At 51.9% G+C, this 71,218-nt stretch overlaps 3 long non-coding RNA genes across 3 annotated transcripts; 1 reads left to right on the forward strand and 2 right to left on the reverse strand.

The window, feature by feature from the left end:
• Positions 1 to 4,255: 4,255 nt before the first annotated feature.
• On the reverse strand, positions 4,256 to 25,898 carry LOC123330244. Its single transcript, XR_006545993.1, has 3 exons — positions 24,795 to 25,898; positions 22,312 to 22,462; positions 4,256 to 8,554 (listed from the first exon to the last, which is right to left on the reverse strand). It is a non-coding gene; the product is annotated as an uncharacterized LOC123330244 (long non-coding RNA).
• An 8,787-nt stretch (positions 25,899 to 34,685) lies between these two features.
• Positions 34,686 to 36,977, reverse strand: LOC123330245. The gene is made up of 3 exons (XR_006545994.1): positions 36,343 to 36,977; positions 35,249 to 35,370; positions 34,686 to 35,106 (listed from the first exon to the last, which is right to left on the reverse strand). It is a non-coding gene; the product is annotated as an uncharacterized LOC123330245 (long non-coding RNA).
• A 10,705-nt stretch (positions 36,978 to 47,682) lies between these two features.
• Positions 47,683 to 50,700, forward strand: LOC123330344. The gene is made up of 3 exons (XR_006546199.2): positions 47,683 to 48,132; positions 48,341 to 48,550; positions 48,694 to 50,700. It is a non-coding gene; the product is annotated as an uncharacterized LOC123330344 (long non-coding RNA).
• The last annotated feature ends 20,518 nt before the right edge of the window (positions 50,701 to 71,218 follow it).

A 71,218-nucleotide genomic window follows, 5' to 3' on the forward strand; every position in this document is an offset into this window, starting at 1 on the left:
TTGGGCTCAGCAGGACACAGGGCTGGGGCGAGTGTGGGGCTAAGCAAACCCCTTCCCCGGGGACCAAAGCCTGCTGCGGCTGCCGGGCACTCTCCGAGCTTCACCCGCATGACCTTGTCCAGCCTGGACTGTGTGCAGTCTCTGAGACGTGCTGGCGGGCTGCAGCCTGGGCACCTGTCCGATGCCAGGCTGGAAGGACGGCTACCCTGTTTGCGCTCACAGCAACCCCCGTGGCTAAGCAAGATGTGTGTCTTGTCCCCTTTTTCAAGACAGAGAAAACAGTCTCCGAGAGGCCAGAGTCGCTTCTTGAGTGTGTGTCAATCAGCAGAACAAGCACCCTCAGGCTTTAGGAACTCAGCCCGACACAGGATCCTCTCTCATCAGGTCCAGCCCAGGATGTGGGATGGGCGATCCGCTCCCCGTGGTCACTCCAGAACTCAAGGCCCATTTTCCTAGGGTTGTGGAGTCTCCCACTAGATCCCAGTGTCCAGTCAGTGGCCAGGGGATGGTAGAAGATGATGGAAGTTTAGGGGCCAGGCTGGCCATGGCAACAGGGAGCTCCTTACTGTATCCATCGGCTGGAAGCCAGTCTCGGGGTCCCACCTGACTGCTGGGGTGGGGGATGCAGTGCGCTGTGTGGCAGGAGGCAGGAGTGACATCACAGACTCCATGGGGCATTTCCGGTGGGCACCACGTGGAGGGCAGAGTGGAAACACATGGCTGGGGAAGGGGCCCTCAAGGTACGAGATAGGGGGTGAGGGGCAGGGACCGACGTGCGGCCCTCCTGAGCCCTGGCTTTGGAAGCTGTTGGGGGGAGACAGGACAGCAGACTAATTGACTCGGGTGAGGCCGCTCGGCAGGTGGCCTGCAGCCGCGCTCTCCCGACCCCGCAGCTGTCTCCATGCTATCAGCGGTGGCGGCTGTGGAGCCCCATCCCCAGCAAGGACGGTGCTCTGCCACTGCCTGGTCTTCTCGCAGATGCTTTGAGACACAGGTCCACGGGCCTCTGGGTCCGCGGTCTGCAGAGCCAGCCGCTCACCTGCGCTGGGCAAGTTCAGCCCGGCCTTTCTCCAAGGCACCCGAGAGCCACCCCAGGCAAGTCACCACAGGGCCGGCTGCAAGTCAGGCCGCCTTACAAATTACCCCGTGAAATCTAAAAGCCTCAGCAATCCCCGGGATTACTAGGAGCCCGGGCAAGGCCTTGTTAGGACGGGCCTCCGGGAGAGCATGGAAGGTATTTACATTTGTTGAAGGGCTCATTTCGGTGAAGGATGACAGGGCCTCGGCCCCGGAGAATCATGTGTGCATGAGTTTTTTTTTTTTTTTTTTTCTTTTTTTTGCAGCAAACACTCGAACTCTCCAGAGGTCAGATGCAGTGCAGAGCAGAACCCCGCTGAGCTTCAGAAAGGGTCTCATTGTGGGTGGGGTCTCATTGTGGGCGGAGTCTCATTGTGGGCGGGGTCTCGTTGTGGGCAGGGTCTCGTTGTGGGCAGGGTCTCGTTGTGGGCTAACCCGGTGCCTGGTGCCAACCTGCATCTGGATTTTGGTGCCTTCCAATTCTGTCTTCTGTAAGCTTGGCAAAGGAGACACCAGGGATCTTTCCATGGGTTCCAACTGGATTCGGAAGGTGCCTCTCCTGATATCCACGCCAGGCACCTTCCATTCCCTGCTCTGAAGATCTTCCTGGCGTCGGGGGCTTGGGAATGCCATAGGATTTGCCCAGAGCCTATCCCTGCATGACTGAGAGAGAGAGTTCTTGCAACCTGGATGAATCATTAGCCAATGAGCAGCAGAAGCCAGTGGATAAATGTCCTTTCTTTCTCCTCCTTGAATAAGCTGTCCTGAGCAGCAACTGTTTATATGGACTTTAGGAAGATGACCCCATAAAACCGAGCAATGGCTGGCTCTTAATACCAGGTGCTGGTCAGTTCAGACTGGACCTTCCTATTGGTTCTCCTTGCCCTCGCTTCCGCTTCCTGGGGTTGCACCTCCTAAGAAGGCAGGAGCCTGTGAGCCTTGCCTGGGGCTTTGGTTTCTGGGGAACATGCACTCACGCACATACTCGCACACATATTGACACAGTGATTATCTTGAGACTTCCCCAATCCTGGTAAATCAAGGGGTCTTTCCTTCCACAAAAGGATCAAGATGGCTCTCATTGATCTTGTAGACTATGGTTTCTATGACAGAGATGGATGAACTGTCCTGGAAACCGTTCCCCTTCACTCCAGGGCACACAGACACCCACATCTCTGGCCTCCCGTGCAGCTAGGGGTGATGGAGTGTGAAGATATTGGTGTTGACTGCTCCGCGGTGGATCCATAAGACATGAATCTGCAACCTTCCCCATTCTTCTTCATCTACCTGCTGAGTGGAGAGGCCTCCAAGGACCAGGAGGAGGCAGACACGGAAGACAGGAAGGAGCAGCGCTTCCACGAGAGATGCCCAGCTGTGGAAGTCAAGTTGGCGCTGGGCTGCTGTGTGAACAAGATATAAACCTCCGTACATGAACCTCTCAAACACAGGGGCCGTGTACTGTGGCAGGAAGACCATCCTCATGACTCTGACCTGCAGACTGCATGGAGTACATATCTATGCACCATCCCACTGAAGCTTCACAGAGGAAGCACAATTCATATTAAAACTGGACTGCTGTGGAAATCGAGGCATAGGAGTTGGCAGCATTCAGACGTTCACACAGTGAGCAAATAGGGGGGAGGCGCTCTGGAACTTCAGTGCTAAAAAGAACTCTTGCCACATGAAGCATGCCCTCCTCCACTTGACAGATGAAGAGACTGAAGTTCAGAGAGGGCCAGTGACCAGCTTGAGGTGTCACTCAGTTCCCTGGAGTGCTGACGGTGAGTCCTCTGGCCTCCGGATCTCCTGTGCCCTTTCTAAGGCACTGGGGATAGACACATGTCTTCATAGCCCTTGGCTGTCTCTTCTGGGGTGGGAGTGTGGGGGGAAGCAAATGGTCCTTTTCATGAAGGCAATGACCAAAGAGGTGAATCAGGCACATCCAATGAGGCGGTGCTGAGGCTAATGGACATAGGGCAGAGAAGGGGTGATGTTGTGGCAAAGGGCAGAGACAGAGAGTTGGAACCGGTTCCTCTGCTAACTAGCTGTGTGATGCGGGACAAGTGAGTGAGCCTCTCTGTGCCTCAGGTCCTCATTTATAAGAAGGCTGGTCATGGAGCCCACTCAGCGCAGCTGTCCCAGAGGTTCTAACAAAGTTGTCAGATGAGCCACTGCTTGTCGCCAGTGCACGGTAAACCCTCAAATGTTAACTATTATTGTTGTTGGAATTCTCTGTTTGGCCAGTTGCAAGACTATCACAATTTACTAACTCACTCTGTCCCTGCCCAGGGCCTTTTTATTTGTCCCTCCAAAGTTCTTAACACACTTTCCAGGTTCAAAAACCCACACACTGACTTCTCTCTCCTCTCATTAAACTAAGCTTTCGGAAAAGATCAAATATTAGTTGATCATGTAAATTGCTGAGCTGCCCTGCCCTGCCCAGGGAGCCTGCACCTGAGTTTTCACTGCAGATGAGGTGGTACACCCCCTGGGATGGGGATTGGTCTGGGCTGGCAGGCAGAGGCAGGGGGCGGGAGCCCCTCCTGGAGTGCCAGGTGGACATCCCCGCCCTGCTCCCTGCCTGGATGCCCTGGACCGTGTACTCCATCAGGCACTTGGGGCTGCACCACCTGACGGCAGGGATGCCCTCAGCCTTCTCTCCAAGCCAGATGGAAAGCTCATAACGTGCACCTGAGCTTGGCTCTGCAGTTTTTCTGTTTTGCTCATTTCCCACAAGGTCCTCAGGAGGATGGCATCCTGGTGGGCTGATTCCTGGAAAGTGTGGGGAAAGAGCCATTATCTTTGGGGCAACCAGAGAAACTTTTCCAGAGAAGGATGTGGAATGTTGGCAGAGGTTGGGGAGGAGGGTGCAAAACAGTCCACCCAAAAGTGATGGAACATGATCTGAGGAGACCTGGGCTTGCCCTGCCATCTCCCTGGCAACCATCACCCACCCATGCTCCACTATTCATCCATCAGTCATCCAATCTTCATTCCATCCATCCCTCCATCCACCCATCAGCCATCCATCCTTCCTTCCATCCACCCACCCAGCCCGGCCATCTATCAGTCATCCATCCATCCTTCCTTCCTTCCTTCCATCCATCCGTTAGGTATCCATCTTTCCTTCTATCCATCCACCCAGCCCAGCCATCTGTCAGCCATCCGTCCATCCATCCTTCCATCCATCCATTAGGTATCCATCCCTCCTTCCATCCATCCACCCAGCCCAGCCATCCGTTGACCACACAGCTGTTGAAGCATTAGCTATGGGCCAGCACTGTGCCAGGCACTGGGAACTTGACACAGATGCTTCCCTCATGCCCTCGGCTCACTGTCCAGTGGGGCACCCACAAAGGTAAGGATTCAGCTGGGCTCCCCTCAAAGCACACCCTGAGGCAGGGAATGAAAACAGTGCATTTGGAAGATGGCCCTGGGGAAACCACCACAGGAGAGGGGAGAAATGAGTTGGGGAACAGAAGGTACTGCAGAAGCTCCACCTGGAGCCCCACACCACTGGAAACCTCTGGAAGGAAGGCTCGAAGAGCATGCCTCGGGGAGTCATCCCAGCTAAGAGACCGCAGAGCTGGGGCCACGACCCACACTGGTCGATGGCTGCTCCTGGGGCACTGACTCCACTGAGCCACCCACGGGGTTGGGGAGGGGCAGCACCCATCTCTCTACATCCACGCAGACATAAAACTATTCCAGAAAGATGAGCAGAGCCCACAGCCAAGTGGGGCTGTGCATGGGCTCGGCACACACAGATCCACAGCCACCCCAGAGGGAGGCAAACAGCAGCAACAAGACACGGGCAAAGTCCAAAATAAAATGCCGTCTCAGGAGTTATCAGGAGACTCCTTTGCGAGAAAGTGCAGAACTTTCGTGGGGAAACTGAAAACCTTACTAAGATGCGAAGGCAGGCCTGAACGTATGAGGAGAGAATGGGGGTCACAGAACGTGTGTAGCGGCACCCCCTCCAAGGATGCCTACACCCCCAAAGTTGGATGGCAAGTTCTGTACCATCATGAGAAGAACTTGACAAGTGTGTTTTCTAAACTTCACACAGAAGAAACTTCCACAAACGGATAAGACAATTTTGCAAAAGCGCCAAATGTGGTCTTTAGCTTAATGTGTTTCTTTATGCCCTCATCCTGGTGCCGGCACACTTCGCATGTCTGTCTTTCTTTACGCTTTTACGCAAATATCATTTAAATCTTAATAGTTTAAAAGCCCCATGATAATTCATCTGGTGGCTTTAACTTAATTTCCCTAACCACCCCCCTCCCGTTGACATTTCAAATTTCAGCTTTTTATTTTCTTAAAAAATGCCATGGGCGAAATTTCATTTTTTTTCAATTGTGGTAAGAACATGTGAGATCAACTCTCTTGCCAAACCTGTAAGTGCGCAGCACACTGTTGTTCACTGTGGGCACCGTGTTAGACTGTGCCCCTAGATTGTGGCTGCCTTGGATCAATGAAACTTTACCCCTGCGGGGTGACTGCCCCTCCCCCAAGCCCCGGCGACCGCCATTCTGTGCTCTGTTTCGTTGAGTCTTACTTTTTTAGCTTCCACGTATAAGTGAGATCACGCAGTATTTGTTTGTGCCTGGCTTATTTCACATAACGTAACATCCTCTAGGTCCATCTGTGTTTCACAGATGGCAGACTTTCCCTCTTCTTGAAGGATGAATAATATTCCATTCTACATCTACCGTGTTATCTTTATCCATTCATCCATCAACAGACTCTTAGATTGTGTATCTTGGCCACCATGAATATACTGCAATGAGCAGAGGACTGCAGCTGTTTCTTAGATAACCTAATTTTCATTCCTTAGGATAAATATCCAGAAATGGAATTCTGGATCATATAGTAGTTCTATTTCTAATTTTCTGAGGAACCTCCTCTACTATCGTCCATAATGGCGGTAACAGAATACAAGAGTGTCCTTTTCCATACATCCTCACCAACACTTGTTTTCTTTCACTGTAGCTTTGTAATATATTTTGAGATCAGGAAGTGTAATGCCTTCAGATTTTACTTCTGTTCAAGATTGCTTTGACTGTTCAGAGTCTTCTGTGGTTTTGTAAGAATTTTAGAATTGCTTTTTCTACTTATATGAAAAAGGTCTTTAGAATTATGAAAGGGATGGCGTTGAATCTGTAGATCACTTTGGGTAGTATGGACATGTTAACAATATTAATTCTTCCAATGAGATGTCTTCCCACTAATTTATGCTTTCTTTAATTTCTTTCATTACTGTTTTATAGTTTTCAGTGTACAAGTCTTTTACTTCATCAGTTAAGCTTATTCCTAAGTATTTTATTCTATTTTGATTCTGTTGTGAGTGAGGTTGTATTCTTAATTTTCTTTTTAGATAGTCCATCGTTAGGGTAGAGAAATGCAACAGATTTTATATGTGGATTTTGTGTCTCATAACTGCCCTGAATTTTTTTATTAGTTATGTGTGTGTGTGTGTGAAATGTTTAGAGTTTTCTACATACAAGATCATGTCACCTGCAAATAGATAATTTTACTTCTTTCTTTCCTATTTGGACACCTTTTATATCTTTTTCTTGCCTAATTGCCGTAGTAAGGGCTTCCAGTAGTCTACTGAACAGAAATGGCTAGAGTGGGCATCCTTGTCTTTTTCTGATCTTACAGGAAATGCTTTCAGTTTTTCACCATTGAGAATGATGTTAATTGTGGGCTGTTCACACATGGCATTTCTTATACTGAGGTACACTCCTGAAGAAGAGAAAACACTTCCAAACTATCACACACCACACTCGATAGATACAAAGGAGTTGTCTGGCAAACCTCAACACTCTTTCATGATAAAAGTTTCTACAAGCCAGATACAGAAGGGAAAAATTTCTAGGTATCAGAAATCCTCTGAGTAATGGCTTCGTTTTTATTTCATGGGTGCTGCAAGTTTCAGTATCGTTCTATTTTCCTCTAACTTTGAGAGGTCAGGAACAGGGGATGAGAGAACTCAGAGCCAAACCTGTGGCCAGTGCCAGGCATCACGTTGGACATTTCTTACAGCAATTTCACTGCAAGTACCTTCTACATCCCTGCCCGTATCTATCCAGGTTAAATACTGTTAATCAACTATTCTAACTCCAAACACTGCCGAATCCAGACATGTTCCCCAGATGAGAAGCTCTGGAGATGCTCGTGGAGCTGGGCTTTGTGGAGCCTGGGGAGCGCTAGAAATTGGGGGTGACAGCCAGGACTAGCTGTGCCTTCTGATGATGCCCTCTTATCACTGGAAGGCCTCCTCGGCCTGGTAGCACAGGCTGCTGATGGATGGTCATTGGCCCTGCAGATGGGTTTGGTAGACGAGCCGTCTAGACATGCCTACATGGAGGCCCCTAGGGACTGGCAGTCTGGCCAGGCACAATGGACGGAGCAGAGCTGCTTCCCCGGAGCAGCCCGACTCTTCCGGAAGGATGGCCGTGTCCCCGGCGCTCCCCGAGTCAAGCCACTGTGGACGTCATGGGTGGCTCGCCCGCGTACGACTTTCCTTCCTCTGTGGAGACCTCCCAGGGCCACTTTTGTTCAAACCCAGTGTCAGGATTTCGCAGCCACTGCCAAGGGCTGCAGCCATCAGTCAGAGGCCTAAGTCCTTGAGCTGACACCATCTGAGGCCTGGTGACCCCACATTCCATCTCCCAGCCTGGGGAAAATCCGGTCATGGGGCATGATGCAGCCTCAGCAATGAGAAGGCTAAGCTTAGGAAACCTGAGGCTCAGCTAAGCTGAAGACACCAGAAATCACTGAGTCCCCACAGCAAACCCCTCGTTTGCCTTGAAAACTGCTGACTGCCACTTAGGCAACGTGCTGCCTCTCAGAAAGAGTCTTTCCGCCTGGGCAGAGGCTCCCTAGAATACAGAGACACATTTTTTTTTTTCCAAGTGGCAAGAACACACCCCCTGGGCCGAGTCTGTTCTGGAAATATTCACGTTAAGGCAGAAACAAGCCCAGAGCAGCAGCTTAGCTCAGCAGAGCCCTGGGAGCAGCTGGAGTCAGGGCTTCAAAAGAGATTCCCTTCTAGCCCACCCCCCTCGGCTGGGTTGAAAAGTCAGCCCTGAGATCTTTTAATGACAAATGCCTCCCGAGTCAATGCACCATGGAATTTAAGGTTAAAAGCATAATTAATTAATTAAAAAATAAACAAGTCACTTTTCACTCAACGCGTGCGTCCTGAGTGCCCACCTTGTGGCCGGGGAGGGTTCAGGGTTGGTGGGGGGGGGCACAGGGAAGGCAGTGGGGACCCTGACCTGGAGGAGAGGGTAACCGGGGTGGGGGGGTCACGAGATGTGTGAGCAAAGGAACGGGTGGTGTGGGGGCTGGTGATGGCATCAGAGCAGCAGCCCAAGGGGCAGGAGTGCAGGGGCCCTGCGAGGACGAGGGTGTCCGGTGGTTGGTGTCCAGGGCGAGGGTGCTGGCCTCCGAGGCGGGGAAGAGGCTGGGGAGAAAGAGAGGTACGGGTAGGTCAGGTGGGAATTTGTGTGCGGTGGCAGGGCACACACATGCACACTCAACACACAACCACACTCGCACGCACACAACATCTCACCCTCACAGCCCTTTTGGGGAGCATATTTGCAGTTCCAATCCTTCCTTCTGTTGAAAGATTTGAGCCGCAAACCCAGCTCGGCACCTCCCTGCCTGGAAACCCGCACGAAGCAGGTGTGTCCCTGGCCTGGGCTCCTGTCCCCACGCCCCCATGCGTGCTGGAACTGCAGCAGCGAGGGGCTGGCAGGCTGGGGAGGTCGGGGCCGAGCTGTGCAGTCAGCGCCCGCTCTCTGACAACACCAGGGACACCAGTCTCCCGGAGACGAGTAGCCTGGACGCCCAGCATCTGGCCAGGTACCACCCAGGAGACTCAGCGTACAGCAGAAGCCAGAGGCTGGTGATGCAGCCTGGGGACCTGGGATTTTGGGGGAGGCTGGGCAGGGAGAGGAGAGCTAGGGTGGGGCCGGGCACCCATGAGTGCAGGGCTTCACCAGGACTCACCCGGCCCGGAGTCTGCAAAATGAAAAAATATGAAAGGTTCTCCTTGGGCAACACGTATGGAACATTCCGCACCGGGCCTGGCAACAGACACGTGCTTTCATCGGAGCTGCCTCCCGGGGCCGGGGCAGGGGGCAGGCCCCACGGCTGGTGCGGGGCCTCCCTCTCTAGCAGATAGAAGGGGTGCCAGCCGTCCAGGCAGAATCCTGAATGGCTTATCTCTGGGCCCTGACGGGAAAGGGAGGTGTTTACAAGGGTGCAGGCCGGCCGCTGGCCGCGGGCCAGCTCACATCCTCTGCAGAAGGTAAGGTTTTTTTCAGACTTCCATGTTCTGTTGAGCTGAAGAAAAGCATTTCTTGCACAGAAAAATAAATAAATAAATACCGGGAAAGAGAATGCGTTTAGCCCTCAGGTTGGTGTGGCTTAAATGAGGGGATATGGACGTGCGGACACCATGAATTCCCCGAGCTCCTCACTGAAGCCAAAAAAAGAGAAAGAAATACACATTTTCCTGCACAGACACAAGTCCTGATTGCAGATTTTCAGAACTTTTACATATTTTAAAATCATTGCAGCCTCAGATAGCACTCCTGCTCAGAGCTACCAATGTCTGGCCTGGCCACATCCCCAACAGTCTTACTGGCCTTATGGGAAATTATTTTAAAAGAGAGATTAAGAACTAGAGAAAATAGTCATGTAGTAAAAATCTCACTTCTAGAAATTTATCCCAAGGAAATAAGTAATATGAGAAAAGAAAAAAAATGTTGCATGTAAATGTTCGTGACAATAGCTTTAGAATAGAGAAGAGAGGATCTGAAGAAATCCACCGGCAGAGGTGTTACATCATCGACGTGATGAGATGTGACCTGGCCAGAAGGTAAAAGAAGAAAGTAATGCTTGCAGTCCATGGGGTTGCAAGACTTGGACACGACTGAGCGATTGACACACACACACACACACAACACAGAAGATAAAAGGAGGCAATGTTTAAAATTTTAATAAGGGAAAAAAGCGTGTGTGTTCATTACAATATGCTGAGTCCCTACGGAGAATGTAAGGCAATGAAAGTTAAGAGGCTGGCTTTTCAAGGTGGCGAGGTTGAGTTCATTACCATTTCTGAGCTAAGGGGGCGACTAATACAGTTTAAGAGTCTTTATGTGGCTTTAAGATACCGAATGATGTAAATAAAACCACTGCTGTCAAATGCATAGATGGGTGGGGGCATTTGGGTGGGTGGGCCGCCGGCCCCCAGGGATCCCACATGCTTGCTGAACCCCACTGACTGGCAGGCATCCACTGGCTGTTCTTCCTAATCATCTGGCAGCAGGAGCACCCATGCAATTATGCAGCGCCACTGTGTGCAGCTCAGTAGCTAAGATCGTGGCTCCAGGGCTGGGGGCCTGAGCGCAAGCCCAGCTCAGCCCCCGAGGAAGTGCATGCTTGCGGCGGAGTCACCATTGTTGCCAGCCTTCTACCTCCTTATCCTTAAAGCTCTCCTTGCATGACAGCTGATTCCATGACCCAAATGTGTATTACACGTGTCTTGATACCTTCCGATAAAACTCAAATATCATATCAACGCTCAACCTTAACACTTCTGAAAAAAAAATTTAAGTAAGAAAAGAATCCTTCCATTTTGGATGGTAGGCACCCAGTCACCTGGAGGCAGGGGGTTGGCTTTTGTGACCTCCAGGTCTCCTAACAGGATACAATCCTACAGTCCTAGCTCTTGGCCCCCTGGGTGCCCTGCACTGAGGGAGACAGTCTAGAACTCAAGCTGGCTTCTCTTTTGTCATCAACATGAGCCCTCTTCAGCATCCATTCAATTCTGTGTCCCACTTGAATGCAAAAGCATATGCCTCCCGCTGGCTTTTAACAGCTCACACACATTGTTCCCGCCCAGGCCTCCATCCTCTGAAATCTCACGTTGGGTGCCCATAAAAACGCATAGGCACTAACCTTCCTGTTTTCCCAGGCACGGGCTCTCTCAGGAAATGCATCACCAGGGGGGGTTTCACTCAGGTTCCCAGGCCTATGATGGCCACTCAGTCGCTTCTGAGTTTGCAGCCCAGGCTCCCTACACACAGGAGGATGGACCTGGAGCAGCAGGGCCACCCAGGGACGCACCTGAGGGCAATGGCAGCTGATCATCCCACCGGCGCTCATTGAGTCCTGCCTTCAGGGAAATTCCACTTTGGTGGGAGAATATTCCAGCTGGGTAGTACTGTGTAACAAACCAGACCCAAACTGAATTTTGGCTGAAAACAACAACCGTTTTATTATCTCCTGTATTCCTTTGCTAGTGCTATTGGAACAAATGACCGCACACACCAGGTGGCTCAGAAAAGAGAGGGGTATGGTCTCACGTTCTGGAGGCCAGAAGTCTGAGGTCAGGGTGTCCCGGGGCTGGTTGGTCCTGAGGGTTCTGGGAAACAATCCCTTTTGGTGGCTGCCGGCCACTTTGGCGGCCTTTGGCTTGCAGAAGCATCACCTGGATCTCTGCCTTCATCTTCACCTGGTATTTCCCCGTGTCTCTATGTCCAGTTTTTCTTTTCTTCCAGGAACACCAGTCGTGTTGGATTCGATCCCTCCCTAATGACCTCACTGTAGCTTGATAGTGTCTGTGAATGCCCTATCGCTGAATAAGGTCACTTTCTGAGGTCCTGGGGGGTTAGGACCCCAACATGTCTTTCTCCAGAGGACACAGTTCAAACCATGAGTGTCCCCAGGGACTGTGTGGTCAGGGTCTCAGGCGGAAGGTGGTGCTGCAAACAGATGGTGGGGGTCGTCTCTTCGTAAGGCCTCAAGTCCTCTCGTGTGGTCTCCCTGAGGTGGAGTTTGGGGTCCCTTGTTGCGTGGCTGCCAAAAACTTCAAGAGCAGCAGGGGTAGGGGCCTCGCCTGTATGATCTCTGCATCCTCCAGTGGGCGAGACGACGGTCACACCTGCTGAGTCGAGGGGTGGGCAGTCGATCCCCCTGTGACGGGCAGCACGTCACGGTCACGTGTGGGATGGGGGCACAGCGTCCATGGAGGAGGCCGCAGGGCACAGGGCAGAACAGGAAGCAGACACATGGCTGGTGCTGATGTCTAGAAGGCTAGAAAGCGGGCACCTGGGCCCTGGGAGGAGCCGCGAAGGCTCACGGAGGAGCAGAGGCTGCGACCTGACGGGGTGAGCAGCCGTAAGCGTGACAAGGGGCGGGGTGCAGGCAGGCGCAGCGGAGGGTCTGTCTGTGCCCCTGGCCGGCAGGCGGGAGAAAGTGTGCAAGGTTCTGTGGGAAGCTGGGGGTCCACAGGCCAAGAGTGCTCTGCCAGCCCTTGAACAACATCACAAGCTCCCCCTGTATGCAGACCTCAAACACGGGCAGTAGATTCCATCTGATATTTAATCCAGACTAACAAGTGACCGTCCTGCCACACTTGGGGCCCCCGCTCTGGTTCTGCTGCAGCCACTATCTTAAACTGTATTTGTCTCCACCAGAGATCAGCAAGCTTTCTCTGTAAAGGACCAGACAGTAACGTTTTTGCCCAGGTGGGAGCACGGTCAATATCACGACTGCTTAGCTCTGACATTTAGCCCCAGAGGAGCCACAGACAATGGGCCAGCAAGTGAGCACGGCTGTGTTCCCGTAAAACTCCACTTACAAAGGCAGGTGCTGGGTCATTGTCTGCTGACCCCTGACCTAGATGGAGGCCCAGCTTCCCCCACGTACTCTGTAGCCCTGGACAAGTCGTTTAACCTCTCTGAAGCTGTTTCCTCTTGCACAAAATACACACTGTCTCTGTCCCAACGACTCCACTCTGCCCTAGTCGAGTCCAAAGGATCCTCTTTTCCACGCAGGATGGGAGAAGAAACGAGACAAGCCTGTGAGAGTGCACGGGAGGGCAGGCAGCACCAGGGTTAGAGATTCCAGCATTGCCATAGCAACCTGTGCACGGCCCAGCTGCCCTGAGCCTCGGGCTCCTCACATGTAAAACAGGAAAAATGTGGGCACACGGCAGTGTTACAGCGAGGACGAGTGAGGCTCCGGGGCCGTGCACTGTGGGTCAGAGGGGACCTCTGGTTTGGAATCGGAACTCTCACAGGAGGATTGGGGCAGCCACCCTGCTTGGGGGAGGGCCCGGGAGTCTCGGTTGGAGGCCCTGGGCAGCCCTCCGGGCAGATCAGAAAGCCTTTGAGGGGCCAGCCCTCATGTATCTTAGTCCCGCAAGTCTAAGCTGCGTAACAATCACATTTTAGCATTTTAGAAATCAGAAGACCTCTTTGGATCAACACCTGTGTGTAATGCAATGCCTTCCCGCCCTCCTCTGCATTAAAGGTGGCTACTAAGCCGTGTGCGTCTCAGGGTCAGCGGGGTTTGGGGAAGGAGGAGTGAACACAGAGCGATAGCTCCCAAACCTTCACAGGACGTCACTGTGGAGGCAGCCTCGAGCATCACCCACAGGCTGAGGACAGGACCCCTCCCCAGAGGCCCTGCAGTCGGGAGCAGGGATGTGCATGGCCACCCGCCCTGAGGTGCCTTCACCCCAGACCCCCACTTCCTCAGTGGGGCGGGTGCGTCCTTGCTCCCGGCACAAGGACGTGCCCCTCCCAGCTCGAGGAAAGCACGGTGCCAGCCCCCGCGTGGAGAATGTGACATTCCTTTAAACGGAGCCTGTTGTTTTACAGCCCGGCTTTGGAAGACTTCAAAAACATAAAGGCTCTAAAATCAAAGGCTTCCTGTTATAAATTCATTTCTACACCTCAGGTACTTGGTGGGTGCGGGGGAGGGAAAAAAACTAAGGTTCAGTGAAAAGTGGTTGAAAATGCTCTAAAAATACTCTGCTTGTGGGAGGAGGAGGGCTGGCTGGCCTCAGAGAAAGGGAGGCAGGCCAGGAGGGGGTGACTTGGGTCTGCCTAGGGATTTTGAAGGTAGTTCACACTTTCGGATAGTAATGTTTTTGTTATTCTGAAACCTCCAGTGCCTTAAAAACGTTGAGATGTGTTGAGAACTAAGTACCTGAAGAGGAGTTTAGAATGCAGACAGGATCTTCAAAATCAAGACCTATCACCTTAAAGATGGGAAAACCATCTTGATGGGTGCCCATACTGAGTTGTGGGCACCAGCTGGTTAAAGACTAAACAAGGCAAGCCCGAGATTCTCCCCACAGGTCCCAGAAAGTAAAGTCAGGCTCATGGGCACCACAGGACAGCCCTCTCCTGCCCTTAAAAAGATATCCTGATAAATTGTACCAATGTTTTTTCACTTCAGTCTCCCAAGACAATAGAAATAAAAAACAAAAATAAACAAATGGGACCAATCAAACTTACATGCTTTTGCACAGTAGGTTCAGTTTAGTCCAGTTGCTCAGACATGTCCAACTCTTTGCAAACCCATGGACTGCAGCACGCTAGACTTCCCTGTCCATTACCAACTCCCAAAGCTTGCTTAAACTCATGTCCATCAAGTCAGCGATGCCATCCAACCATCTCATCCTCTGTCATCCCCTTCTCCTCCCACCTTCAATCTTTCCCAGCATCATGGTCTTTTCCAGTGAGTCAGTTCTCCGCATCAGGTGAGCAAAGTATTGGAGTTTCAGCTTCAGCATCAGTTCTTCCAATGAATATTCAGGACTGATTTCCTTTAGGATTGACTGGTTGGATCTCCTTGCAGTCCAAGGGACTCTCAAGAGTCTTCTCCAACACCACAGTTCAAAAGCATCAATTCTTTGGCACTCAGCTTTCTTTATAATCCAAGTCTCACATCCACACATGACTACTGGAAAAACCATAACTTTGACTAGGCAGATCTTTGTTGGCAAAGTAATGTCTCTACTTTTTAGTATGCTGTCTATGTTGGTCATAGCTTTTCTTCCAAGGAGAAAGCAACTTTTAATTTCATGGCTGCAGTCACCATCTGCAGTGATTTTGGAGCCCCCAAAAATAAAGTCTCTCACTGTTTCCATTGTTTCCCCATCTATTTGCCATGAAGTGATTGGAATGGATGCCATAATCTTAGTTTTCTGAATGTTGAATTTTAAGCCAGCTTTTTCACTCTCCTCTTTCACACAGCAAAGGAAACCATTAAAAAAGCAAAGAAGACAACCCACAGAATGGGAGAAAATATTTGGAAATGATGCAACCAAGGGCTTAATCTCCAAAATAGACAAACAGCTCATACAACTCAACAACAAAAAATGATGCAATCAAAAAATGGGCAGAAGACCTAAATAGACATTTCTCCAAAGAAGACATACAGGTGGCCAATAGGCACATGAAAAGATGCTCAACGTGGCTAATTATTAGAGAAATGCAAATCAAAACTACAGTGAGGTACCACCTCCCACCAGTCAGAATGGCCATGATTAAAAAGTCTACAAATAACAAACGCGGGAAAGGGTGTGGAGAAAAGGGAGTCCTCCAACATTGTTGATGGGAATGTAAGTTGGTGCAGTCACTATGGAGGACAGTATGGAGGTTCCTTTAAAAACTAAAAATTCAACTACTCTATGATTAGGCAATCCCATTCCTGGGCCTATATCCAGACAAAGCTATAATTCAAAAAGATACTTGCACCCTTATGTTCACTGAAGCACTGTTTACAGCAGCCAAGACTTAGAAGCAACCTAAATGTCCATCAACAGATGAATGGGTAAAGAAAATGTGGTATATATATACAATGGAATATTACTCAGCCATAAGAAAGAACAGAATAATGCCATTTGCAGCAACATGGATACAACCAGAGATTATCACGTGAAGTGAAGTAAGTCAGAAAGAGAAAGACAAACAACACATAATATCACTTATATGTGGAATCTAAAATGTGGCACAGATGAACCTATCCACAGAACAGGAACAGACTCACAGCCATAGAGAGCAGACCTGTGGTTGCCAAGGGGGTGGGAAAGAGGAAGAAGACAGACTGGGAGTTTGAGATTAACAGATGCAAACTATTACATACATAGGGTGGCTAGACAACAAGGTCCTACTGTTTAGCACAGGGAACTATATCCAATCTGCTGGGATAAACCATGATGGAAAAGAATTTTTAAAAAAGAAGGCATGCGTGTGTATAACTGAGTCACTTTGCCATACAACAGAAATTAACACAGCATTGTAAAGCAACTATACTTCAATTTGAAAACCACTGTCCTGACTACAGAGGCAATGTGTGTATACTTGAGAAAGTTCCTGAGAGTCCAAAAAAGGAAACCTGAAATAGCCTGAATCTACACACAGCCCGCTTGGGGCTGGACTCGGCTCGCCTTCTTGGGCCTGGGCTGATGGAGATGAGGATATGGAACCGCACTGGGAGGTTGCAGAAGGCGCTATGGATGCCCCGCCCATTCCATCTGCTCCCTACCCAGCACCCTTCTCCTGCCTTGAAGCCTAGAGGGAGGCAGCTGGGAGGGAGCTGGTCTTTCCCACCTGGAAAGCAGAGACAGGCTCAGAGGCAGGACTTGGGGGCAAGGGATGAGCTGGATGCCGACACTATGTCCCAGAGGGCTTCTGAGAAGGGGGGCAATGCCCCCGGGGTGGGTTTCTAAAAGGTCCCTGAGTGGTGGGATTGAGGCCAGATTGTCTCCTGGGCCTCGGTGAGGCCGCCCCCGGCCCCGGGGCATCCCCTCTCATCTCGTCTCTGGTCAGCGCCTCCAAGTCCCAGCTCCAGTGAGGCTCTGGGGGGAACCCCTCAACCTGAGCACCCTCTCCATGGGGGCACCAGTCCCCCTGCAGCGCGACTGCCCACCCCTCCCCACTTGGCCAACACGTGCTGCAGGTGCCCAGACTTTACTTCCAGCCACCCTGGTAAGCATGCATCAGGGTTTGAATCTGCCCTCCCAGTCCCAGGAAGTGGTCCAGCTTGGACGATGACACAGACATGAAGGAAACCTCAGGTGATGCTCCTGGTCCCAGACCATTGTGCTCAGTCTTTCGAGATTATTCTCTGAGGACTGTGGCTTGAGAGGAGGATATACAATGGCATGGAATGTCATATCAATGACAAATGGAATGTACCTACCAGGGTGCAAACCCATTCCCCTGACGCCCAAATCCAGATTAAATCTGAACATTTCCAGAGGGCCAGGTGTCTGGCATCAGGAAATCAAAACACCTGTTTGCTAAGCAGAGTTTTTCAGCTGTCACCTTTACTGAGGGTGAGCAAAGAGATCAAACCAGTCAATTCTAAAGGAAATCAAACCTGAATATTCATTGGAAGGACTGATGCTGAAGCCCCAGTACTTTGGCCACTTGATGCAAAAATTCGACTCATTGAAAAAGACCCTGATGCTGGGAAAGACTGAGGGCAAGAGGAGGGGACGACAGAGGTTAAAAGAGTTGGATGGCATCATCGGCTCAATGGACATGGTCTTGAGCAAACACTGGGAGACAGTGAAGGACAGAGGAGCCTGGCGTGCTGTAGTCCATGGGGTCACAAAGAGTCAGACAGGACTGAGTGACGAGACAACAACCCTCACTGGCAAAGGGTCCCTGAGGGGGCGTCAGTCTTGCTTGGCGGTGGGACAACCATTAATCCAGAAAACATGAGGCCTGAGGACCAAGAACCTCCACAGTTGCCCCAAACCACCTTCCGTAGCTTTTAGGGGTTTTGAATGATTAGGGTATTAAACCAACTGTGTGACATATGATCAAAGTAAGCAGCGCACACGCAGAGCCCGTGCACGGCCAGACGCGCCGGCAGCACATACATTTGGTTTCAGAATACAGTTGGAGCTGCAGCAAGTACGTGGAATTTTGGAATGATTTGCGTTACAGTTCCCTTAAGTAACATTATCTTGTTAAAGACATTAACCTCGGGCCTTTGCTGTTATATATTTGCTTTTATTGTCTTCATCCTGGGACCAACCTGCAGGAGACACTCGTCAGCACGGGAGGGGTCAAGGGTCGTGAAAACATTGATTTTCAAGGTGGCTGAACAGCCATCTGGGGAACACTTGCCAATTATGGGAAGCAGACATGGCTTTTCAGGACCTCCTTTCTAATTGGGGAAAAATTTATGAAATCTCAAGCATTAATAACCATTTCCTAGTTTCACCCGACGTGAGACAGCCTAGCAGAAACACCGCCTCAGATACAGCTTCTCTTGGTTGGGCTGGGGGGCAGCTCTGCAGCTGGCAGGCTCTCCCAGCAGAGCTGAGACTGCCCTGCAATGCACGTCTGGGGGGCTGACCCTGTGGCCCCTCTCCCAGCCTGCCTCCCTGCCCCCACCCTTGGCTCCCCAGACATAGACTGTGTGTGGCCCCCACTGCCACAATCATTGGAAGATGAATTGCCATTTTCTTACATGGGTTTTTCTGGGGGGTAGTCTCCCTAGAAAGGCTTCTTTGGTGGCTCAGTCAGTAAAGAATCTGCTGGCAATGCAGGAGACCTGCTTTCGATCCCTGGGTTGGGAAGATCCCCTGGAGTACGAAATGGCTATCCACTCCAGTATTCTTGCCTGGAGAACCCCACAGAAGAGGAACCTGGCGGTGTGCAGTCCATGGGGTCTCAAAGAGTCGGACACGACTGAGCGATTTACACTTTCACTCCCCAGAAAGAATGTGGGTTTCAGCTGACCCTGTTTAGAACTCTCAGACCCTCTATTTTCTCATCTGTAAAATGGGGGCTCAGTGAGATTGTTGAAAGATTTAAAAAAATTGAATGATGAAAAGCCATCACTGAGCTTATTAACCTCACCTGCAGCCGATATTTCAGCTGTTGCAATGGCAGGGGTAGAGCAGGGGAGTCTCTAGTTTGGGGTCATATTCATTCACTTCTCGATTTCAGGTCAAAGTTAGCACAGGTCCCATTTACGGGCGTCTGTGGTCTGTGCACCAGGCCCCGGAGGTCAACCATCTGTGGTCTTCACAGCCCTGCAACCCAGGAGCTGCGCTGCCCCAAGGGAAGCCAAGAAGTAAGACCCTCGTCAGGAGCCCTAGGGGCTGGCCCGACACAGACTGGATCTCAGCCCAGGTCTGTCCCAGCCTGGAACCTGTCTTTGCCCTGCACCAGCCTGTCTTCCTCTTGCTTATCCCAGGGAACTGCGGGCCCTTTGGAAAGCCATTTGCTTTGGCATCCAAGTTGGCAGGAAGCCTCTGGGGTTCACGTGTGAAAAGCCCATGGAGGCGTGGCTGGTTGTGAACTCCGGGAACCTGCAGCGCTCCCGGGTCATGGCCAACCAGTGGGGACTTCTACTCAACCCCCTTCACCTGCCCTGCGCTAAGTGGGGACAGTTCCTGAGTTCATGCCCAGTCATTTCAGCCCTGCTCCTGGAGTCTTCTCTCAAACCTGAACACAGGTTTTGTGGTGCTCTGGGGCACTCCCAGCAGTACAGGTAAACTCTCTCCTTCCCTTAAAAAGACTAGCCTCATGCAGGAGTGGTGCTCTAGTCACTCAGTCGAGTCCGACTCTTTGTGACCCCACGGACTCTAACCCTCCAGGCTCCTCTGTCCATGGGATTCTCCAGGCAAGAATACTGGAGTGGGTGGCCATGCCCTCCTCCAGGGGATCTTTCTGACCTAGGAGTAAGGTGGAAGACAAAATGCCCTCACCCCAGGAACAGCCTTTTTCAAGCAGGATGTAGCCTCCCTGTCCCTTGTCCCCTCCCTCCTTCCTTCCTTCCCAGGCGTCACAGAGTGCTGGCCCGGCTTCCCAGGTAATTGGAATATTCCTCCTTGGAACATGGTCGGGGTGCTAATGGCCAGAAAAGCCTCTAAGACACCAGAACCCTAGCGAAGAAAGATTTTTCAAACCCTTGTTGATCCTGCTCAGATACAGCTCTTGGAAGTGTAAATGTATTTGGCTTTTCTGGAAGGCGATTTAGCAATAACTACCAAAATTGCAAGTATGAATAAACAGTGACTTGAATTCCCCGCTGTTAGGGATTTATAGAAAGGAAATAATTAAGGATGTGTGCAAAGAGATTTAACTCTAAGATGTTCAACACTGTGATGTTTATCTAGACATTCAACACTAACAGGCTGACTAGGGAGACAGGGGCCAAAAATGCAGGGGGATCCTATTTAGTGAAATAGAAACACATTCCTGCTCTATTATTACGTTAAAAAAAATCAAAGCTGCCTTCAACTTCATCTCTTTGTCTGTTTGCGTGTGTGCGTTGTGGGGAGGTGTCTATGTGGGCAAGAATACAGTCTGCAATCAATCGTTTAGCTGAGTTTATATCACTGTTCCCGCATTTAGTATCTTTATAACTCACCTAGTTACTTCATCTCAGTTCAATAAAATGGGGCTTATAATAATGCAAACCTGATACAACTGTTTAAGGATAAAGAGAGATAATATATGTAAGATCTAAGGAAAACGAATGCAACAAAGCACGTTCCTGAAGCCACATCAAAAGCAGGAAGGAAGGACACAAATACTCAAAATACTTAATCTCTAGGTGGAGGATTACCCACAATCCCTTCTTGCTTCTCAGGGTTTTTCTACCTTTTCTACTGGGAACGTGTAGCATAGATGTGTGTGACCAGGACAAAACTTACCTTTAGGGGCCAGAGAAATGAAACACTCATACCCCTCTGTTGCCTGCACCTCTGTGAGCAGGACTGAGTCCTGCAGCTGGGACAGGGGTGGCTGTCTGCAGGGGGAGGGAGGCAGGTGCGAGGGCACCTCAGGGGCTGCTGGGCTGCCCTCCGCAGGCCCACAAGCCCTGTGCTTGTCCAGCTTCGAAACCCAAGAAAGAGCCCGGAGCCAGCGACAGAGACATCAGTGGTTTAATGAGTCGGGGAGCTTAACGCTGTCTACTGTGGGGTCCTAGAGTGACGCCCCACTAGGTGGGGCAGACAGTGGGTTGGACAAGGTGGCAGGCTTCACTCCCCGGGGCAGGGGAGGTTACCAGTTATAGGTGAACTGACATCAGGTGGGCTCACTAGTTACCAGGGAAACCAGCAGAGGGGCACGCCCCTCACGGCCCCTTTGATTAGAACAGTCACCAGCTGGGTAGGGCCTGGGGTGAGTAGGCAGGAAAGTCAGTCCTGTGCGTAGCGGGTAGGTAAAGCTGGCACTGGTAGGGCAAGGGATGGACAGAGAGCAAGAGAGTGGCCTGACCACATACCCCACCCGTGCAAACCGTGCAGGACTCTTCCAGTCTTGGTGCCCCCTTCTCCACCATATCCCTGGGGTCAGATGTTCAGCGGGCTGTGCAAGCAGACACCAGAGGTACAGCACGGACAGCGGCTGCCAGTGAGGACCGAGAGTAAGAGACCTGGGCTGCTCAGAACGGTCCTGAGCCAGGATGTGGGTGAACTTACCGGGTCAACAGAGAAGGGTTCAATAGCAGCAGCGCCCTGTCCAGTCACAGGGGCAGTCATGCCATCCCTGGGTTTCACAAACCCAGAGCCGCTCCCAGGGTCAGGGGAGGGTCTGGCTCTAAAGGGAACATTCTGGGGGCCGAGCCAGGAATCAGCACAGTTACAGGTGTGCCCCCCATTATGTTGGGTGCCATGAGGAGAGGACCCATCAGGTCTTTCCAAACAGTTGGCCCCACTCGCTGGACTTGTGCATCCAGAAGCCAGCCTGTTCCACCCACACAGCCTGGCCCGGGGGGTTCACGGCCAGCCAGCCGCACACTAACGCTGACCGGTGGGTCCTTCTGGCGCGCTAGCATGAGGGCCAGGAAGGCGGGGAGTCTCTCCCCCCGTGGTCAGTCATCCTCCCAGAGGCACAGTGGCTGGGTCGATTTTTCATGGAGGTCCAGAGGGAATCAGTCCTGAATATTCATTGGAAGGACTGATGCTGAAGCTGAAATTCCAGGGCACTTTGCTGTGGCCCCAGCAACTAGACTCAACTTCCAGTGAGGCCAGCGAGGCTGCTCAGCCTCCAGTGGAGTTCCCTCCTTAGACTAGGGACGAAACGAAAGACACCTGACGGGCCTGGCACAGGTGCAGCGGTGGCAACTGAGCAAAATACACACAGTGACCGCATTCAGAGATGACGCCACACCCACCGGTGGTTTTCTCCTGGTCTGCAATAATCTTCAGAAAACTCAGGTTTTCAGTAACACAAGAGCATGTCCAAAATCACGTCTATGACAGCCACGTTGGACATCTGGACCTCAGCCGCTCCACTTTGACTTTCGAACGCATCCCTTCACTCAACGGCCACAGCAGGCATACAAGGCTTGTCTAAAAGCCACAAAACAGGCTGCTCTGGTCGGTGAAGTTTACGTTCAGCCATGGATAAGCCAGAACGACTTCCCCATACTCAATACCTGCAGGTTCTTCCATCATTTCCCCTTTGGATTGCAAGTCTTTCAGTAGAAAGCACGGATGATCCAAAATTTGTCCTGCAATGCTGGGGGTGTTGGCTCCTTCACCAGGTTCAGATCCTGTCCCTAGGGGCCAGGCCTCCTTTCCATTCACCTAGTCATTCACAGAGAGGGGAAATGAGTCAGATCGCAGGGGTATGCTAATGGGGAAACACTTTATAGGCTATACATTTGATCACTTACACCCAACTGTCACACACACACACTGTAGGTGTGCTTTTACCCGCAGACCTAAAGCAAGCAGTGTCACACGTCATGAGAGGTTACACTCGCTGACAGTTTCACTAAGCAGTTATCTTTCCATTCAGAACATCAAGGAGGCAGTGTGGCTAACACATTGCTGCTGCTACTGCTAAGTCGCTTCAGTCGTGTCCGACTCTGTGTGACCCCATAGACGGCAGCCCACCAGGCTCCCCCGTCCCTGGGATTCTTCAGGCAAGAACACTGGAGTGGGTTGCCATTTCCTTCTCCAATGCAGGAAAGTGAAAAGTGAAAGTGAAGTTGCTCAGTTGCAACCCCATGGACTGCAGCCCACCAGGCTCCTCCGTCCATGGGATTTTCCAGGCAAGAGTACTGGAGTGGGGTGCCATTGCCTTCAAAAATACAGACCACAATTAACCAAAGTAGAGTTTGGCATCCACTGAGACACAATATTGTTCTCTCTAAAATTACCCTCATCGCCACCAAACACAGTCAACTCCAGACTACTTTATCTGCAAAACAAGTCAGGTCAAACAATCACATAGGCTTCTCCAAACTGGCTGAGCTAGAACTCCCCAGGAGGAGTTCAGACTGAATTCCCAACAGGCTTCTCAAGGAAAGTCACGCCCAAGCCCTTCCACTGGGTTCCACCTCATTGGATCCCGCCGTCCCCCAGATACTGAGGTTCCAGCACATGCCAGGAGATAGACTTTCCCATTCAGCTGATAAGGCTGCTTGGAACCTAAGGGTCCCCAATTTCTGGAGAGACCAGGCAGAGAGAAAAGAAAAAACTTTTAATCCTACCCACAGGTATAGTTGACCAAATTCCTATAAATCATAACCAACTTGAGGGGACGGGCTTCCCTCTACCTGGAAAACACAGATAGAAGCCAGTAACAGGGACTTCCTTGGTGGTCCATTGGTAAAGAATCCACCTTGCAATGCAGGGGACAGCGGGTTAGATCCCTGGGCAGGGAACTAAGATCCCACGTGCCACCGAGCAGCTAAGCCTGAATGCAGCCACTATTGAACCTGCCACTCCAGAACCTGTGCAACATGACGAGAGTCCGTGCACAGCAGACAGACCCCACGTGCCGCAGCTAAGACCAGATGCAGCCAAAAAAGCAAAAACACACTAGAAACATCGCAGACAAAAACCCATAAAAAATACAACCATATTCACCGGTTCGCTCAGTAACCAATCTTTTCGTAAACTTTTTATGACGCCATCAACTCTTCCATTAGCAGTCTTTAAGTTCTTACCCAGTTCAGCAATATAATCTGAAAGTTATCAGAGATCTGTTATTGTCAACAGGTCCTTGCTATTAATCTTCTTGAAAATGAAGTGCTTTTGCCAAAGCATCAGAGTACAGCAGTCTAAAAACGACAAGACTTAAAAAGGCACAACACTTGAACCCAATGTAATCGATAAACTTGGTTATAAGAATTACAACTGAATATAATCTTAACCTTTGAAACCTTAATCTCTGACAAAACCCAAGAAGTATGTAATCATGCATTTCCTGATTGGAAAACTTATGCTTTAGTCTTCCTCTCCTAAGAAGGCAAGGGTAGGTAAACTTAAGACCTGTCCAGTCATTAATGTTCCAGTATTTTCTCCTATTTTAAATGACCCAGGTAATCAATGATTCTCTTCATTTAATTTAGTTTCAGGTCATCAAAGTCTGGAGAGCTATTTTAGATAGACATTCCCAAAACATAATTATTTTTATAGAGCTTACCTAAAAGTTTTTTTTCTCCTTTACTCTTAGAGATCACCAAGTCCCAGCGAGCCCAGGAAGACCATTTACATCTCAAAGGCACAAGAGAAATATCAATTCCTTCTACTCAGCCTTCATAGCCAACTACAGAAGACTCACTTCTGACATCCCAGCAGACCACACCTTAGAGGCCACTGTTCTCCAGACACGGCCCTCCACTAGTCACCACAGGGCCCACCTGCCAGTGGACAGCCAAGCGGGACTCCCCCAGCGATGCGTCAGTGTCCACATGTTAGTGGACGCCCCCATAACTTTCTGCCCCTGTCCTGTGTTTCCCGACATCTTGGCGCTCGTGGTAGTTTCCTTGGTCTCCTCGCTGCTTTGCCAGCTGTGGGACTGCACACTGCAGGCCTGCAAGCCCCGTGTCTGTGCAGCTTCCAGGCCGAAGAAAGAGCCAGAGGCAGCGACAGAGACATCTGTGGTTTAATGGGTGGGGGAGCTTACACGTCTGAAGCAGGGTCCCGGAGAGACGCCCCATTGTGTGCGGTGGACGGCAGGCAGGACACGGTGGCAGGCTTCGCTCCCGGGAAAGGGCAGGTTACCAGTCACAGGGGAAGTGACCTCAGGTGGGCTCATTAGTTACCAGGGAAACCAGCAGCGGGCACGTGGCCGCAAGGGGCCCCTTTGATTAGAACAATCACCACCTGAGGCCTGGGGCCAGCATGCAGGAAGGTCAGTCCCCTGCTAGGGGATGGTAGGTAAGCAGGCCCTGGTCGGTCGGGCAGGGCGTGGACAGCCAGCCAAAGAATGACCACCACGAGTGGCCTGACTGTACAGGTGCAGACACCTCACTCAGCACTGCTTGCTGAGCCCTGGGGTCAGGGGTCAGGTCCAGGCTAAAGCAGAGAGCAGAGGCAACGAAGCAAAGTTGGGGGGGTGGGGAAGGCACAAGCAGGCCGCCTTCCTTGGCCGGCCAGCCTTGTCCTCCTGTCTGAGCCTGGGATGTGGTCACTCAGAGTCCAGAGGCGCCTCGAAAACGATGTCACAAGTGAAGTCACCTGCCCAAGACCCCACACCAGGGGCAGGAGCAGCCTCCTAGCCCTCTTCGCCTCCCTAGCCACTAGGCTGCACTGCCCGCAGGCAAAACACTGGGCTCCAATCTGTCTGAGCGTGTGCTGGGCTCTGCCACTTCCCAGCTGTGTGACACTGGGCAAATGTCCCAACCTCTCTGAGCTTTGGCACAGTAGGGCCAGTGGGGGAGTCTTGTGAGGCCGAGGGTCCTGCAGGGCAGCAACGAGCAATAAGAACACTGGGGAAAGGCCCTGATGAGGGTGTACAAATCTGGAGTGGACGGGTGAGGAAGCCAGGAGGGCTTCCTGGGGGAAGGGGCATCTGAGCCAAATGCCTCAAGGTACCTGGGAGTCCACCAGGCACAGAGGAGGCACGTGGGGCCTCTGGGATGCCAGGAGAGGGAACAGCAATGCCAGGACAACTCACTCTGAGCCATTTCTCCCCGTTATGTTGAAATGGGCTCAGGCGTGAGGAGAACGCTCCAGCTGGAGGGCTCCAGCAGCGGGTGAGTCACCACTCTCAGGAACAGTGCCAGGGAGCCGGGCAAAGGGAGGCTGACAGGATGGGACTGACAGGACCTTAGCACTGCTACAAGCCAGGCTGGCAAGCTGCAGGGGCAGGGGCAGCAGGTGGCACTGCTGCGAAGTGGGGGTGATGGGGAGAGAGGTGGTGGGTCAGCAGACAGGCCAAGTTCAGGCCTTGTTTCCTAAGCGTGCAGCCTCCGCACGTGACTCAGTTTCTCTGGGCCTGGGACCCCAGGTCTTTAAGATGAAGACAGGATTCATTACTGGGCTGACTGTGAAAGCCCAACAGGACACTCTATGGGAGTGGTGTGCAACAGAAAACCCCGAGTTGGGGTCAGGGGACCAGGCTTTGCCCAGTTGCCGGTGGGCGTGTCAATGGATGTGGGACCCAGAGAAAGCTGGGTGGGGGGGCGGGGGGGCCTATCAGATGAACGAAAGGAGAGCTGGTGTTGGGTGAGCAGGGTGGACCAGTGAGGCAGGCAGTCCACCACCTGGGCAACACACAGTGACCCTGCATTTGGTCCTCTCGGGGCTGAGTGCACGGACGTGCAGGACACACTCGCCCTGAGCTCGCAGGAAGCCACAGTCCGTGGGCACAGGGCACAGGGCTCCTGAGACGGGCACAGGCCAGGCTGGACAGGGAATCGGAGCAGGCGGTGGTCTTTGGATCCTCGGCAGGTTACAGTCAGACGTGCCCCCCGCCCCATGTCACGGCTGGGCTCTTCTGTGTGTCCAAAGCTCTGGGAGTCACTGCCCTCTTCACACCCCAGCAGAAGCTCTGAAGCCCAACTGGCCTCATACATGGGTGGGCGGCTTTCTACAATGGAGGACATTCCAGACCCAGGACACAGTGGTGCAATGGTGGCGGGACGCCTGGGAGGGGTCTGCGGCCGGCGGATCACCGAGCACATGGCTGGACGGTTGGATAAGTGGTGGGTGCCTTGGAGGAGCCCGGGAAAGGCAGTGGGGCCCTGCCGAAAAGGGCCTGAGGGGTAGGAGAGTTCGTAACCTGTAGGAATGGCTGCCAGCAGGAGAAGCCACTGGCTCTGGAGCCAGACCCCCGGGGCTGCAGACCCGGCTCCGGCAGCCCTGGCGGCCTGATCGGGTGCTGCTGGAGACACCCCTCCAAGGTGGCGCTGTGCTGGCGGAGGTGCTGGCTGTCAGCTGGGAATCCGCAGCCTCGCTTCCCTCCACGTCAACCTCTCCGTGTGGGCCTCTCGGCTTCCCCACGTCACGGTGGCCGGGTTCCCAGAAGGAATGTCCCGACAGGACCACACAGAAGTGTGTCCCCTCTCCCGGCCCCCTCGGGGCAGTCAGACGGCTCCACTTCTGCTGTGGGCGCGGGGCCACTGAGACGCAAACGGAGGAGAGCGCAGACCCCCACCTGTGGCGGGTGGGGAGATCTCCTCGCAGCCATCTCGGAAAATGCCACCCGCCACTGCCTGCCAGAGAGTCTGTAAACCAGAGCGGGACATTTGGGGCACTATAGAAGCCTTCCTTCCTCTCCTGTGACATGGTGTGGTCTGAGCTGGAGGTCAAGATCACTCAGGACTGGCAAGTCTAGGTCTGTATTTGGGAAATTGTGGGGAGAGGTCGCCCCAAGTGGGGTTGAGCCAGCCTTGCCCAAATCATGAATGGGTACAGTGTGCCGACCAACCTAGAGCTGGTCCTGCAGACCCTCCAAAAGGAATCCCGCAGACCCTCCAAAGCGTCGGTTGCTGACCTCATGCTCCCAGTCCGGCTTAACTTACTTAGCACAATACACCTACCTAAACCCCAAGATGAAAGACCAGTGTCTGTACATAAACAACCTGAGTCGAGTTGCCGCTGATGGTCCCCAAGGATGCAGAAAGCAGAAAGACAAAAACATAGGAGGGGTGAGTGGCTTTTGTCCTCCTTACTATCATCAGGAAATATGCAGGCCCGTGTTTAAAGACGGAGGACACCCAGGGTCATTTTGAAATAAACTCTAGAGATGGGCAGCCTCCTGGAGGCGGTGGGGGGCGGTGGTACAAGACCGTGAGCCCTCCTGACTTGTGCAGGCTGTGGAGGAGGGTGGCCCAAGAGTACGGCCCATCTGATGCCCCCCAGAAGCACCCTCTGCCCTTCCCAGCAGCCTCCTGCTTGATGGAGCCCATGTCATCTTGAACTTGGTCATGAGTCAGCGGAGGGCCCCTCTTCCCCCCCGTCTCCCTCCGTGGGGCCCCCCGGAGCAGGTGTTTGCCGAGCTCCAGGTCTCTCTGCTTACATAACCCTTGTTCCATTTGGAAGGATGAAAAATCTCCCTGGGGTTTATTGTAAACAGGCTTAGGTTCGCCCAAACACGGAGAGGAAAGGTCAGCGGATTATTCATGCGCCTCTCTCTCTCCCTGCCTGGCGCTTTCCGCCCCTGCTGGCCGCAGACACCCCCTCCCCACCCTGACACCTGGGCTGTGGCCAGGACCTGCGCCCAACCCGTCCATCAGGCCACCAGGGCACAGGGCCCAGGGCAGGGGCTGGGGCCAACTGGGCGGCCCTGACGCGTCCATGGGCCCTGCTTTGGCGGCCATTTCCACTTGACCTCAAGGAGATGGAGGGAGGGAGGGAGATTGGGGAAATTTCTTGATGAGCCTCCACGGGTAGAGGCTCGCTCACGGAAAGATCATTTTTTATGATGACAGAAACAGAGCCGGGAACTCCTGAGGAGGGGCCAGCAAAGCTTCAGGCAGGAAAGAGATGGCCCGCTGGCCCAACAGGCCATGGTCCACCAGTTGCCTGTGTGTGCTGTACGCTGAGCATTTGAACCCATGACCTCATCACACATGACCTCATCTGAGACGGGGTATAGGCCCACTGCACGGATAAGAAGCTGCGGGTAGCGCTCAGCAAGGAAGACCTACGGGTCTTAGCTCCACGGGGCCTTGGCTTCCAACATGGCACAGTGCATGGCTGGTACACCCGTGTCGGCCAGGAGACCAGTGGGTGAAGCCTAGGAGCCGTGGCTGTGTCTTCTGCTGGGGCTCTGTGTAGCTGTGCCCGTCAGAACTGGCTGTGTTAGAGCGACTGAGGGCCCCTGTGCCTACAGGCAGGACTGGCCCACACACCATTAGCAACGATGGATACGCACCCGGGGGTGCTTCTCACGGTCTGGCCCCCCAGACTTACAGCAACAGCATCACTTGGAACCTGGTTGGAGTCAATTCCCCAGTGTCACCCAGCCCTCATGAAGTTGAGGGGCAGGGGCAGGGGCAGGCCAGGTCATCTGTGGGTTGACATGCCGTCTGGTGCTACCAATGTTCCAAATCAAGCTGGAGATGGGCTGCCTCAAGGCGGGTCCGTCAGTCCTCACCCTGCAGACACAGGACCAGCAGCTGGGGGTCCTGGAGAATTAGGTGGGCTTCCACAGAGCAGCTCCACTAAGCCCTGCATCAACCAGAGGGACCACTGAGGTGGGCTCCCACCTCCTCCCCGCCTTCGTCCTGGAGCCATCTCTGGAGTGGTTTCCATCCTGCCCAGGCACACAGAGGGTCAGGAGCACTCTGAGGACCCTCACTCACTGCACCAGAGGGCGGGGCAATGGGGCTCAGGACCCACTGCACGTGCACCTCGAGGCCACCCAGCCATCCTGGGGCTAATGCCTGCACAGCCCCACCCAGCACCCGATCCTGACTGCTTCCTGGGTGGCTGGTCCCTTCGGAATGTGCCTGGGCTGAGTGACCTGGGTCTCCACTCATTCTACAGAACAGCTTTGGTAAACACAGGAAATGCGGTTTTGTTCCCAGACGTGACTGCACGAGACTCTGGTGGGTGGGACACGCTCCTTCCAGGAAAAGTCCCCAAAGCCAGTCTCAAAGCTGACCCTCCCTGTATTCCAGATGGGGGTGAAGTGAAACCCCAGCTCCCCAGAAGGAACACTCTGGGTGTGGGGGCTCCCTAAAACTTGGGGGCCATGATGTCACTTTCTGAGATCACAGCTCTGTACGTGAGGGTGGTGTCACCCATTTCCATTCTTGGCCCTGTGGAACTGCCAGGGCCCTGTGAGGGAAAGGGTCAGACAGCTCTAAGCACCGCTGTGGACAGCGCCCTGGGTCTGGGCTCAAGTCCTAGTGCTCCCTGTGTGCCTCCGTTTCTTCACGTAGCCAAAGAAGATAATGATAGTACCTGTCTGGGAGACTTGTCATGGGAATTAAATGAGAGACATAAGGTAACTAATGATGATGCTCTGGGTAAATGCCTTTTGCATGGCTGAAAGGATAGATGATGGATGATGGACGGATGGATGAATGGATGGGTGGATGGATAAATGGGTGGGTGGATCATAAATGGGTGGGTGGATGGATGGATGGATGGATGAATGGATGGATAAATGGGTGGGTGGGTGGATAGATGGAAGGATAGGTGGATAGATGAATAGGTAGATGAATGGATGGATGGATGGATGATGCATGGATGGATGGATGGATGATGCATAAATGGATGGATGGATGGGTGGATGGATAAATGGGTGGGTGGGTGGGTGGATAGATGGATAGATGGAAGGATGGGTGTATGGGTAGACAGATGAATAGATTGGTGAATGGATGGATGATGGATGAATGGATGGGTGGATGGGTAGATGGTTAAATAGGTAGGTGGGTGGGTAGATGGAGGAGGGATGGAAGGATGGGTGGATGGATGAATAGATGGATGGGTGAGTGGAAAGATTAATGATGTTATAAAAGGAAAAAAGAAACCTGCTAGGCAGAGTTATTTTGGATTTATTTTTGAGCTTGAGGAGATGCAGTGTTAACTCTTGGAGGAGGATGAGAGGTGAGGAAGCAGGGCCATCGTCCTGAGGAACCGCCCTCCCACCCTCATGCACACGTGTCAAGGGGGAGTCACATCGAGAAGCCCCAGCTGCGTTTCTTAGGGCTCCTCCTTATTAAAACCTCTAACAGAGACATTCATCTACAATTAGTTAGCCTCAGAGGTCAAGCAATCTGATGCCTGCATACAAAATAAAATAAAACCGATACAGAAGTGATGGATGGAGCGATGGACAGATGGACAGGTGAAGCAAGAACAGTAAGGTGTGAGCCCGAGAGCTGAGGTGTGGCGGGCATGTGGGTGACTGCCATACCTGCACTTTAACTGCCCTTGCATCTGGACTTTCCCACAGTTACGTGGGGGAACACAATCCTACCTCCGCCCCCAGGCCAGCTTCTTTGGGGGAGGGCAAAGGCCGACTTTCCCACAGGCCCTTTGGGTCCGGTGAGTGGAGCCACAGATCCACCTGCTCCAGCAGCACCCAGAAAGTTACCAAGGATGGCACCCTGGGGACAGCCTTGCAGCCGTCCTGCCCGAGGCTCTGATGAGCCAGCTTTGTGCCAAGTCCTATAGAGGGGAGGGTGGTGTGATTGGCATTCAGCCTCTGCCCTCAGTAAGCCCAGTCCTTAGTGGGCACCTCTGCTCCTGAAGCTCCCTCTTCCTGGAGCGCCCTGGAGTCCTTTTTCCTCCTTTACTTCTGCCTAGAAATTTCCAGATTCTGACTCTGTCCCTCAGGCTACCAAGGGCCAGCTGTCTTTCAGTAGGGATTGCAAATGTGCATTGTGAAAACCTTAAACACAGGCATTCAGCTTAAATAATCAGACCCCAGAGGGGAAATCTGATACCTATAAATTAAAAAAAAACAAACATGTATAGAGATATGGCTAGACAGACGGACATCTGATAAGTTAATCTCATGGTCATGTACTGTTCCAAGATTGCTCTACATGGCTGATTCCATTTTATATTTAGACAACCCTAGGTGGTGTTCTGGGCTTCCCTGGTGGTGCAGTGGTAAAGAATCTGCCTGCCAATACAGGAAATGCAAGAGTTGCAAGTTTGATCCCTGGATCGGGAAGATCCCCTAGAAGAGGAAATGGCAACCCGCTCTAGTATTCTTGCCTGGGAAACTCCAAGGACAGAGGAGCCTGGTGGGCTACAGTCCCTGGGGTTGTAAAGAGTCCAACACGACAGAGTGAGCACATGTGGTGTTCTGGAGTTAAATACTAATTTAACAGATGGAAAAACTGAGGCCCGTGGAGAGTTTTTAGGTGATGTCCAAGGACACCCAGCAGGTCTGTGTCAGAGCTTGGATGTGAACCCAGGCAGTCTTGCCCCATGGGCTTCCCTGGTGGCTCAAATGGTAAAAGAATCTGCCTGCAATGCAGGAGTCCTGGGTTCGATTCCTGGGTCAGGAAGGTCTCCTGGAGGAGGAAATGGCAACCTACTCCAGTATTCTTGCCTGGAGAATCCCATGGACAGAGAAGCCTGGCGGACTACAGTCCATGGGGTCACACAGAGTCAGACACAACTGAGAGAGTAACACACACACACACACACACACACACACACACACACACACACACAGTCTTGCCCCGCACCTAATGCGTTCAACTTTGCCCAACATTTGAGGTTAACTCAACTTCTCTTCCTCTTTGGGCTGGTGGCTGAGGGAAGGCTGAGCCATGGGGCTGGCCACTTCAGCCAGAAGCAGCCCCTGCATGAATTCAGGCTCCTCCTGCCCAGCATTGGGCAGACTGGCCAAGTGAAGCCAGCACCCACCATGTGCGCCACGCACAGAGGGTCAAGGCCCCCGAGGACATAGACAGGTCAGCCCTCCAAGCAGCCAGAGCCCAGCGACCGCGACCCTGCTCAGGCCCAGGGGCTCCAACCACCCTGACGAATCTTAGTGGCAACACCGACGTCAGAGAGGTTTCCTTCACAGGCCGTGAGGGGAAGGCTGAGCTGTAGGAGGTGAATCACCATGAAAATCCCATCGTAATAGTAATAATGCCAGGCATGAACTCTTGCCTCTGCCAAGCCAAACAAATGACGGGGTGCAGATGGGGCTGGTGCTTCAGTTTACAGATCTCTCAGGCCCTTTACGAGGCTGCGAGGTCTGCATCCTAAGCGGGCAGTATGGTCAATTCTATTATATCTGGGCCCACGCCAGGCCTCAGTGGTTTGCAAGGAAAACCAGCCTACAGAATCACGGTGATTTGCCCGATGGCCTCAGATGCAATTTTCTTCAATGACTCTGCATCGACCCGCTCTTCGACGGCTGTCTGCCCAGATGTGGTCCCTCAGCTGTGGCCGCCTGTCCTTCCCCGAGCTGGTGCAGCACGGGCGCTTCTTTTCTCTCAATGGTGATGATGGGTGGTGGGGGGAGGGGTCTACCCTGGAAAAGCCCTTGAACCCAACCTTCGTCAGGCCTGGCTAATAGAGCACATTAGAAGCATCCAGGGAGAAGGCAATGGCACCCCACTCCAGTACTCTTGCCTTGAGAATCCCAGGGACGGGGGAGCCTGGTGGGCTGCCGTCTATGGGGTCGCAAAGAGTCGGACAAAACTGAAGTGACTTAGCAACAGCAGCAGCAGAAGCATCCAGAGAGTCCCACAAGCTGGCGATGCCTAAGGCAATGCCCAGAAATCTGGATTCAGATGGTTTGAGTTGGGTGCAGGAAGTGGTATTTTAAAATACCCCCCCACCAAGAATTCATAATGAGGAGGTGGGGGGTAAGTATCATGGCTGGTTCTAACTTGTGGGCATCAGAGCCACCTGGGAGGGGGTCAAAGATAAACCTTCCTACGCCCTGGCCAGCTCCGATTCAGAAGGTCTGGGGTGGGTCCTGGGAATCCGTCTTTCACGGAAGCTTCCTATGGGGACTCAGGAGCAACGTTGAGGAAACGCAGCTGTAGCCTGGCGCTCCTTCCGGCACTGCAAGGGTCCCTAGGACACAGTCTGCTTCCAGCTTCCCTGTTTTCACCCTCGGCTTCCCTCTCCCAGAGCCTCTCCCCACATCCTTAGATGTGAAGTCCCCGACAGCACCACCAGCTCCAGGGAAATGGCCTCTGGCCCCCGCCCCAGACCTACCAAATCAGAAACTTGGGGTGGGAGGCGGCAATCTTTTCAGAAGCTCCCCGGCCCGCCCTGAAGCAGGCTTCAGTTGAAGAACCACTGAGAACAAGAAGGTGGCTTGGGGTCAGAGGGTCACTACCTGAGACTACTCTCCCATCCGGGGCTGGGGCTGTGCGGGGGTGGGGCGGAATAAGGTATTTACCTTGAGCCCCAAATTTAAATGGATGACAAAAGACATGAATTTTTTTAAAAAACCCGATGGACAAAATATCAAATTTCAAGTAAGGACAGAATCTGGTCCTGAATTGGCACAACACTTGCTCACTTGCTACACCCTCATCTTGGCCCCAATTCTAATAAAACTTTATTTATAAAAACAGGCCAGACAGCAGGCAGGAGTTGGCCAGGGTGGTTTTCTTTCTTGTTTGTTTTATTCTGATTTTTAATATTATACTAAAATATGAACTTATCTTGATTACCAAGATTTTTGGCACTCCCTTAAATTTGTACCCACTCCCGTGGCTGCCCCATGCACTCTGGGGAACCTGGCCCCCAGCCTGAGATGCTCCTGAGTCCTGGCGCCCGAGTCCCCAGGTGCTGGGAGTCCTGCAGCCCTGGCAGCTGCCCCTCCCTCGGCAGGCCTGTATGTTTGCAGTGAACATTCCCGAGCACATTGCTGCTGACGGGGCAAAGCCTGTGCCAGGGCTATATGCATCAAAGTCTTTTCAACTTTAATGGTGTATGACATTTTTGAGACAAAATACGGGTCAGCTAATCATATTTTAATAGCTCTACCTTTATAAGCAGCCTGCCTTGGAGTGCACACAGTAATATTTTAATTTCTCAGCTCTGATGAGCACTCTTCTAACCAGGTATTCAGTTTCTGCATTTATAAATCTCACTCCCAGATGTCGGATGCCAGGGAACTCTACAGAACAACCATACAAATATAATATTTAATATTGGATGTCAGTTTGCGTGTTCCACTCAATTTCCTGGAAAGAGCTCGAAACTCCACTTATTTTGGGTGGAATATCCAATCAGTTCCACACTCCAAGACCCGGCCGGACTGCCATGTAATACCGCATAACTAAATTCTCTAATTTCTGAGAGACAAATTTGGAGCAGATGTAGGAAAAGGGTGTCATTTGTTTCCAAATGCAACAGTTATCAGGCCGGACAACTGGGAGGGATAATTAGCAAGGGGCCAAGTTTGTGAGCCGATCTCCCAAACCAGGAGACTTACGGGCACACCCCAGCCCCTAGGAAGACACGCAGGGTGGGGAACTCAGCACCACGTATCAGCACAGGGGAGAAGGCTAAACTGGACTCGTGGGTCTGGAGCATCTGACGCGGAACTGAAAAATAAAGAATGGGACGCCAGGGAGGGAAGGTGAAGGGCATGTAACCCCAGCCTTGTTTTAAGCAGGAGTCCTCTGCCACTCAGGGCATCTACGGTTGCCCAGCAACCCACCCCGGCTGGGACCCAGGCTTGCTCACCTCCTCAGCCCAGCTCACTCTCGGTTTGGGGGGTCGTTCGGTCCTTCGGGACTCAAAGGGGGCTGGCTCTGTTCTTGGTGATGCCTTTCAGTGACTTTGACGGATGCCGTCAGCTGAGGACTCTGGGGGTGCAAAAGCCACACGAGAATGATGCCACAGGCAGCCCCTGGGGACCCAGACCAACCTCGGTGCCTGGCCAAGGGACCGCCGGCAGCATCTTTCCGGGGGCTCCCCCTCTCTCCCTCATCAGCTGGCCCATCCCTCAGTTTCCTCATCCAGAGAAGGGATGCGTGATCCCAGGAGGAGGCCTCCGATGATGTCAATTGGGTGGAGGAAATTACGAAACAAGGTACTTCGAGCCTCCCAGCGGGAAATTGGGGTAAATTCCTGACATCTGGTACTGCGTGCTATTCTTGGTCGAGGCATAATTGAGGCAAGGTGGCAAATGGTGTAAAACAGGCCCTCCTGGGGGACCTAGCAGGCTGCTAGTGACTAGATGGTGGGGGGGGGTGGTCTCCAGCCAGCCCCCACTTCCTGGGCCCCCTCTGAGCCTCAGTTTCTCCTTCCAGGAGGAGCAAGCTGGATGTGGCGGCTGCAGACACCTGCTGGCTTTCAGGAGATTCCTCTCTGCTCCACCCCAGGTGAGGACGGGGGACACAGAAAAAAGGCCCCTCGTCATTTTCTTGCCAGGAGAGAAAGGAAGGTGAGTCGTCCACAAGCTTGGCCCCAAGTGGAGCTTAAGGAGTCGCAGCTGGGAGGCCATATGGGGAAGTGCGTGGGTGGCTCGGCCTTTCCTGCCTCTCACTCTCGGTCGGGCCAAATTCAGGAGAGTCCTCCCTTTCCCCCTGCCAGAGTATCGGCTCACCACCCCCTCCTTTCTGCCTGCCCCTTCCCTCCCTCCAGACAGCAGGCAGCCCAGCTCCGTGGCAGGGCAGCAAGCCTCGCTGTGGGAAGGGGACCGCCTCGGGTCTCCCCGGTGTCTGGGGGGTCTGCTGCTAATTGGATTGTAAAAGATGATCCCTCTGCACAGCTGTCTGCGAGCTGGGCCCCAGTGACACAGGGTAAATTAAATGCAGACAGTGGGGCGGGGTTACCTGCTGAAGCTCTGTGCCGGGCTCAGACCCCAGAAGTCAGAGAGGATAGTGGCACTGAGATGGGAGAGGAGCTGAAGCAAGGAGGAGCCTCACCGAGTGCTCCATCGGGCGCTGAGGCGGCCCCTTCCCTGCAGGCCTGCTCACAGCCCCTGGCCCTGAGGCATCTGGAAATCAAAGCGTCCTGACCCTCTTTACCACAATGCTCCGTGGGGCTGCTGGGCAGCTGAGCTGAGGGTGCCCTGGGCCTGCTGGCCCATGAGGGTCCCCCCTTGCAGAGTGGAGCCCATGGCCAGGTCCTGCTGCCCATCATGGACTCTTTCACTCAGTCATTCAAGCATCACTTATCCACTCAGAATATCCAGCAGTCTGTCTCTAAGCTGAGCACTAGGAATACAGAGATGGTGTGGACAAGGCGGCAGCTCTCCTCCCACGTTTGCCACCCCATCCCCCGCTCCCTGCAAAGTAATAGAACTGAGTTCAGCTGGCACATGTTCACCCACAATGAAAGCTACATCTTCCAGCCTCCCTTGCAGCTAGACATGGCCATGTGATTACACTCTGGCCAATCAGATGAAGCAGAGTGTGGCGGCCCTTCCTTTAAACAACACAGTTGATCCTGGCTTTCTGCCCTTCCCTCTCAGAGATCTTCTTTCCTGCTGACTGGGATGGAGATGTGAGGGCTGGTGCTGAAGTGGCCACCCTGAGCAAGGTGGCTCTGGACAAAGAGGACCTATGTGGTAGGTTAATCAACCTCGTCCTGAGGTCATTATGAAGGAGCAGACCAGCCCTGACCTGCCTGACTCCAAACTTAGGTGTGGGGAAAAAAAAAAAAAAAAAAAAGCAAAACTGCCTTCTTTAAGCAACGGTTACTTTGGGTTTCTATTGTTTCCAGCTAAAGATAATTAAAACCCACACAAGTGATGACACTGCAGCAGGAGCATACAGCCTTGGCCACACAGAGGGGCCACGTGGCCCAATCTCGGGCATTAGGGGCGGCTGGGCATGGCTGCAACCTGCAGGGCGTGTTGACTGGGACAGGCAGGTTGGCGGGGTTCAGTGGAGGCATTTCAGGAAGAAGGAAGTCCAGAGGGAGCTTAGTGTGTCTGGGGAGGCACTGGGTCCTTCAGGGAGGTGGGGACCCCCTGCCCTGAAGATAATTAAAACCTACACAATGAATTGCAGGTAAGGCCTTAAAAGAACTCGTCCTTGATTCAAAGGGAGACACTCACTACTTATAACAAATGCAAGGTCATTTGCCCCCGAGGTTGAAACGTTGCCGGCTGATTTAAAGACTAGCAAGCACCTGATGGGAGGCGCGTGTAGACGTGCACAACGGTTGATCATCCAGGAGTGGCTTCTCAGCTGGCTTCTTGACTCAGGACTCGATGACCTGCTGTCTGTGGTCCACGTGTCCCTTGGCCAAATGGCCAGTGCCCCCCTCCTTAGGTTCACTCATGGTCCTCTTCTCTCTTCAATGCCAGCAAGTCCCCAGTGGGCTGGGGGAGGGGAGGGGAGGAGCTGGAACAAAGCCACCCCATTTCCAGGCTCAGGGAAACTGTTCCAGACCACACACCAGAAAGGCCATTTGAGGGGTGGACTCCATCCCTGCTGTCCTTGTCACTGTGGTCACCCCCGTGCCCAGCTCTGTCCCAGGACACTCCTAGGCATTCTGAGAAGAGAGCCTAGAATAGCCTGGAACATGGACGCAGGAAGGAACGTTGGGGGAGGGGACATAGGGCTGACTTGTGGGGCAGAGAGTGCTCCTGTCTTCTTGCAGGACGGTGGTCATCGTCTGTGTGTGCAGGCAGGTCCACTCTGCTCTCATCCTCAGCCTCTGGAGTGTGATCTATACAAAAACCTGGGCCAGGCTGCTGTCTCTGCTGGGCGCCAAGGGTGGCTGTCGTCTTTGTTTGCAGACGAGAAGCTGTCCCATAGCTAGTACACCAGAGGCGGGTGCAGCCCCGCACTGCCTGACTCCCACACTCATTCCCACTGGGCTGGAATTCCATGTGGCTCTGAGACTTCGAGGAGGACGAGGATGGCCAGTGTGTCCTGAGCACCTGGGGTGCTGCTGGGCCACCAGCCTCACATGGGGGCAAGCGGAAAGGGCCATGTCTTCTGCCTCCTATCAGGGCTTCCCCAGACACAGTAATAATGAGAGCCAATTTGCTATTCTCAGAACCAGATTTGACCAAACACAGGGATAGGCCAGCTGCTACATGGAATGTGGCCCCGAGTGAGCAGGTAACAGAGATGTGCCATTCAGAATGGCTATGAGATGCTGCCCAGCATGTGGGTACCAGCCTGCCTGGTGGCATCAGCAGAGAGTGCCCCTGTCTCCTTGCAGGACACTCAGATAGAACAGAAGCTAGCCTCCATTTCAAGCCTCGCTGTTTCCCCATCACACGTTCTGGTTATCGCCAGACAAGTTCCGCACTTGTAAGACCAGCACAGACAGTCACTCAACCCAAGATGCTTAAGGAAGCCCCCCAGGATCAACGTGGTCACCCCATCCTGCTGCCCTGAGGGTCATCCAGTTCAGCAGACACTGGCCCAGTGCTTCCTGCTCCCAGCACTGGGGATGCCAAGAGGCTTCAAGGTGACCACTGCCCTCGCAGCCATCCTTAGTCAGAGGGTGTCCAGCCACGTCCGACGGGACGATGGGCGTGGTGTGCAGGACGGTCCACGGGCGTCCACCCGGGAACTCCGTGGTAAAGATGTGACTCAGGAAACAGGAGTGAGCGGCCACACTCAGGCCACCTCGGATGCCTTCTTCTCCGTGGATCATTGAATTACATGCATATTTCAGTGAAGAGGATTATCTCCTTGCTGGTTTTGGAAGATGTATTTAGGGGAGGTATTTCAATTCTGTTGTCATTTAAAACTAAAAATCAAAACATCATTTTTGATGTCCAGGGTTCTTTCTTCCGCCGAAATACACACTGTGGTGTGTTACAATCATGTCTCCACCATTTGTGCCTTAGATGTACTTGTAGGTATGTTTATTTGGTTTTTGACCGCGTTTTTCTCTTAGAAATCAGGATCGCATGTCTAATCTCAAAGGGTAGATAATCCTCACTGGGATGTGAATTTGGCAAACATTCCAATTGGTTTAACATCAACAAATGGCTTCTCGGGGAGGGTGGGTGGTGTGAGGGCGATTCAAAATTTTGTATTTTGCAAAAGGCAGTTGTTGTTTTTTTTTCTTGTATCCCCTGTATTGCTAGGAACAAACTATTTTCTTATTTGAAAAAAAAAAAAAAAAACCCACCCTGCCCTTTTATGGGAAAACGAGTTCAGCACTGTGTTTATTATTCCACATGAAAGCGGTTTTGCCTTCATCTGTGGCTGCCTGATTACAAAGACAAGATCTTTAATTAAAATTGGTTTGGTTATGTGTATTTCTTTCAAAGAAAACCATCGAAATAGCATTTGTGACTCATTACCTTCTTAACAAGGATGCTGTTCTATTTGCCTATTGCTGTTCTATCGCCCGTTTTCAATATAGACACTGACCTTGAAAGATGGGGTATGTGCCAACAAGGAGCTCCGTGTGCACCCTTAAGTCGTCTTTCTGGGTCTGTGACTTTGACCCAGGGGGTGGGTTTGGTCTGACAGTATTTCGAGGGCACATAAACCTCTGCAGCTTGACTGAATTCAGGAAGGCCTGGTGGGCGGGCAGGCGGGGGCTTCTGCAAACCAGCAGCATCCTTCGGGAAGGTCCTGGGCTGATTCTTTGGGAACGCCCGGCTCGGCTGTGCTGGGAGGCCAAGGAAGAAGGCAGGGGCTGACTTTCTCATCAGCCCCACATGCCCAGGGTGGGTTTGAGATCACATGGCTTTCGGGAACTGTTTCCAGCCGAGGAACAAGATTGCCTAGATCCGAAAGGCTGTCTAACATGTTAGTGAAATTAGTGCTTAGCAATATTTTTGAGAATTCTGTGGTTTGGGCATTTTATGTTTTTTCCTCTGCCAAAACAAGCTTGCTAACTTCTTTGCCTCTCTGTTTGCTGCAGAGAGGAGCAAAGGGGCTCTAAATCACTTGCACATTTCATGTTGACAGCGTCCCATGCTAGCACGACGGATGGGAAGGGAGGCTCCAGCTTGGCTTTTAATACCGGGTGACCCAGGCTCACCCACTCACAGGCACTCCCCACCTGATCTCAGTGGCAGCTGCTCTTCCACCCTCTACTCCGTGGACTCGGTGCGCTTAAAAGTTGTACGGGGTGAATGGGAGTCTTTGGCTTTTCCGAGTGAGCCTCCTCGCCTAGGCAGGACGAGCTGCCTTCCAATTCCTCGGGCAGGTGATGACGACCAGAGCTAACTGACACTTAGTGAGCACGTACTGTGCACCAGGTCCTTGTCTAAATGCTCTCTGTTCCCTGATGGGTTCGACTGTCCTAATAACCCCAATCCAGGTTGCTGGGATTAAATCCCAGTTCTGCTGAGCTGTGTGACTCTGGGCAAATACTTAACCTCTCTGTGCCTCAGAAGGATCCATGGAGAAAGTAGCACGACCAGAAGGGATTAAATCTGCAGTGCTCTTAAGAGGATAGCACCCTCCTCAGCATGCTTGCTGGCTTTCCTGGTGACTCAGTGGGAAAGAATCTGCCTGCCAATATAGGAGACGCAGGTTCGATCCCTGGGTCGGGAAGATTCCCTGGAGGAGGAAATGGCAGCCCCCTCCAGTACTCCAGTATTCTTGCCTGGGAAATCCCATGGACAGAGGAGCCTGGCAGGCTGCAGTCCATAAGGTCGAAAAAGAGTCGGATGTGACTTAGCGACTAAACAACAAATAAACCGTTCTAGTGCCCACAGCCAAGTGCTTCCCGAAGGCACACAGCAAACTCTCAGCAGGACTGGGGCCAGACTTGTGATCACTAGACTACAGTGCCTATGACAGAAACAGTAGCTGCACAATGCCATCGCTGTTTTCAGGGTATTTGCACAAAAGGACTTGGTACACAAACACTTGTTCACTGGCTGCTGTGGGGGGTGGGCAGCTTCACGCTTGGGCATGAAGACAGAGCCTCCAGGAGGGTGAGACTGACGTCTGTGAGGGGGGAAGATTTAAAGGCACAGTGTTTACAGTCCCCTGCCCCACCTTTTGGAGCAGACAGGGAGCTTTGTTTGGCTGCCCAGTTCCCGGGCTGGGGGGTAGACAGCAGGCAAGGGCAGTGAGGAATCCGGAAGCAGGACAGAGAGGCAGCAGTGCGACCAGCAGTGGCTGTACCCAGACACACATCCCTCAGTGGGGCTGGAGACGTGAGCAGAGCTGGAGTACTACGCAGCTGTCACAGGGGGCTGTCACAGACCGGCGTGAAAATGGTGCCAAGATTATCATCAGTACCAGTTCAGTCGCTCAGTCATGTCTGACTCTTTGTGACCCCATGAACTGCAGCACATGAGGCCTCCCTGTCCATCACCAGCTCCCAGAGTCCACCCAAACCCATGTCCATTGATGGGTGATGCCATCCAACCATCTCATCCTCTGTTGTCCCTTTCTCCTCCTGCCCTCAATCTTTCCCAGCATCAGGGTCTTTTCCAATGAGTCAGTTCTTCGCATCAGGTGGCCAAAGTATTGGAGTTTCAGCTTCAGCATGTCCTTCCAATGAACACCCAGGACTGATCTTTAGGATGGACTGGTTGGATCTCCTTGCAGTCCAAGGGACTCTCAAGAGTCTTCTTCAACACTGCAGTTCAAAAGCATCAATTCTTTGGTGCTCAGCTTTCTTTATAGTCCAACTCTCACATCCATACATGACCACTGGAAAAACCATAGCCTTGACTAGATGGACCTTTGTTGGCAAAGTAATGTCTCTGCTTTTTAATATGCTATCTAGGTTGGTCATAACTTTCTTTCCAAGGAATAAGTGTCTTTTAATTTCATTGCTGCAATCACCATCTGCAGTGATTTTGGAGCCCAGAAAAATAAAGTCAGCCACTGTTTCCCCATCTATCTGCCATGAAGTGATGGGACCGGATGCCATGATCTTCGTTTTCTGAATGTTGAGCTTTAAGCCAACTTTTTCACTCTCCACTTTCATTTTCATCAGAGGCTCTTTAGTTCTACTTTACTTTCTGCCATGACGGTGGTGTCATCTGCATATCTGAGGTTATTGATATTTCTCCCGGCAATCTTGATTCCAGCTTGTGCTTCCTCCAGCCCAGCATTTCTCATGATGTACTCTGCATAGAAGTTAAATATGCAGGGTTACAATATACAGCCTTGACATACTCCTTTTCCTATTTGGAACCAGTCTGTTGTTCCATGTCCAGTTCTAACTGTTGCTTCCTGATGTGCATACAGGTTTCTCAAGAGGCAGGTCAGGTGGTCTGGTATTCCCATCTCTTTCAGAATTTTCCACAGTTTATTGTGATCCACACAGTCAAAGGCTTTGGCATAGTCAATAAAGCAGAAATAGATGTTTTTCTGGAACTCTCTTGCTTTTTCAATGATCCAGCAGATGTTGGCAATTTGATCTCTGGTTCCTGTGCCTTTTCTAAAACCAGCTTGAACATCTGGAAGTTCATGGTTCACGTATTACTGAAGCCTGGCTTGGAGAATTTTGAGCATTACTTTACTAGCGTGTGAGATGAGTGCAATTGTGCGGTAGTTTGAGCATTCTTTGGCATTGCCTTTCTTTGGGATCGGAATGAAAACTGACCTTTTCCAGTCCTGTGGCCACTGCTGAGTTTTCCATATTTGCTGGTATATTGAGTGCAGCACTTTCACAGCACCATCTTTCAGGATTTGAAATGGCTCAACTAGAATTCCATCACCTCCAGTAACTTTGTTCGTAGTGATGTTTCCTAAGGCCCACTTGACTTCACATTCCAGGATGTCTGGCTCTAGGTGAGTGATCACATCATCATGATTATCTGGGTCGTGAAGATCTTTTTGTACAGTTCTTCTGTTTATTCTTGCCACCTCTTCTTTATCATCATGGCAATGTCAAATCTCGAAAGAGTGCATGTAATTGGCTAACTTTTGTGTAGGGAGAAAAATACCACATACATGTGCATTTCCTCATGTGCATAAAGAAACTCTGGAAGAATAAAAGTGGTTGTCTATGCAGGGAGGCCCCCAGGGGGATGAGAAGCTAAAAACTGGACAGATGGGCCACAGAGATGAGAATGAGCCATATATACACACACATATACAATTGTGTAAATAAATGTATATTGTGTCAATATTTACATATACATATTTATGCTGTATATATTTACATATGGTATATAAGTACATATGCTATATACCCATAGGTATGTACCATGTATTGTATATATGGTGATTAGTAAATATATATATGTCTATGTGGATAGGTGAATGTGTATGCATTGAATTACAAAAGCTTCAAAATATCACAAAGCCAAATTACACAGTAAATAAAAAAGGCAAAATTTAAAAATCTACAGTTGTAACTGGAGATTTTAAAATCCCATTCTCAATAACTGATAGAATGAGCAGACAAAAGAAATCAGTAAAAACGGAAGTGATCTGAACCACCTCTATAGAAGGTGGACCTTTCAGAGAGCACGCAAAACAGTCCTCAAGACAGACCTCACGCTGGACCATGGAACAAGAGACAGGCCCCACGCTGGACCATGAAACAAGCGAGACAGACCCCACGCTGGACCACGAAACAAGAGATAGACCCCATGCTGGACCATAGAACAAGCGAGACAGACCCCACACTGGACCACGGAACAAGCAAGGCAGACCCCATGCTGGGCCATAGAACAAGCAAGAGAGACCCCACGCTGGATCATGAAACAAGCAAGACAGACCCCACGCCGGACCACAAAACAAGCAAGACAGACCCCATGCTGGACCACAAAACAAGCAAGACAGACCCCACGCTGGGCCATAGAACAAGCAAAAAAGACCCCCATGCTGGACCATGAAACAAGCAAGAGAGACCCCCATGCTGGACCACAAAACATGCAAGACAGACCCCACGCTGGACCACGGAACAAGCAAAAGAGACCCCCACGCTGGACCACGAAACAAGCAAGAGAGACCCCACGCTGGACCACAAAACAAGCAAGAGAGACCCCACGCTGGACCACAAATCAACAAGAGAGACCCCCACGCTGGACCACAAAACAAGCAAGACAGACCCCCACGCTGGACCACAAAACAAGCAAGACAGACCCCACGCTGGACCATGGAACAAGCAAGACAGACCCCATGCTGGACCATGGAACAAGCCGCGTCTGTCATGGGGACCAACACACAGAATGTGATCTCTGACCACAGCAGAGTTAAATGAGAGATAAACAGCAATAAGATGCTTGGGGGAAAAAAATCCCCAAATACTTGGAAATTAAGGAACATACTTCTAAAGAACCCATGGACTGTAGAACAAATCACAGGGGAAATTATGAAATAATCTGTAATGAATGATGATAAAAGCAAAATGTGATGATCTCCAGCACTCGGCTAAAGTGTTCCTCACGGATAAGCATACAGGTCTGATGCCTGTGTTTGTTGTAAAAAAGAAGAGTCTGAAGTCGGGTCTAAACATCCATGGTAGAAAGCCAGAGAAAGAAGAATAAGTATGTGAGTAAAAGTAAGCAGACTGAAATAATAAAGAGCAGAAATCAAGGAAATAAAAAACAAGTAACAGGAAAAAACTAAAAGCCAAAAGCTTTTTTTAAAAAAAGATTAATACAATTGATAAGCCTCTAAGTCAAGTGATCAAGCAAAAAATAGAGAAAACACAAATTGTAAATATCAATAATTATTATAAATTCAGAGTGGGAAAGGACCTTTATAACAAATGCTGCTGAAACAACTGAATATCCTTAGGGAGGAAAAAATGAACCTTGATACTTCTCTGACACCATACACAAAAGTCTGAGGTGGACTGTATACCTAAGGAGCCAAGACACATAGACAAAATACAATTTATTAGTGAGAACACAAAAAGTACTAGAAACTAAATTAAAAACTGCTAAATTATACTTCACCAAAATTTAAAACCTCTGTTCTTTAACAGACACCACTGGGGCTTCCCTGGTGGCTCAGTGGTAAAGAATCTGCTTGCCAGCGCAGGAGACACAGGTTCGATCCCTGGTCTGGGAAGATCCCACATGCCTTGGAACAACGGAGCCCATACTCCACAACTACTGAGCCCACACGCCCCTGCCACTGAAGCCCACTCACCCTAGAGCCTGTGCTCCGCAACAAGAGAAGCCACTGCCATGAGAAGCCCATGCTCCGCAATGAAGAGCATCCCCCGCTCACCGCAACCAGAGAAGAGCCCGCTCAGCAACAAAGACTCAGCACAGCCAAAAATAAATAATTGATTAACTAATTCTTTTTTTAAAAAAGAGACACCATTAAGAAAATGAAAAGGGAAGTTATAGATTGTGAGAAAATGCTTGCAAAATACGTGTCTAACGCAGGATCATATCCAAAATACAGGAACTCCTACAACTCAGTAATAAAAAAGGGAATTCAATGCTTAAGATGCGCAAACTATTTGAACAGATGCTTCATAAAAGAAGATATACAGGGACATCCCTGGCGGTCTGGTGATTAAGACTCTGAGCTTCCATTGCAGGGGCGTGGGTTCCATTCCTGTCAGGGAACTAAGATCCCACACGCTGTATGGTGTGGCCAAAAGAAAAGAGCCATTTATCACATGAAAAGGTGCTCAACATAATTAGCCATCAGAAATGCAAACCAACACCACACAGAGACAGCACACACACGCCAGAATGACTGAAACGAAGTCCACTGACAATACCAAACACGTCACTTTGGAAACCAGCTTGGTGGTGTATTATTGAGCAGAACATATGTCTACCTTGCAACCCAGCAATTCCACTCCCGAGCATTTACCCAACATAACTGAAAACAGGTGTTCCCTAAAAGGGCAGGGATGCAAATTTTCATAGCAGCTTTATTCATAATAGCCAAAAAGTGGAAACAAGCCAAATGACTCAACAGGTGACTGGACAAACACATTATCATTTACTTAAGTAATAGAATGAGGGGCAATTAAAAATACACACACCTCCTGATGTGGAAAATATGAGGGATGAAGCTCAAAAGCATGCCGACAAAAAGCAGCTGGATACAGAGTATACGCTCTGTGATTCTATTACATGGAGTTTAAGGACAGGAAATACTACTATGATGATTGGAATCAAGAATCTTGGCCAATGGTACTTCCCTGGTGGTCCAGTGGTTAAGACACCACATTTCCAGTTCAGGGGGCGCATGTTCCATCCCTGGTTGGGGAACTAAGATTCCATATGTCACATGGTGCATCCAAAAAAAAAAAAAAAAAAAACCTTGGCCAAAACTCTCTGCCCCTGGTGGCCAGGAGTGAAGGACCAGAGACACAGGTGGGAGGGAGGTGGGTGTGGCCATAAAGGGCAGCCCAAGAGCCTTTTGGTGATGGGACTGTTGTATATCTTGACTGTGGTGGATACACAAGCACAGGCAGGTGATAAAATGGCACAGAACTACATACACACATGAGTACAAGCAATGCTACAGAAATCGAAATTAGGTAGAGGATTATGTTGATGTCAATATCCTGTTAGTGATACTGTAATATTGCTTTTCAAGGTGTTGTCATTGGGAGAAACTAGGTGAAGGGTACATGAACTCTCTCTGTATTATTTCTTACAAATGCATGTGGATCTACAAAATGCTTCAATTTGTAAAACCACAGCAACTTGGCCCCTCTTCCTCCCTTTCTCTCCTGCTAACTGGAATGTAAGTGAGATGGCACCCATCTTGGGCCATCCACTGGATCTGGGGAGTGGAGGTGCTCACATTACAGTAACAAGATGGGAGAGGCCTGGTCCCTGAGGACCACATAGAAAAATGCATACTAGCCCAGGCTATCTGCCAGTATCTTCATGAAAGAGAAACTTCTAACTTTTAAGCCCTTGCTACTCAATCTGTGATTCACAGACCAGCAGCCAGCATTTCTGTTAGAAATATAGAAGCTCAACCCTATCCCAGATCTACTGGATTAGAATCTGCATTTTAAACATGATTCCTGGCTGATCTATCTGCAGATTAAAATTTGAGAAGCAGTGAATTTAGCAATTGCTATTGTGCATCTTTTATCTTAAGCCAATCCTAATTCTAATTATGGGTACATGATGATTAATTTTAATGACAGTACTCCTTAGACGTTTAGCAATACTTTTACTCCCTGAGACATACTTCTTGATGATTGAGGCAACAGGAGTGAGAGAAGGTTTTCAAGGACCTAAACCCTTTCATGTACAAATATATTGGGGGGGCAGGGGGGTTGATGCATTGGCCCCAGTGCCCCTGCCCACCTGATGGTACCTGCAGCAGCAGGCACACTGCCCAGCTCGCTGACGATGTCCCACCTCATCTGACCCACTGGAGGGGGTTGGGGCTTCCTCTGTCCCCAAGGGAGCTGGCCAGACATGTATAGGAGCAGCTGTCAAGTACAGGAGGCTGCTGTCCAGGGCATCCTCAACCAGCAGGCTCTGGACAACCACCCCAGCCCTCCACATCCCGGGGTCTGGGACAGTCCACCAGGGTCCTCAGGGGGCCTCCGGGGGACCTCACTCACTCATAGTGCGTTACGGCACCCTTTGCTTCCTCCCCGTCCCAGTCTGCAAACTCCCTCACGTGTCCTGCACGAGCTCCCCTCACCCAAGTAAACCACCCCACCCAGGTCTTGGCTCAGGCTTTGCTTCTTGGAGGTCCAAACTGAGACGGCAGGAGACCAAGAATTCTGAATCCCAGCTCATGAAACTCAAGAGAGATGCTCACTTCATGCAGGTTAGACTCCTTCTGTATTTTCTAATATATGTATGTGTATATATATATGTGTGTGTGTGTGTGAGTGTGTGTGTGTGTGTATATATATATATATATAATGATTATGGCAAAGAAACCCCAAGTCACAATAACTATATTTCTGCCCTGACTCCTATGCCAGGAAATGTGAGGGAGAGCAGACAGTAATCCATTTTACTAACATCGTTAGGCTTTACCATATTTTGGGCCAAAGCAACATATCCACTAATCCTGGAAGAATGTCAGCAGAGCAAGAAAGAAATCCGCTTGCTCCAGCCTGCAGCTGAGCAGAGATCCTGGGTCTGGTTGACAAGTGTGCAAGAAACAGCAAGCTGGCCAGCAGTCAGCCTCCAGACGGGAGTTAGCCTGTCCCAGCAAAGAACCGAGACCTCATGTAAAGGTGAGCATGAGGGGCTTCAGTTAGAGAAGAGCCCGCCCTTTGTCGGGGCGGGGGTCGGGGGGTGGGGGGAGGGGGTCACTAGGAGGTCACACAAAATCCTGGGAGACTTGGCATTCATCAGTGTCATTCTGTCCCCACTGGAGCTTCAGCACTGCTAGGACCACATGCCCTCTCCCCACCGAGCACCCAGGACTGCTGAGCCAGAAGCAAAGAAACTCAGGCCAGATTTCAGGAATACACACCCTAAGCCCACACCGTTGTTCTTCTGACAACCAACTCTGACCACAAAACAGCCCGCCTGCTGTCTGCACCAGTCTCATGAAGATGCCAAACAAATGGACTCAGGGAATTGAGAAGTCGGGCAAAGCTTCTGGAGTCCAAACCATTTTCTTTCTTTTCAAAAAGTTTTTTATTAAGTTCATCTTTAAAATGACGAGTGATGGAAGATGACCCAGACCTACAGCAAATATTCTCCTCCCCTCATCTCTGTTCCCACTGCCACTCCTGCTCCAAGGTGACCTTCGGGGATTGTGTCTGGGTGTGCCCTCTCACATTTTGCTCCACGTTGACATAAACACATGGGGATTTACTGAGGTTTGTGTTTACAGAACAGGGGGCAGTAATGGGGGTCACCACCATTGTTTAGGGCACAGATCCTGGCTAGGCCACTTAAAGCTGTGTGTGTTTGGGGGCAGGTTACTTGTGTCTCTGTAACTCTGTTCCCTCATCTACCAAGTGGGGTTAATAATAGTGCCAGCCGCATCGTACCGTGAGCGTTGTATACAGAGCCTAGGATCTGCCATGCGAGGATTTGCCATTGCTCTTATCTTTTAACAGGTTTTCCTTTCTCATTTAACAATACAATATGCACTTTTTTTAGGTCAACAGGTGTATATCTTAACACACATATCTCATTCCATCCTTGCAATAACTCCCCGGCAGCAGGTAGGTATTATCATCCTGTTTTACCCCTTAAAAAAATTAAAGGGTTCAGAGACGTTAATTTGCCCAAGGCCACATGGCCAGAGGGTATTATCAGATGATGAGGGGAAACAGAATAAATTTTTGAAAATTAACACACTCTGAACTGTTGGGGGTACTTTTCAAGCAAGGGTGGAATCCAGTTCATGCTCTTCCCTCCTCCCCAGATGCCCAGTTGGGGTGCCTCTCCCCCCATTTCAGAATCTCTCCTGGACCACTCCTCTCTGCAGCTTTCACGGGCTGAATGGATAAAGCTCCACCACACTCCAGCAGTCTCCATCCTGCCCAGCTCCTCCCTTACTTACGTTTTGGGTCATTTTGATCACTTTTACTGACAAAAATAGAGGTGGATCAAAGAGCAGGGACATTTGAGGCTCCAGTGATAAAACCTTGGTTTTGATGAGTGGGTCCTGCAAGGAGGCACACGCTGGCCCCGGCCATCCACGTGGACCTAGGGCCTGCAGGCCACCCTGGCTGACGTGGTGGGGCCCCTGAAGCTCCTCTTCCTGCTCTCCCCACCCTCACCGCCGCTGCAGGAAAGCAGCCCCCAGCCCCAGCGAGGTCCTCCCTGGGAACCATCTTGTAGGTGAAAATAAAGCAGCACTTTCATCCAAGGAGCTCAGCACAATCACCGAAAGCACATGAAATCACTTAGACCTGGGAGCCCGCAGCCCCCTTGGCTTAATTACATGGCGGGCCGGGCTCTGCTGAAAGCAATTAGATCTGAGATCCCCGGCGGAGGCACGCGCACACTGCCCTGCTCTCCACGAGCCGGCTGTCGTCCACGCCCGCCCGCCCTCTCTCAGACGCCTTCTAAGGATGGAGGCCTTGTGAATTAGCTGTTTGTTCAGGTGGTTGAGGGCTCCCAGGGCCCGAAGGACAGAGCATGAAGTTTCCTTCCCTCCCATCCTTCCTCCAAGCCGCCAAGCTCCCCGCATGTGACCAGGGCAGGCCATCCCTTTGGTGTCCTTCCGAAACTGGTGACGCCATAAATCCATCCATTTGAACGTAGCCTTTCTTCCAGAAGGCAATCGCTTTTCCAACAGCGGGACTACGAGCGTCCTATGTCATCTGCTGGTATAAACAGCCAACTACTTCCCCCTGGACAAACAAGTTTGCTGCCGTCAGGAGAGCTCCCTGTTGAAAATCAAATAAAGCGTTTGATTCCAGATGAGAGCTTTTGGTTCCAGGTACCGCTCACTCGGTGAGCCGGGGCCGTCGCGCCCAGAGCTGGCTAATGAGCAGGCGTGCGGTCCCCACCTCCCAGATCACAACCCTGAAAGGCCCTTTTGTGGCGGGGAGGGGCCAGACCCCAGCCACAATGCTCTCTTGTCAGAAGGGCCTCCTGGAGCTGCCGTGAGAGGGGGGCAGCTCTGCAAAGCAAAGCAGAGGGAAGGCAGTGATTTTGTGGTGGTTTCCGAGGCCTGGTGGACTCAGTGGAGGCACTCATGTTTCCAGGCCTGGCTGGATGGCGGGCTCGTTGTGCAAGCGCGCCAGGCTGGGATGGAGGGCATGGAGATGTCACCCTCCCTGAGATATGCCAGCCCCAAGGTGGAGGTGGGGGCACCAGGTGGTCCTGTGCCCGCCACTTTTCACTGACAGAGAAACAGGGCTTCCCTGGGGGACATGACAGCCAGGATGAAATTCAGATCTGCGGTTCCAGGTGATTCCCGTCTTCCTGTTGTTCTAAAACCAAGTGCTTCACACATTTGGGAAGCATCATTAAATATGGGCCAACTGGATGGTCTGTGGTTGGGGCTAATGTCTTCCAGTTTACGGAGCGTCTCGTTACCAGGCCCCTCAAGAGGGCCTGCCAGAATTGCTCTGACGGTGCACACGCCACTTGCAGCCGTGCCACGCGGCTCCGCTTCGGCAGCATGCGGGGCTCGAGGCTCCAGACTCCCTCTCCAGACCCCACTTCTCGGCTCGGTGCCTGTGAACGTGAAATTCTAAGCGATCGCTGAAAGCCCAGCGGAGCGATTATTTGTGTTCGCTCTGGTAGGATGAGGGTTTGGGATTTCAGGTTGTCATAGGGTTACCTCCAAAGGCAAATCTATAATTGATTTAAAAAAAAAAAAAAAAAGACTTGGCATTTAAAAAATTCTTTTCATGTTTCTCCAAAGCATTTGACAGACACAAATTCTCGAAACATTCCAGAGAAGAGACAGAGGGGATTAAGCCCTGCTCTGGACAAGGAGATGAGTCCTCAAGGGAGAGAGGAAGTTTGGGTTTGTCCAAAGAGGAGTTTGGAGTTGGGGCTGAGGCTCCCAGATGTGTGCCCTGCCCTCAGCTGTCACCTCCCCAGCCTGACAAAGGGACAGACAGTGACATTCTAGGACGGCACACAGTATAGGCACAGGAGGATGGATTCTGGAGCCAGAGGGTCAGGGTTTGAACCCTGATTCCCCATGTACTAGCCACATGACCCTGAGGAGGTGACTTAGCCTTTGGGGGCCTCAGTTTCCTTGTCCTTAAATGGGTGTAATTATAGTATCTGCGGAGAAGGCAATGGCACCCCACTCCAGTACTCTTGTCTGGCAAATCCCATGGACGGAGGAGCCTGGTAGGCTGCAGTCCATGGGGTTGCTAAGAGTTGGACACAACTGAGCGACTTCCCTTTCACTTTTCACTTTCATGCATTGGAGAAGGAAATGGCAACCCGCTCCAGTGTTCTTGCCTGGAGAATCCCAGGGATGGGGGAGCCTGGTGGGCTGCCGTCTATGGGGTCGCACAGAGTCGGACACGACTGAAGCGACTTAGCAGCAGCAGCAGCAGCAGCATAGTGCTGCTTCCCAGGTGGCGCAGTGGTAAAGAATCCACCTGCCAATGCAGGAGACGCAGGAGATGTGGGCTTGATCCCTGGGTTGGGAAGATCCCCTGGAGGAAGAAATGGCAATCCAGTATTGGAGGAGGAAATCCCACTTCAGTGTTCTTGCCTGGAGAATCTGATTGACAGAAAGGCCTGCGGGGGCGGGGGTGGTGGTGGTCTACAGTCCATGGGGTCACAAAGAGTTGGATAGACTGAGCTACTGAGCACGCATGCACAATCAGTATCCAGCTGTGTGATGATAGGGTTAATACTTGTAACGTGGTTAAAGCCTCCTGGTGCCTAGTAAGTGCTCAGGAATCACGGCTATGGCTATCCTCGTTTCCTGGCCCCACCATCAACCCATGGGCAGGGTCCACCTCTAATGGGCAGGCCGTCCATGTGTCCACTTGCCTGGAGGCAGAAAGGCCAGCAAATGGTGAAGACTTGGATCTTCTCTGGTCAAACTGACAAACTCAGACATGGAGGATGAGTGGCTAAAACCTCAATGTTACAGCAAATCCCTTGAGATAATTCTGCCTGGATGGGCTGAGCCAGTGGAACCACAGAAGACACTGACGGAGCTCTTCACTGTCCGGCCTGATCCCCAGAGCCCTGCAGGGAAGAGGGACCCAGCCTGGCAGTTGTGAGCCCCTGCAATGGTCTGGTTGATGAGGACTTAGCCAGGCTGTCATGCCCAGTTATTCAATCAGACACTCATCCAGGTGTTGCTCCAAAGATATCTGGGAGGTGTGGACAGAATCAACAGTCAGCTGGCTTTAAGTAAAGGAGGTGACCCTGGATTGTGTGGGTGGGCCTCGTCCAATCAGGGGAAGGTCTTAAGAGCAAGACCGAGGTTTCCTGGAGAGGAAGAAAGTCTGCCCGCGCTTCCTGCCTGCTCTGCAGGTTTCGGAGGTGCCAGCCTCTGCAATGGCATTCCTGCAAAAAGCCAGTTCCCTGAAGTGACTCTCCTCGCATACCTCATACGTATAATGTATCTCTCCTATACATTACACTCGTTCTATTGGTTGTGTTGCCCTGGAGACCCCTGACTGCAGGGGTCACTGTTACAATGCCATGATGGTTGTAACCACAGCTATGTCTGAGTGCTGTGGGGTGCTGGGCGCAGGGCTGAGGGACTCCGTGGATCTCATTTACACCAACCAGCCACCTTCTTTGTTTCTGGAGATTTTCAAGTGAGACACTGGGGCATCCAAGGATGCGTGCCTTTAAGACGTTAAGGACGTTTCTAGATTATTTCCCTAGAAATTATTTACTGATGGACACTCCCACCATTAATATAATTCAATGGGTAAAAAATGTTTCCTTTTTTTTTTTAATTGTGCAGGCAGATTCTTTACTGTCTGAGCCACCAGGGAATCCCCCCACCAAAGAAAAAGCCACATAACATTAGAGTTATCATCCTGGCCATTTTTAAGTGTACAGTTCAGAAGTGTTAAGTACGTTCCCACTGTTGTGAAACATATCTCCTTAAACTTATTCATCTTCCCAAACTGAAACCCCATTGAACTCCCATCTCCCCTGCCCATGCCCCTGGCACCCACCATGGTACTGTCTGTCTCTATGAATCTGGCTACTCTAGGTACCGTGTATAAGTGAAATCACACAGTATTTGTCTTGTGTGACTGGCTGACTTCACTTTTGCATAATGCCCTCAAGGTTCATCCACGCTGCTCTTTTTCCTTTTACAGCTCAATACTACATTGGATGATGAAGCATATTTGTTTATCCACTCATCCACTAATGAACACTGGCTCTGCTTCCACCCCTTGCCTGCTGTGCTTGGTGCTGCCATAGGCATGGATGTGCAAATATCTCTTCCAAACATTATCATCGGTTCTTTTGGAAATATACCCAGAGGTGGGGTTCACTGGATGTTTTTATGTGCACTTCCCCAAGAGTCCTAGTGAGGCTAGACCCATTTTCATATTCTTCATGGACAATCCATGCTGCATTTGACACAACAGTTATGTGTGGTATTGTTGCCTCTGTGTCTGCCTAGCCATGACATCACACACCGATTGGCTACGGAGAAGATGTCTGGCAAGTTCTGGCACAGGCCCTGGCCCCTTGCAGGGACTCAGTGAATGTATGTGTCTTCCTTATTATGTGCTGAATAAATGAATGAAGTGGGTGAGCTGGAGTAGGGAGACAAAGGAAGAGCTACACCTCCCACAAAAGGCAATTTCATTTTCCATTGTGAAAATGAAGTGAGCCTCAAAGACAACGGGATGGGGCGGGTGCTTGGTTTTGGGGTCTGGCAGGAGGATCTGAAACAAACAAGGCAAGCAGGACCTTGCCAGGGAGCAGAGGCAGCCTCGTCATCGTGCAGACAGTGACCTCACTGAGCTTGCTGGCTGCCTACCATCCTGAAGAAGAGCGGTGCTGGAGCTGCCTGTGGGCCCCCGATGGCCGTGGACAAGCCACTCTCGGGGCTGTCTGGCCCCACTCTGCACAGGGCTGTTGCTGGACAGCGTCGCAGCGTCTCAGCGAGCAGAAGCAGACTGACAGCCACGCAGGCGGTGTGTGGCATCTAAGTGCTCTGTCAGCGCAGTTCCCCTCAGCTCTGCGCAGGAAGTGGGTCAGCATCTCAGGGACAGAGCTGGACCCCTGCCATGCTGGGGTGCCAGCTGGTGCACAAGGAGAAGACGAAGCCGGTGACGGCCCATGGCTGCTATGCCCGAGGACCCAGGTCAGTGTGAAGGCCGAGGGCTTTCCCGGGCCAAGATCCATCACCCTTCCTCCAGCAAATGCCAGGCAGCCGAGGAGTCAGGAGAAGCTGAGCCTGTCCCCAGAATGCCAGTCCTCTCCTTTGCAGACACGGTCTGTCAACCGGTACCTCCTTTCTCCCTTCTTTCATGGTAATCGAATTTTCCGCTCAGCAGATGGCCCCTGTCCATAAAGAATCCACTTCCAGACTTCCTTGCAGCTACTTGTGGCCACATGAACAGGTGCTGGGTGCGATGACCGGCACAACATGCCCTCAAGGGAAGGGGTGCCAAGCAGTGAACGAGCAGAGCAGACAGGCCCCGAGAAACCAATACACACGCTGACCGCGGGGAACCTGGGCGGCCGTGCCATCATGTACACCAACCTCAACACCAGCCCTGGGGGTGCCTGCCCCTCAACCCTGCCCCTGCGTCCTTCCCCTGCCCAGCACTGCACTCGCTCATGAGGAGCCATGCACACGGGGGCAGCAGTCTATGGCTGGCCGAAGAACCAGAGAAACTACAGTTCTGGCCCCCGACACCGTGGACCCGCCCCTCAGCCCCACACGCTGTGTGGGACACCACCCACGGGCGGGCTTTAGCTTCTCCCTCGTTTAGACACACGGCATCTGGACCTTTATGGCCGCCGCCAAGCCCACACCTGCAAACACATCTTCCACCCTCTCCTCCCTGCCCCCACACTCCAGCTTTGCTTTCCAGGCAAATGAGATGGGACAGTTTCGTCTACAACTTCCACTATCTCAGTGCAGCTGGGGGCCTTTGAATGGCTATTGATGGTCGGTGATGACCCCTCAAAATGAAATGTCCGTGTCCTAACCCCTGAAACCTGGGAAAGTGACTTCATTTGGAAAAAGGATCTTTGCGCGTGTAAGTTAAGAGTCTTGAGACTGGACTGGGGTGGCCCTAAATCCTGGGACAGTGTCCTTATAAGTGACAGAAGAGAACACACAGAGAAGAGGGGAAGCCAGGTGAGGACAGAGGCAGGGACCAGGCAAAGCAGCCACAAGCCGAGGATTGCTGGAGCCCCTAGGATCCAGGAGAGGCAGGAGGGACCTTCCCCTGGAGCCTCTGGAGGGGGCATGGCCCCTGGGGGTCTGTATCTGACACCCCATCAACACCCCAACTGCAGGCTTTTGGCCTCTCTGGGAATGACTCCTGCTGCTTTACGCCGCCCTGCTTGTGGTCCTTTGTTTCAGGGCCACGGGACACTCACACTGGTTACTACTCTTCTCTGCCACCTTGGAGGTCTCTGTCTCCTTTCTGCAGAAGATGTGTGGTTCCATGTAAAAAGCAGGGGACAAGTGGCCCAGGGGACTTGCTACCAGTCCCAAGGCTCTCAGATCCCTGCTTCTCCAATGGCATCTACCACCCCACACCCCATCAGAGTCGACTCTGAGGACCTTGGTCCCATGCCTGGCGGCCTCACTTCACTGCTCTCCGGCTTCCCTTCCCGATGCTGGGGCCTGAGTGTGACCAAGTAGCCCCTCCACCTGGGCTCAAGTGACCCTCCCCCCACCCCAGCCTGCCTCGGGGGTCTTGCCTCTGGAAGCATAAGGGCAGTGACTAGAATGCAGGAAACACTTGTCTTCTCAAAGTCTCCAGACCGTCAGGAAGCCGCAGACCCTGAGGGCCTGTTTTGGAAGTGGAAGCTCTCTCTTTGCATTCCTACCATGACATACTAATCCTTCCCGGGGTGAACCGCTGCCTCTCGGGGAAGCGCAGAGGGGTTCAGACTTCAGCACACACTCAGTTACAAGTCATATAAAGCTACAACAAGCGAGACCCCAGCACAGCGGCTGCAACAAGCAAAGCTCTCATGCCTCATGCTCACGCGCTTGAAATACAAGTCCCCGCGAGATGGTTCTTTTTTTGGGGGCAGCTGTGGAACATGCAGGGCTCTCAGGCAGACCCTTTATACCTCTGCGCCACACCCTTTGCGCAGCCTCAGTCACAGAATGGCTGGTGAGGCTGAGAGCAGTGGCAGCTCACCCTGTGCCTGCATTTCACATACCCTGCTCCCCTAATCCTCCTAACTCCCAGAGCCGGCCCTGTTTCATGGAAGGGGCCACAGGCACAGGGCGGGGTGGCATAACTTGCCCGCAGCTACACAGCTAGTAAGGGCAGAGCAGGGGTTTGAACCCAGTCTGTCCAGAATCTGAGCTCAAGACAATGGTGTGAAACCATGTATCTCGGCTGGGCTTCTCGGAAAGCTTCTCTTCCCTTTTAAAAGCTAAGTGTCTTTTTTCACTTGCTGCCTTCTTTCTTGTTTGGGGTGTGAGAGAAAGGGTGTGATGTCTGAGCTATGGCAGCCACCCTATAGGCATGAGGTGACAAGACAAGCACCATGTGCAGAAGACAGCAGAGAACAAGGATGAAACCAGTGACTTTAGGATAAGCACTGAGACGGGGACTTCCCCTATGGCTCCAGGTTAAAGAAGCCACCTGCAATGCAGGAGACACGGGAGATGAGAGTTTGATTTCCTGGGTCAGGAAGATCCCCTGGAGGAGGAAATGGCAACTCATTCCAGTATTCTTGCCTGGAAAATCCCATGGACGTAGAGGCCCGGTGAACTATAGGCCATGGGGTTGCAAAGAGCTGGACACGAATACACACACATGTGCACACATGCACTGAGACACCACATCTGACGTGGCCCCCCAAGAGCAGATGCTTTATGTGAGAAACACACGTGTCCTCATTGCTGAAGCCAGTTTCTCTGTGAAGTGCAGCCAGGTGCATCCTGACTGAATTGACAGCATGTGGGGGTGTGGGGAAGAAGAGGGTTTGTTAGCGGAAGGACATGTGAGGAATTTAAGGAACAGAAAGTTACAAGGCCTTGGGAAGGGGCGACCCGGGGCCACACTGGGGACCATCAAGATGACAGTGAAGCCTCAACTCCCCAAACCCACGTTATAAAAGCAGCAGTGTCACCTGGGCAGGGGGAGCCTGTGATGATACAGAGTTCAGGTTCAGTAGGGTAGGCTCTTGGGTGGGGGGCGGGTCTGGGAGGTTGGGATTCTCGGCTTGCTGCTTCCTAGCAGCGTGACTCTCTGAGCTTCAGTTTCCTCTGGAATAAAATGAGGATGGATGGAGCACCTTTTGAAATACAAGGCTCTCAGCACAGTGCTACACAGTGACAGCCCAGAAAACCGGGTGACTATTTCTGCGTGTTTGTTTGGGGCCCGACAGACCCAGCTGTCCAGAGCTAGGTTGTCCAGACTGGCCCTTAGGGGCATCGTGAGGACGAGGACTCAGCCTCACAGCGGTGAGGGGCAGGCCCAGCACCGGCGGTTGGCTGCCATGCAGCCATAATGAAACCTCCCCGCGGTGTGTGCCCTTCCAGCCACCTCTGCCCCGGGACCCCCATGCTGGATGTGGGCAAAGACGGCAGCTGTTTTCACAGCTACCTGATTACAGTGTCTATCTTTTTTTTTTTTTTTTTGCCAAAGCCTACCCAAGATACTGATGCTGAAGCTGAAGCTCCAATACTTTGGCCCACCTGATGTGAAGAGCCAACTCATGGGGAAAGACGCTGATGCTGGGAAAGATTGAGGCCAGGAGAAGGGGGTGACAGAGGATGAGATTGTTGGATGGCATCACCGACATGATGGACATGAGTTTGAGCAAACTCTGGGAGATAATGAAGGACAGGGGAGGCCTGGCGTGCTGCAGTTCATGGGGTTGCAAAGAGTCGGACATGACTGAGGGCCTGAACAACAACAGTAGGGGAGGTTAATGGGACTGGAGGACCCACTTCCGAGATGGCACACCCACCCACCCACGTGACTAAGAGCCCAGCCAGCGGTTGCCTTGCAAGTCCATTGCATGAACCCGACAGGATCCAGTAGACAGCAGGCAGGAAAGAACACTGGGTTCTCAGATCCTGCATCAGCCCTCAGGGGTCTCTAACAATCCTCTGTCTTTCTGACTCAAAACAAAATGTTTCTGTATCTCGGCTCATTCTTTGCTGCTCCTAGGGCATCCTGCTTAGGTGGCCTTGATTTCTCTTCAAGGCAGGAATACGGACCTCCAGCATCCCCTTAGCATCACTGATGACTCCCAACAGTAAGAGCAACTTCCTTGGAATTTTCTGACACCTTCCCACCTCCGGGCCAGACAAGAGGCCCCCGGGGAAACTCCAGGAGCACTGGAGAGTGGGATGAGTGGATGTTCTTTTCTCCAGACCGAAGGGCCAGCCGCTGGAGGTTCTGACGGCTGTGGCCCGAGACTCAGGGACAGATGGGGTCCCAGGAGCAGAGTCCTGTCTGGAGGGTGGAGGCTGCTGGCTTTGGGGATACAGAGCAGCTCTAAAGCCAGTTCACACCCCGAGCCAGTCAGGGAGCCCAGCACGCTGGGGAGCCTTTCTCGGAAAAGGCCCCGCTTCCTTCCCACGAAACGGGCAAAGCCCCAAACTCCACAGATGCTGCCACACACACGACTCTGTCTGGAGCCCGAGCCTGGATTCCACGCTGGTGGGATGGTTTACCTACTTAAGTCATTGAACCCTTTCTGTTTGTTTCACGAGGGAAAAAAAAAAATCTGTTTATTCTAGCCACATTGTTTGTTGTTTAAAGGAATGAAATAATTAAAACAAGAGGAACCCTCTGTAGGCTTGGATGTTTTTCTTTACAAGCATAGAAAATGTATAGATAACATTATTTATCTTTTTGTTTTACAACACAATTTAATGAATTTTATTCACTGCTCAAAGATTTACAAATATCTTTTATGTAACAAATACACAAAAAATTATATACTTAAATCGGTATGGGTTCCCTGGGGCTGCCATAACAAAGCACCATGGGGCTTAGAACTACAGAAATGTGTCCCCTTGAAGGTCCAGAGGCGGGGAGTCTAGAGTCCAGGTGTGCATAAGGCTGGTTCGTTCTGAAGGCACCATCCCTGGCCTCTCCCCACGCCGGCCGCTGGCGCGGTCAGTCGCGCTCGGCACGTAGATGCAGCGCTCCAGCCTCTGTCTCTGCCGCCACGTGGCCTCTCCCTGCATCTCACGTGCGATTCTCCACTGTGTGTCCTTCTCTTTTTTCTGGCTGCACCGGGTCTTAGTTGCGGCATGTGCGATCTAGCTCCCCGACCAAGGATCAAACTCAGGCCCCCTGCATTGGGAGCGTGGAGTCTTAGCCACTGGACCGCCAGGGAAGTCTTTATACCATTTGTAAAACTACCGTTATTGCCCATCTTTGTCTAAGCTGGATTAAAAAAAAAACAAAAAAACAAAAAAAAACTAAGACAACAGGCACGACTGTCCCATCCCAGGATACGGGGCGGCCCTAGCTGTGCTTTCTCTATCACTAGGCGGTGGTTCTCCACACCTCGGGCGAACACTCAGCATCCTAGCAACGCCCCTCTGTCCCTGTCCTGTCCGTGGAGACGGCCCTAGGGGGCAGCGAGGAGCAGCCATCCACACTGGAGCCCGCTGTCCTGCATATTTTGAGGGCGTAAGCACCCAAGGAGGGTAAATGACCTGCCCAAGGTAATGGTCAGTGAGGGAGTTGGGGTTTGAACCCTCGCCTTACAGCTCCAGAGGCTGAGCTCCACCTCAGGACGCTCCACTGCCTCCACCCTGGTTCTGAGGGTCCTACTCTTTGAAGCTGTTCATGCGGCTGTGAGCAGCTCCATTCCACAGTTTCAGCACTGCACACACTCCACCACATACACACAGCTCTGTGGTCCAGTCCATCCCCCTGGAGAGGGACATCTAGGCCACCCCTTGTTCCAGGTTCCCCAAGCTCCATGCTGAGGAACAGTCTAACTTGCTCCACACTGGACAGACATGAGACTTAGTTTATGCCCACACTGCTGCTGGACTGCAGGATCTGGGTTTGGGGTGCAGTGTGGACCGTTTCCATGAAGGCATCTGATTCACGTAGGCGGGTGCGCCCTTGGGAACCCAAGCCAGAGGCAGGAGCCAGGGACTAACTTCAGCATGCTTCTCTGGCCATCAGTCAGGATGCAGTCTGTGGGACTCTGGACACTTGTTCTCTGCTCATAGTCAGGGGCTCCGAGAGGGCCAACCTTTAATGTGGAGGTTGAGGTCAAGGTGAGAAGGGCCAGGAAGGGATTCTAGAGTCCTGGTGGATGCTGAGCTCATAGGCCACTCTCCACAGTAACCAGAGTGGACCTTCTCCAGGGCCCATCAACCCACAATCTACTCATAAGCTCCAAAGATGGTCTTGACAGTGCCAGCCCCCTGGAGGCACAGGGAAGCCCTCCGTCCAGGACGGCTGGCCCTCTCTCTGCTCTGGGGAGTAGGACAACGGTCCTGGGCATCTGAGCCCAGGTCCTACAGAGGCTGAAAGCCCCTACTTCCCTCCTCTTAGGGTCCAGGCACCTATTGTTAAGACGCAGGGCCAGATAGTGAGGGCGCTGGGAGGAGAACTGAGGCACTCCGATCAAAACTCTCAGCTGGGCTCCCAGAACCGGCCAGGAGAGCAAGCAGCCTGGGTGTGCAGCCCGGGTGTCACAGTGGAGCGTCATGGGGAGTGGAAGAGCTGCCCAGCTGAGCCCAGTCCATCCACAGAACCTCAAGAAAGAAGAAGACAGTGATTGTTTTAAGTCACTACATGTAGGATGGTCTCTTACTTGTTAAGAGATACAGAAACAAGGTCCAATAGAAATGCACACATACGTCCACCAAAAGGCACATCCTAAACAGTCACCCTGATGGTGATGCACTCCACATAGAACCAAGCACACGACATCCAGCGACAGCAGAAGGAATTCAGAGCCGGGTCCCATCACACCACCGGATGCCATGTAGCCATGGGGGAGGATGAGCCGTGCGGCTCCCGGCAACCACCTGGGTGAGCCCCAGACACACAGCGCGGAGGGCAGACAGACGCCGGGCCAGAGGGGCACACTCTGTACCGTGTGGCCCCTTTATGCAGTGTTCACGTGAGGCAGGCTCTCTCTGCTGCCTCGTGGCCCACCATGTGTACACACGGGGTGTCCCAGACACCCCTGAGGCGGGGGATGAGTGGACTCATCACCTCCCACAGCCTCCGTCCCGTGAACCATCACCCTGGGGGTAAGGAACCTGGGGCACAGACTTCCAGACCATTGTGTGTGTGTTGGGGGTGGGGGGGTGACTGGAAGGGGCACAAGGGGTCTCTGGGGACAGGTTGCCTTTGAGAAAACTCATCCAGCTGATTTGTGGACTTCTCTGTGTGGAGGTTTTATTTCAATACAAAGTTTACTTGAAAAATGTAAATGAGACTTTTTCCGGGTAATCTACAGCTGTGCAGCAGGTCGTGCCAAAGTGCAGTGGCTTTACTATTTCTCACCGGGTCTGTGGGTGGGAAAGCCAAGAGGGGCAGGCCGGATGGCTCTGGCTGGGCACTCTCATGTGGTCGAGGCTCCATGGGGGCCAGGCGAGGTCATCCGCCAGCTCCTTCACTCACACGTCTGGGCCCTGGGCTGGGAGCCTGGAACCATGGGGCTGGAGCTGCGGGGGCTTTGGGGCCTCCTGTCTCCATGGGACCTCTCCACACAGTGTCTCCAGCACAGGGCTTCTGAGGAGCCGACTCCCTTCAAGGCCACTTGAGACTCAAAGGCATGTGTCCTCAGAGGGCCATACAAGTTGCCCCCTTGCTCCTCTACCCTGGACACCACCCACCTCACTTCCACCACATTTTATCTTTGAGGCAGCCTCAATGTCCTGCCCAGCTTCCAGGGAGGGGCATCCAGACCTCCATCCCTTCTGGGAGAAGGGGAAGTGAAGAATTTTCAGATATGGTTTAAAACCACCATTCTCTTTGCCAAAAACCTTCAATGGTCAGCCACCATATTCAGGAAGAAGAAGAACTAAAGAGCCTCTTGATGAAAGTGAAAGAGGAAAGTGAAAAAGTTGGCTTAAAGCTCAACATTCAGAAAACTAAGATCATGGCATCCAGTCCCATCACTTCATGGCAAATAGATGGGGAAACAGGGACAGACTTTATTTTGGGGGGCTCCAAAATCACTGCAGATGGTGACTGCAGCCATGAAATTAGAAGACGCTTGCTCCTTGGAAGAAAAGCTATGACCAACCTAGACAGCATATTAAAAAGCAGAGATATTACTTTGCTGACAAAGGTCCATCTAGACAAAGCTATGATTTTTCCAGTAATCATGTATGGATGTGAGAGTTGGACTATAAAGAAAGCTGAGCACCGAAGAACTGATGCTTTTGAACTATGGTATTGGAGAAGACTCTTGAGTCCCTTGGACTGCAAGGAGATCCAACCATCAATCCTAAAGGAAATCAGTCCTGAATATTCATTCGAAGGACTGATGCTGAAGCTGAAATTCCAATACTTTGGCCACCTGATGCAAAGAACTGACTCATTGGAAAATACCCTGATGCTGGGAAAGATTGAGGGCAGGAGGAGAAGGGGATGACAGAGGATGAGATGGTTGGATGGCATCAATGACTCAATGGACATGAGTTTGAGTAAGTTCCGGGAGTTGGTGATGGACAGGGAGGCCTGGCATGCTTCAGTCCATGGGGTCACAAAGAGTCAGACATGACTGAGCGACTGAACTGAACTGAACCATATTCAGGACAAAACCCACACTTTCCGAGTCCCACTAGACGGGCAGGATCCCTCTGGCCCCTGCCTGCTTTTTCTCCTCTCTTTCTGCTTTCCCAGCCTTCTCTGCTTCCCTCTTCCCTGACTTCAGGCACCCCAGCCTCCTGGCGAGGACTCTGGCAGTCATCCCCCTGTTGCACATTAGGGCCTCTGCACCTGCTGAGGACAGCCTCCTTGTCATCAGGCCCTGCTGACTTCAGCTGAGCCCTCCTCTCCCATCACTCCATCTCACTGCCTGGTTTTCCATCTTCATTGCACTTCATTCCATTTGAAACTAGCTTTTCTGTTTGGTGTGTCCTTGCTACTAACTCTCTGCCCACCAGAATGGAAGCTCCGTGTTCACCACCTCAGTGATGTCTGGCACCTGGTAAACATCTCTTGAATGAATAGATGGGTAGCTAGCAGATGGAGTTGTGACACAGAACTATGAACAGAGCCCTCTCTCTGGACACAGAAGGCAGGACCTGTGTTGCTGACTCCCAGCACCCACTCCGTTTTCATATGCATCTTCCTGATCCAGAGAGTCAGGAACTACATTTCCCAGACTCCCTTGCATCCAAAGTGCTAGCTGCAAATGAGATTCAGCCAATGAGACGCAGCCAGAGGCGGAGGGGGGCAGCCTGGAACAGTTTCGGCTCCTGCTGGGTTCTGCAGGTGTGGCAGCTCCCAGCATCCAATTGCCCACCTTCGGCACAGGGGGTGGGGGTGAGAGGATGGGGGTGGGAGGCAATGGGCGCGGCTTCCCAATCTGATCCTAGACGGCAGGCACAGCCGTCCTTGAATTCGGCAGAGCCAGTGGCAACCCCCTGCCTCCTGTCTGAGCTGATAATGCAGCTCTCGGAATGTCGGTTCTAGACATTCCCAGCTAGAATTCATGCCCTGCTAATGCGCTCCTCTAGGCTGTCTGATCATTTTGGAGGCCCAGATCCCCTGTGTTAAGCCCCATTCTATGTAAAATGCTTGGAGGGTATCGGCACGTCAGTCGTCATGGCTGGGATGTGTAAGTAGATGAAAAGGCTCTGACAGTGCCGTGTACAGCCTCCACATTCATACAGAGGGCTCAGCAGATTTCAAAACATCCCAAGAAACATGGGAGGCCCCAGCCCACCTCATGGAAACTGGGCACAGGACCAAGAAGTACGCAGATGTTCGGAATGTCCAAGTCCACTGCTCACCTTCCTACCCAGGTGTTCAGTACGAGACCTGGTTGACCGGCCACTCCGACCATTCTGTACAACAGCAAATACAAAATCCTTTTCTTATGCTACATGACATGGTTTTTTGGCTTTTTTTTTTTAATGAGGGAGGGGCAGAAACCTGTGTCACATGTGATCTGGTTCTGGCATCACCACTGAGCCTGCTGTGTCAGCTTGGATGAGCCTCTTACCCTCTCTGGGCTCCCTATGTCTCACTGTAAAATGGGAGAAGGAAAGGAAACCATGTCAAGTCCCCTTCTAGCTTTAAATGTCTAGGATTCCTTTCTGTTCATCTCTGTGTGTGTGTGTTTGCATGTACGTGGTGTGTGTGTGTGGTGTGTGTTTGTGGTGTGTGTGTGGTGTGTGTGTGGTGTGTGTATGTGGTATGTGTATGTAGTGTGCATATGTGGTGTGTGTTTGTGCAGTGTGTGTATGTGGTATGTGTTTGTGGTGTGCGTATGTGGTGTGGGTATGTGGTGTGTGTATGTGGTATGTGTGTGGTGTTTGTTTGCGGTGTGTGTATGTGGTGTGTGTTTGTGGTGTGTGTATATGGTGTGTGTGTAGTGTGTGTATGTGGTATGTGTTTGTGCAGTGTGTGTGTGCGGTGTGTGTGCAGTGTGTGTATGTGGTATGTGTTTGTGTGGTGTGTGTTTGTGTGGTGTTTGTGGTGTGTTTGTGTGGTGTGCATTTGTGGTATGTGTTTGTGGTGTGCATTTGTGTGGTGTGCGTATGTGGTGTGTGTATGTGGTGTGCGTGTGTGGTGTGCATATGTGGTGTGTGTTTGTGTGGTGTTTGTGGTGTGTTTGTGTGGTGTGCGTTTGTGTGGTGTGTGTATATGGTGTGTGTGTGTGGTGTGTGTTGTGGTGTGTGTATGTGGTGTGTATGTGGTGTTTGTGGTGTGTTTGTGTGGTGTGTGTTTGTGTGGTGTGTGTATGTGGTGTGCATATGTGGTGTGCGTTTGTGTGGTGTGCGTATGTGGTGTGTGTATGTGGTGTGTGTTTGTGTGGTGTGTGTTTGTGGTGTGTGTGTTTGGTGTGTATGTGGTGTGTGTTTGTGTGGTGTGTGTGTTTGGTGTGTATGTGGTGTGTGTTTGTGTGGTGTGTGTTTGTGGTGTGTGTGTTTGGTGTGTATGTGGTGTGTGTTTGCATGGTATGTGTGTTTGGTGTGCGTATGTGCTGTGTGTATGTGGTGCGTGTTTGTATGGTGTGTGTTTGTGGTGTGTGTGTTTGGTGTGTATGTGGTGTGTGTTTGTGTGGTATGTGTGTTTGGTGTGTGGTGTGTGTTTGTGGTGTGTATGTGTGGTATGCGTATGTGGTATGTGTTTGTGTGGTGTATGTGGTGTGTATTTGTGTGGTGTGTGTGTGGTGTGTATATGTGGGGGGTGTGTGTGATGTGTGTGTGTGGTGTGTATATGTGGGGTGTGTGTGGGGTGTGTATATGTGGTGTGTGGATGTGGTGTGTGTTTGTGTGGTGTGTGTATGTGGTGTGTGTGTGTGTGGTGTGTGTTTGTGTGGTGTGTGTATGTCGTGTGCGTATGTGGTCTGTGTGCAAACAACCTACCCTTATCACCGAACTCTGCACCACTCCCTGCCCCCACTCCCCACCCCACCATGTTGGTCCCTATGAGGACAAGGTGATTTTTAATTTAAAAGAAATATTTTCGCCATAGAAATCATCAAGTACAGAAAAGGGAAGAAAACGCTCTGCCCAGCCCCGTCTGCCCACTGCCCACGGTTTACCAACTGCTGTCCAATCCTGCCTTATCTCCACCCCACCCCTGCCCCCGAGCCCTGGGTTACTCTGAAGCGCGCCCCATCGGTGCATATCTCACTCAGTATCTTTAAAAGACAAGGACGGAGCTGGTTTAGACAGTGACGAACTGCTGCTCAGACGAAGCATTTTGCATCCCAAGGCTGTCTTCAAATTTGGGTCACCTCTTCCTAGTTTGGAAAAGTCCCCTCATCAAGAACACATGTTCCAGATGCCTCACAGACATCTGAGGCATCAACAAGAACATCCATGCTCACACTCAGTTATCACACACAAGAATATCCACACTCACACTCAGTTATCACACACAAGAATGTCTGCGCTCACACTCAATTTTTTAGAAAGCAATTTTTAGAACTTCAGGAGTGATTCTAGGATGGTTCAAAGTCCACTGTGCTCAGAAAACTCTGAACACAGCATGGAAAGTGGGCCGTTTATTTGAATACCTACCCATGCCAGGCCCCAACCTCCTGCCCCACCACCGACAGCTCCTCAGCCCGCATCTTAGGGTCTGTGTCAGTGGTGGGCAGTGGACAGCCAGGAGCCCTGGGGACTGAGGCTCTGGAGCCAGATGCTGTGTTGGCCCTGGGCTCTGTCGTTCGGAAACCTGTGACGGGATGAGCCAGGCCTTCTCTAGGTTCCACGATCCCATCTGCAGGATGGGGGCAGTCCTCTCAGAGTCGCTCTCAGAAAGCTCTTTGGGGGACTGAAGGAGGTAACAACACTCTGTGTGGCGCCTGATGCACAGGAAGTGCTCCACGAACACCGCTGTCCTGGGGCCATCATTCTGGCGTCCTAACTGAGACGACAGCTGCCGGTGGCCAGTGTCGGTCTGTGCACAGCGCCGGTCTCCCTACAGGTCAGCTGTAGAAACCCAGGCTAACCCAAGAGAGAACAGACCAAAATATGATCCCAGAGGGAAAATGTTGTCTCATTAGCCTAATCCTTCTGGATCTTCTGCTATTTCCTCCACCGCTTGAGTGAGCCTGACACAAGGCAGGCATTCTTCTCGCAGGGGAAGAAAGCATAGAAACGCTCTTCTGAACAGAACGAACTTAGTTTGTGCAGGAGCCACCATTTCAAAGGCCTGGAGGGGACAACTGGAGGATTGTGTATCGTAGGCCGGGCTCTTCACCCGAGCAGTCAGCCCGCCGGGCGGTAAACAAGCTTCTAATGAAATAAAAAGTTTTGGGCAGCAGTGTCTCCATGCCGGGCTGAGTGCATTTGTCATGTTGGATAGAGACCCTCCCAGCCACACAACCTGAATGGCAGCAAGGAGCCCAGCCCTGGCGGTGAGCCTGTCTCCAAGGCAACCTGTCTGTGTAAGCTGTTGCCTCGGGACCCACCTGAGGCCAGTGACTGTGAGTGGACACATCTGGGGATGCGCATCCACCTTTACCGCCTGTGTCATTCTTTGCCGTCTCTGTCCCGTGGAGTTCCCGAGTAATACAGCGTGCAGCCCAGAGACACTCCAGCTTTTAAAGCACATTGATCCCTAGCAATAGACCATACATACATTTATATTAATTGACCAACAAAAGTTACATCTTGTGATCTCATTTAATCAGAACGCCATAGGATTAAGTATTTTTAAGATTTATTTATTTTTTTGGCTGTGCTGGGTCTTCGTTGCTGTGTGCAGGCTTTCTCTAGTTGGATCAAACAGGGGCTACTCTTCATTGCAGGGCGCAGGCTTCCCAGTGCAGTGGCCTCTCCTGTGGCAGGGCACGGGCTCTGGGTGGGAGGGCTTCAGTAGCTCTGGCTCTTGGGCTCTGAGCGCAGGCTCAGATAGTTGTGGTGCTTGGGGATAGCAACTCCTCGGCCTGAGGCATCTTCTGGGACCAGGGACCTCTTGCATTGCAAGGTGGATTCTTAACCCCTGGACCACCAGTGAAGCCTGTGATTAAGTAGTGAATTTCTCCCTGTGCCATTGGGAAAGCCTGGATCTGCATCACCCAGGGGTAAAAGTCTATGCAGTGCCTGGTGTGTGTGTCCTAAAGGTGGTGGGCTGGTGCCTCAGAGAGAGAGAGCTGATCAAACTGAGAAGGAGGGCCTGACATCCAACGTGAGAGGTAGCCGGCCTGGCTTCTTGAGTGCTAACACAGGATCTGCGTTGCCCGGAGGGAGAAAGAAAGGCTCAGAGATGGATGGCACCTGGCCATGATTACAGAGCTGTGACAGAGAGCGCGGCCCAGCACCCAGCACTTCCCTCTCAGAACTGCAAACCCCTCTGGAAGTGGCCATAACTGGAGAGTGCTCCTCCCCTTTCCAGAAGTTCAGGGGGACCCCCAGGACTGGCTACTGTCTCACTGCAGATGGGCAGCATGGGAGCAGGGAGATGGCTGAGCTGACAGGACTGCACCCGGGGCAGTGAGGGCCTGTAGAGGGGAGGTAGAGTGGGCGACCTGGCTGCTCGATGTGTGTGTGTGCACGTGTGTGTGTGTGTGCATATGTGTGTATGCATGTATGTGTGTGTGTGTGTGTATGCACGTATCGTATGTGTGTTCAACAGGAAGGTCTAGGGATCCGCTCCCGCCCCAACACAATCCACATTCATCCGGCAGGAGCTCCCAGAATTTCTGGGCAAGATGTCTATGCAGGAAGGGATGGGATTTTGGTGTCCTCCTCAGGCCGGAGGCCAGGGGAGTTGGGCCTTGGCCAGCATGGGTGAGGGGCCACAGCCACTTTTCCCTAGGACACACCTGCCCGGCCTGGGGAGGGGGCAGGTCCACCAGCCTTGTGATTAATCTCCTCCCTCAGAGGCCCTGGGCAAACATTTAGACTGGGGACTCCCTTGTTTCATTTGTCCAAATATTTGTAGCCTGTGGGTCACTTGATCATTTCCTGAGAGGCTCAACTTGGGGTGGCTTCGACCCACACACTCTGTCCCCTCAGCTCCGCAGGGGCCAACCTGAGCATCTCCAGTGTGTATGGAAGCACAGCTTGTGATGGTCTGGGCCTCATTCAAACTGGGCACATTCAACCCTGGACTCCAAGTCTCCCCCAGCCTTACATAAGTACTTGCATTCATTCAATCATTCATTCCAGCATCCTATGAAGTTACTTTTTTTTTTAAATCAGCATCCTCATGACTTTTCTTTGGGACATCAGTTACTAAACTTCCTTTTGGGTCAGACTTATTATCCTGAGCTGCGACGGAGAAGGTGTTACTTCTCCCCCATTTTACAGATGAGGCAACTGAGGTGCAGAGAAGTTAGGTCACCCACCTAAGCCTGCACAGGAGAAAGAGAATCACTCTAGAAGCCACATGCTCTGACACCACACCCCACCCACCAACTCCAGACCATTCTGCAGGCATATTCACATAGCTCCTCTGCAGGGCAGCTCCCTGCGCCCTGGGGCGGCGCCTTCTGGGTCCTGGGAAGCCGGCGGGGGCCTGGGGCAGGGGCGCTGGGCGAAGGCGGCAAGGGCCGGCATTGCAGCTTGTCCTGCCTGGGGTCGCCTAGAAGCCGGAGCCTGTACTTAGTTCTCCCTGGTAAATAACAGCTCTGGTTTCTGCTAAAAGGATTCTTTCCCAGAACACAATAATTTTCATCTCCTCCTTGCTACAACCCCTAGTTTATGGCTAAATATACGCCATAATGAGCCGCTGGCCTGATAGCGTCGTTAAGGAGATATTTGACCTCGGGTTTAATTGCAGGATGGAATAAATGGCTGGGACGCGCAGAAGGGGCCCCGCCAGCTCGCAGGCAAGTTCAGGGCTCGGCATCTGGCATCCGCCAGCCCCGGAGAAAGTGGTGCGGCGGAGAAAGCGGCTCCCGCGGCGCCTGGGCCGCCGAGGAGGTCGAAGGCTCAAAAGCCAAGTGCAGCCATGCGGTCCATGTCAGCGCCGCCCGGAACCCTTGGGTGTGCGTGGATTTGGGCGGCTGCTGGACCATGGAGCGTGGCCCTGTGGCAACTAACTCCCTCTTTTTGCCTGGACCGTGCTTTCCAAAGCCCCTCAGAAAAAAGCCCCTGCTACCCTCCCACCGCTCCCCTTCTCCTTGGCAGAAGGCAAGGCCGGCTAGTTGGGCATTCAGCTTGGGTTGTGCATATCCACCAATCGCAACAGACTAAATACCGATTTGAAGTGTTCCCAGCACAGACAGCTGGAGAGTGCGAGGGGAGAGAAGGGAGCCGGAACGCGGGCGCCCGGCACCTGTTGAAGGTTAAGGAGAGGGAGAAACGCGCACAGGTGGACCATTTGGTGACGCGGCCCACAGCCCGGGAGGAAACTCGCGAGGGGCTCCGCCGAGCGACCCACCTCTGGGCCGTCGACCCCGCGGCTTCTGCGTGAAAAACGTGGCCTGTGACCTCGGCGCCCCCGGAGGAGAGGGGTGAATTCCGGCTTGCGGCAGCGGAGGCTGCATCCGGTCACCCTTTTGGATTTTTCTCTCCGCTGCTCAATGTCAAGGCTACAAAAGCCGTCAAGGGAGTGTCAGTTGAGCGGAGGGCTTTGACAAATGGTAACTGTTTGAAAGAAAGGAGTGCCAATAACCGTGACTTGGGCCCAATTTATTCCATCTTGGTGGTTCTTATTTGGGAGAGAGTGTGTAAAAAAGGGACTCTGCACAGC

The sequence above is a fragment of the Bubalus bubalis genome, chromosome 18 (genome assembly GCF_019923935.1).
Source record: "Bubalus bubalis isolate 160015118507 breed Murrah chromosome 18, NDDB_SH_1, whole genome shotgun sequence".
NCBI lineage: Eukaryota > Metazoa > Chordata > Mammalia > Artiodactyla > Bovidae > Bubalus > Bubalus bubalis.